Source organism: Trichoplusia ni, chromosome 8, assembly GCF_003590095.1.
Source record: "Trichoplusia ni isolate ovarian cell line Hi5 chromosome 8, tn1, whole genome shotgun sequence".
Lineage (NCBI taxonomy): Eukaryota > Metazoa > Arthropoda > Insecta > Lepidoptera > Noctuidae > Trichoplusia > Trichoplusia ni.
In genome coordinates, this window is record NC_039485.1 from 10,434,298 (window position 1) to 10,506,386 (window position 72,089).

At 34.6% G+C, this 72,089-nt stretch overlaps 1 protein-coding gene and 1 non-coding gene across 2 annotated transcripts; both read left to right on the forward strand.

Moving 5' to 3' along the window:
• Positions 1-14,269: 14,269 nt before the first annotated feature.
• On the forward strand, positions 14,270-14,342 carry Trnav-aac. The gene has a single exon. It is a non-coding gene; the product is annotated as a tRNA-Val (tRNA).
• A 6,600-nt stretch (positions 14,343-20,942) lies between these two features.
• LOC113496548 (peptidylglycine alpha-hydroxylating monooxygenase) lies at positions 20,943-35,032 on the forward strand. The gene is made up of 9 exons (XM_026875804.1): positions 20,943-21,400; positions 26,899-26,956; positions 27,576-27,663; positions 29,514-29,589; positions 31,423-31,549; positions 33,025-33,073; positions 33,721-33,866; positions 34,263-34,452; positions 34,669-35,032. The coding sequence occupies exons 1-9, from the start codon at positions 21,287-21,289 to the stop codon at positions 34,826-34,828; spliced, it is 1,008 nt and encodes a 335-aa protein (XP_026731605.1). The 5' UTR covers positions 20,943-21,286; the 3' UTR covers positions 34,829-35,032.
• The last annotated feature ends 37,057 nt before the right edge of the window (positions 35,033-72,089 follow it).

Genomic DNA, 72,089 nt, shown 5'->3' on the forward strand with positions numbered 1-72,089 from the left:
TAAGCTTCTCATTCGTACGTAGCGAACAGAAACATACCTTAACAATGTATTAAGCAGAAGTATAATACGTATGATCATCATTTTAGCCTTTTCCCAAATATATTAGGGTCGACTTCCAATCTAGCCAATTTTTTACAAGGAGCGACTGCCTATCTGATCTCCTCAACCCAGATGCCTGGGCAACACGATACCACATACCACTTAGACTGCTTGTCAGAGTTATTTCTAATTTCTGACTACATGTATAGAGTGTCAAAGATGATGAAGAGAGTATAATGCGTTTGATGAAGGATTAAATTATGGAAAGAACACTGGTGGAATATGGTATCGTCAACTAGCAATTAGACGTAAAAGTTATTAAGATTATTTATATATTTTTTAGGGCCGCAGACCCATTAGGTTAATTTGAAACCCTGTTACTAAGGCTCCACTGTCTGTCCGTCTGTTACCAGACTACTAGAAAATTATTGTATGGACCATGACAACTAGAAAAATAATATTTTATCATGTATTAAAACGGCAATACCGTTGTAATATGATGGAAATAAAAATCAAAGTCAGGAATTTGATGAAAAATTTGAAACATTTTACCAATTTATTTTTCCATATTCTTCCCTTTATTTATTTAACATTAAACTTCTGTACTTTACCTGCCTAAGAACGGAAGCTGTGAATATTCGGCGCGACGGTTGCAGCGCCCCCTGCAGCAGACTGCTACATCCGGTTTCAACTTCCTGCTCTTTCCAAATCACGGTTTTTAGTTCAAAAACGTTCAATTGATGTTATTTATGTTTTCCTTTACTTGTAAAGGATATGTCTTGAAAATGTTTGTGAGTTAAACGTTTTGAGCGGTTACATTTGTATTATCTGCTTTTGATAAGTTAACATTTTAATCGTTACTTTTAGAGTTGTATAATCAAAAGTAAATGATTATGTTATTATTATTTGTACTCAAACTAAAGACACGCTTTTAAAAATTAAAGGTTTGGTAAAAAAAACTCATCAATGCGCAATTCAACATAAATTAAATATAGGATTATTAAAAAAAAAATGTTCACAATTCCATTGCAGAATCTTATTTATTTATTGGATTTAAAGGCATATATCACAATATTAAATACGGTTCAACATCCAACAAAACGACATACCCATGGCCTAGTCTGTTGAAACTTATATAATTTCTTCGCTTCGATGCTCTTTTCTTTTGGAGCAAAATTTATCAACAGCTTTCTTCAACAATATCGATATACATAAACAAATATACACAAGTAAAATGGCGAAAGGTTTCACTGATATTCCACTGACATACTAGAAATTCAACCTCGGAACAGTTTAAATAGTTTTGTGTGGGATCTATTCAGGACGTAATTTGCACGCGGCTCCAGTTACTGTGGCATTTCAGTTAGGATTATCCCCAGTAAGCGCCTTACTAAATGGACAAACGAACTATATTGTCAAACTATTTTGAAGGCAAAATAAGTTATAATTAGTGCGGAATATATTTGCTTAAGTATACACCGTGATTTTTTAGTCGTCTTACAAATGTATCCAATAACTAGAACACGTTCAAAAAAAAAAAACAATTGAATTTTTGTTCAATATTATGATGCAATTTGCAGTTTTTTAGAAACACCGCTCTGTTGCGAGCGCGGTCCGAGCCTTGTAACAATGGTGAGGGGCGCGGGCGGCGGTGTTTTTATCATTTTTAATAGTATATTTCAGATTTCTCTTGTTTAATTTTCTTCGTACTTATTATCTTAGTTGATGATAAAAAATAATAATCGCGCCTAGGGGTATTTTACGTCGGATACATGAACTGGGCTGCTTTTGTAAGACGACAAAAAAATCACCGTGTATTTGATTACAAGTATGAAACTGTTATGAATGCGTCCTGAGAGTTCTCTTGCGTTTGACTAATTTTAACGATCGAACGTTTTTTATGGACGGAATCCGCCTCGAGTGTTACTTACTTACTTCTTCTTTGGTGTCTTTTTTTTTGTAAATCAACCGCTCTTATTCTAAATTATATTTCTGTGATTTAATAAATTACATCAAAAACTTATAAATCAACAAATGAGTTTTTTCTCTTTGTCATTAATCGACCAATTTTCTTGGACGATAAATCGCTTTCTTGGACTAGACTTAGAATAGATTTCTATCTGGTGTTTTAAAGATAAACTAACTTTGTTTTGCGTGTTGCAGTTTCGACCCCCGAACGCTTATTATGATTCTAAATATGCATGTGCTTTTAGCATGTGAATTGAATGTTCCTTAATTGGAGACGTTTTAAAAAACAAACGAATTCTAAAACTCATCCAAGAAAAAAATAAACATTATAGAATTTAAAAATCAAAACACAAACAGTGTGAAATGGATATTTTCTGCAGTAAATCTTATTACTTGCCGCCACCCCGCCGTGTCACGTGGCCGTCTGACACCGACGCTGGACGCTCGAGCCAATATCATCGAGAAAATGATATGCCTGACTTTATAGAATATTACCTTTAGAATGTCTTGTCAGATCCTGTAGATAACTGAGTGTGTTATTGAAAGAGGTAGGAAGAGAGATGTTTATGTAAGTGATACATTTGGTACGAAACAAATAACTGTCTACAAAGTTGCTAAAATTTCTATAAGCTGATGCGCTTTGTGCAAATCTTAAGACATTTGAGGCTGAATCTAAAATGTATTACTGTTCTGCTAATGTCCTTCTTGTTTTGGGATCATACGGTGGACAAAAGTTGGTGTCCTATTAGACTCACTGCAGCGTCTCTTCCTTTCACAATTATAAGTCTTTCTTTCAAAAGTGTCTATATATATGTTATTAATTTCACAGGCTAGAATCTATATATCACAAAATAATTAAGTAAGTAGAAATTTTGAGCAAGAACCTCTTCCGACAAATCAAAAACACAAGCAATAATCAACAATATTACTTACTTTCCTACTCCAAACCAAAACCTATTGTGTAAACACGAAAATCTTCAACACTCTATGACATGAATCGATTACAAGCTTCAGTACCTCAGAATTAGCAGATCGGAGGTCAAGTTAATAATGTTAGAACACCCTCGTCACTCCCGCCTGCCTATGACAGCATCTGACTGGAAACTTTGGGGCTTAAACAAGTATAGTACCTTTATAATAACTATCGTGAGACTGATTCATTATTAAATGATGTAACGGTTTACTCACGCGTATTTATCGGGGTAGCCCGACTAGTTTCGGACCCAACCGGAGTCCTTAATCATGAGCAGACGCGGCGGGATCGCGAGTCGAACTTTTTCGTGTTCGACTCGCGATCCCGCCGCGTCTGCTCATGATTAAGGACTCCGGTTGGGTCCGAAACTAGTCGGGCTACCCCGATAAATACGCGTGAGTAAACCGTTACATCATTTAATAAAGTATAGTACCTGTTTGGAGATTGGTGTAGCACGATGGAGCAATTATGTGATCAGTTTATGCAAGTTTTGTCTTGGGTATTTTGTAGAGACAGTTTTATTTGGCAGTCAAAAAATGGCAAACTAATGGAAATTTAAATGTAACATAAAAAGAACTGTAATAATTTTATCTGATCCTATTAGAGCACACATTCAAAAGAAGAAAATTAAAAGAAAAAAGTTGTTTTCTGTAGGTATTCTTTTAAGTTGGTCGGTGAACTTGTATCTAATCATACTGATAGATGTGGAGCTTACTGATTCAGAAAGTCATAACTGTGGGAAATCAAACGTCTTGATAGTATTTAAGATGCGTTTATTTTCGTAAATAAATTATAAAACTATTTCTTTAATTCTTCATACGTCTTCTTTCTTATCGTCTTCGATATTCTCCCATTTACTCTTCTCTCTCACACTATCCAACTCTCACTCAGTTTACCACCTTGACACCTAGTCGTTTCATCCCCACATTACTGCCATTTTTATGTTATCTACAGCCTTATTTATCTAACATCCCACCAAAAAGTATAAAGTAAAAAGATGTACTTGTAATATTTGTACTTCTATATTTTATAAAAAGAATTGCCCCAAGAGGAACCACCTTAACAGATGTTCAACTTTGACAATCCAACCGAACAACAAATAAGAGCCAAACCCATCCTACTTAAATACCTCAAGGCATTCTGCTAACCATCCTCAATCCTAAACAATTTCTCCATTGAAGGCTAGTTCAAATACCGAACGGAAAAAAAAAGAAAAAAGTAAAGGGAAAATATCTAAAACCGCATTCGCAGTTACGCTCCCGTCATTCAATCCACTGATATCTCATTTTGCCGCGCGAATAGACCCGAACAAAATGGATAGCGATTCGAGACCCTTAAGAACCGGTTTAAGTTATAGAAGCGTGATCGTGAATTTTGCCTCTACCAAAACAAATTAAAAGGAGGGGTATTTTGCTGTAGCAGAAGCAAGACAACACTACGACAAGAGTATTGCGCCTTCCCCTTTGTCAATGGCAACAGCCCTTCTTGAAGAGCTCATAGTAGAGGCGTTAAAGATATACAATACAAAGGAAAGTGATCTTATTATAGATACTTTTTATTTACTGTTTAGGACTGTTTCGGGTTGTTCGATATTGATTTATTAAGGTTTTTTTATTGTTATATAAGGTTAAGCTAGCTTCCAATGCGTAGTACACGATTAAGAAGCATAACTTTTCCATCTATTTAACAACGCTGATATAATTTTAAACTAATAAAAGACGAGTTCTGAATTATTTTCTGAACTTTTTCGGAGTAATTAGTCCACGCTATCATTAAAACTCGATGCAAATATATAAATCTCTAAAATATATAAATCTCGTGTCACAATGTTTGTCCTCAATGGACTCCTAAACCACTTAACCGATTATAATAAAATTCGCACACCATGTGCAGTTCGATCCAACTTGAGAGATAGGATAGTTTAAATCTCAAGTTATAGTCGCAATTTCTTCTAACCACGCGGACGAAGTCGCAGGCAACAGTATAATGTATATTTTTTAAGAAAGAACCAAAGGTCTGAATTATATCACCTTCTTACGCGTACGGACTCATAATGCAAATCAATTGGTGCTAGCCGGGATTCGTACCTGACCCTTAACTTAGCAGACCGATTATAATCACCACTGGGTTATCACTACTAAAGAGTGAAACTATACTGGTATATACAAAAACTACTCTAAAACTCATCACAAGAACACTCTTACCTGAACAACTGGATACATAACGATGCACACTTTTTACGTTTATTGTTTGTCATCTGAGTTCTGACACATACAGCGAAATGCAAATAAAGACCATGAATATGAATTTATAGCTCATGTCGGAACAATAAAGAACATAATTTTCTAGAACACTCCTCGCGATAAGACGTAAAGATGATTTATTCTCTACTCCTTCTAGAATTTTCTATTTTGCCTTCGTTGTGATCGTGGAAAATTTTATTAACTTTGTCGAGTCTGGAATGTCTTGTTACGTCATCAATTTGAAACTCAATTTAATATGTATTCTTTCTCAGTTATTTGATGCAGTCTACTCGTCACACGAAAAATAATTGCAAGCGAAATTAGTAGCGCTAGCCATTGGCGATGATAAGTTAGTAATGCTCCGGTGTTTTTTGTCTGTTCGTCAGTCTGTCATCACCAAAATCTATAATTGAAAATACACAAATTTTGTACTGCAGTAACCCTATATCCACGTCTATACTCTATACTTTACTAATATATAATGCTGAAGAGTTTCTTTGTTTGTTTGAACGCACTAATCTCAGGAACTACTGGTTCAAATTGAAAAGATATTTTTGTGTTGAATAGACATTCATCGAGGAAGGTTTTAGGCTATATACCGTCACGCTGCGACTTATAGGAGCGAAGATACAATGGAAAATGTGGAAAAAACAGGGCAGAAATCCTCAATGCCACAAGTCCGGCTTATACTTGATTGGTTTTTTTATTTTATTTCCAAATCGTTCTTGATCTTATCGTCCAATTTCCTACACTTGCACCAAACACGTGTGATCTCGCTTGAAACTGTGACCCTACCGGTGTTGAACATTGAATTTCGTGTAGCGACACGTTTTCCTGAAAATATTACTCCGTCATGTATCGCCCCGGTATTATGTTAGGCAAGGATGCCATGTTTTTGGATGTATGGAAATTTGATTACTGTAGATTGGTTTTTAGTCCTTTATACAAATTCTTGTTTTGCGAACATCTTAGTCGATTTTGTCTCAAAATCGATGGTACTGTAGTTTTTATATTAGCATTATTAGGTATAGGAAGTGTGACTCAACAGTCTGGTCAGACATTCCTTCGTCATCACTAACATCCCTTAGACACCCCTTCCTCAAATGTATTTTTATGAATTTTCATCGCTTAAAGATTTGTTTGTTCACTTAATTTTGAAAAAAAAAAAATGTACCTCAATACAGACTTCTACTAAAATACGACAAACCTGGATGTACCATAGTGTCGCCGCTTATTGTAAAGTAAAATTTTAAATTAGAGTCAAGAATTCTTGGCAGTAATTTAAGTTATTGTTATTGATGAAGAAAAACCTTACAAATTTTGAAGACTGTCTTTAATTATTATAATGTCGTCAAGCAATAATTCTTTATCAGTGAAGATAGATTTCTACTTTTTTTATATTATTTTTTAAATAAACGACTCCCGCACTAAGGAGTTTAATCCTTGTGTCGCGGGGGGTTTTACAAATATACAAATCACATGCACAAAGACACACCCAGACTCAGATCAAGCATTTGTGGATCACACAAATACTTGTCCTACGCGGGGATCGAACCTGCGACACGACACGCACAGTGGTTTTGGCGTGGTGACCTCAACCACTCGGCTATCCGTGCAGTCTTTGTATTTAAGGATCTAACTTTACCGAAGCATATATCAAATGCTATGCAAAATAATCTTACATCAGATAGAAATCTAGAATAGGTTTTCATTTAGTCTGAGAAATAATTTTATTCCCGTTCTTTAATGTTGGTACAAGAGTTTCTGTTATTGTCTCAAAACGTTATACCTGGTGTTTTTATTACACAACTGAAATAACTAAGTGGTAGTCAGTACTTTGAACTTGTCTTTATTGCCACTTCAACTCGTGAATGCTAAGTGGCATTATAGCTTTATTATATTATGACAATCTTTTTTATTTTATTTTTTATTTTAAATGAGATTGCATTAGTCATTTAATTTAACTGTTAAATCTAAGAGTTGATGAAGACCGCAAACCTTTTTACATAGTAATCGATGTCTTATTGCAAAACGGCACTCTGTATGGCCAATCACTGTTCTTCTCGCTTGCATTATTTTTCCCTTCAAAGGGGAAAAATCGTAATTTCAGTTCCTTGACACCGAAATTGTTGATTTTTTTCTTTATAAAGCGATCTTGTATGATTGCGTATATCCCGAGTACATTGATACCTCTTTTTAAGGGATTTAATACCAACACACATACATTACATCCTTCACTGGACTATAACAAAAAACCCCTTCTAGTCCATACACACACACACTAAGAACAAAGTATTACGATACTTGTCATAATAAAAATAAATCATTACAGGCCAGTGCCGTGGCTTTAAAAACCCGTTCTACACTGTCACCTCCAATCCGTTTTCAATTAACGTGTCCAGAGCTGCGTTAACGCCCGCCCTGCACGGCGGCGGCGTAAGGGTTAGTACACATGATAACATGTGAATACGAATGACGAGTTGTGTGAGTTGCGGGGTTTGGGGATGGTGTACACTGGTTTTGTGGGAACATTTTGTTTAGATCAATCAATGCAACTTGTTAGGTGTGAGTTGCGTGGTTAATATGACAATAAGACAACGTGTAATTAGAATGGTTTGAGAAAAAGCGTTTAAAAAATCTGAGCAAAGAGATTCTAATAAAGTATGTAGGTGCGCTATAATTTATACATTCTGATGATATCATCACATAGATTTGAATGACTTAAATTTTAAAATATTAAAAATTTATGATACACAAAAAAAAATCACAGAACCAAAAAACAAATCAAGAACGTTTCAGACATTGGTAACAGTAAACGCTTAAAAAATCCCTAATTTTACCAAAAGAAATTGAATTTCATTTACAACTATTAATAAGTACGTAACAAAATTACCAAACATTGTGTACCCCAAGCTTAGCCTCCCGCCCGCCCCTTATTCAAATATCTCGCAGACGCGGTAGGATGCTAATTACGTAGGCCAGGGTGTCTAGCCCCATTCAATGATGCTCCCGGTATTATACACGGATTTGACTTAGATTCTGATCTCATTGTTTTGTGACTTTATTGGCATTGGAGTATTTAATTACGGTCAGCGTCGAAGTGTGAAATTAGTTGGGTATTATTCTGTTGTTAGTGTAATACTGTAGTACCATTAGTCTTGTTTTGTGACCCTGTGAAAGTAGAAGTGTGTATGTGTGTCTGTTTGTTTATGTGAATATGTGTCAGCCGCGCAGATGTCGGTTATAGCTACAGAAAAATTACCCTTCTTTAACGACGCCGTGTAAAATGTGTCGAGTAAGAGGTGTCAGCTACCTCTATATAAAATTTCAACGAAATCCGTCCAGCGTTTTGAGCGTGAAGAGTTAACAATCATACACACATCCCACTCACACACATTTACTCACACATACACATGAATGAAATTAAGACACGCCACAAACTCTTCAAGAGAATCAAACAAATCAATTCAACTTAATAACCACTCAACTCACAGCTACTTTCTAACACACGTAAGATCATTCACATCTATCATCATAATCCTATACCTCCATTAACACTGGTGAACATGGAGGATGCAGCGTCCTCTCTCGTTAATCTCCGGGTAGCCATTTCAACACTCAAGGTGGATTCTACGAATGCATATGAACATGATCAGGATTTAATCTGGATTGAGATGAACGTAGTTTATTATATAGTTCTGAATTTTGAATATTTTAACAAAAAAATTGAAAGTGAATGTCAAATCATAGTCATTTATCAGAAACCATAACTAAAGATTAAAGCAGAAATACGGCTTCGCTGTACTGTCCGTTTGTCCACTTCTCCGTTCTTCAACAGAAACTGTGATAGCTGGTCTGTTGAAATTTTCACAGATGATGTATTTCTGCTGACTCTAGACAACCGCTGCCTAAACTCGATCCATATTTTAAGGAATTTAGGTCATAAATTGATTTGCTACCCAACCGATTTTCTTAGCTTTCAGCCTATTTGGATGGAACTCTCGGACTGAACTGTCGCGGATCCGAGTAGTCCGAGAAGTCTTGATCAACAGCTTTAAACACTCTCTACGTCACATATTGCACAGTGGATCCACAATTCTAGCCGGCGAGAGCTTAGCCGACAGTGAATGAAGGATTACAAGGCACTGGTGTATGGACACCGACACAAAAACGCGGATGAAGTAGCATAGCGTTTGGGTTTAGTCAGTAAGAGTCCAACACTATCCGTTCCCTCCCCCGAGGGAACGTCCATGAGTATTCTCCGGCCAAACCAAAAAAATGTTGCTCAGTGGATACGCAACAGTACATTGCATAAATCGGCGTATCACTTCCACACAGAAAGCAGTCCCGTTGTAGATCAAAGTGGTCTGATCCTTCACTTAAAACCCGAGTTCTAATGAAGTTGTTTATCGGTGATTTCGTCCTCTATTGCATTAGGGGCGGCGACTAATAGCTCCGTAACCATTTAGGACAGGTATTTAGGTAAGACCCTGTAGTTTAAACCAAAATTGATTCTGGCAGCCTTCTACTTTGTTGGGTATATGAGACAAAATGTAAAAAACTACTAGTACTTTGACAAGGAGTAAGATTCTTGAAAGTACCTCAATGGTTGAAGTTTGTGAAGGAATCTTTGTAGATAAACTTCTACGAAGGACAGAGTTAGCTACTGATCAATGCAACTTTCCAACTTCATGTTACCATGATACATCATATCCCTGACCAGAAGACATTACAAAAAAAAAACAAATTCATTGTTTATTTGTGGCACTCGAATAAAACAGAGATCAAACGCAGAGGAACGTTTCGGCGAAACCGTGTTTCTATTAAGCCGGTCAGGCAAGCGTGAAGTCGTGTGAACAACGTAGCTGTATTGAAATGTGAAGTAGCCGACAATTGTATGAGAACTCTCTTGTGTAGGTATCTATATATGTACTTGTAGTTATTTGGCATGCCTACAGGAAACGTGGAGTTTTTATTCCGGTTCTCATCTATAGCAATGTCATTTTCGAACCTGTAACGTAGTCCTAACTAGTTTAGGTGTCTCGATAAATACATATGACTGAATAGTTATGTTTCAAAAGTTCCCGGTAAGCGATGATAAAATTTTGATTTTTGATTTTATATTATCAAAAAAAAATGACAAATATGTTCTTTTCTGCATGTATGTCTCCCCGTGACCGTCTTTAAAAACGTCGGGCCTCTTCATAAAATAACAATTATAGATAAACATTTTGAGTTCGACAACCTTCTACATTATAAATGTATTTAGAAATGTTATAGAAAACTCACATTTTTGTAAAGGCAGACTGGCAAGTTGATTGATCAATGGAACTATTATAGAACTTGTTATGTTGTGTTATTTGTACCTTCATTGACATTATTTTAAATGTAGATTTAGTTACAAAAAAACCGTAGAAAAAAAAATAAACAAAAAATATTTACAAAGCCCATTGGTAAAGATTGTTCTGTATCTGAGTTCAACGTTAGTTTGTTTAAGAACAAAGGATTGAAATATTAATAACAATATTCAAGAAACGAATTTGATATAAAACTTGACACTTCATAATAAAACTCTCCAGTTCAGTCCTCTTCAGCCGAGATCCAGTCACACTTCCAGTCTACGTGGTAATGTTTTGTAATTAGCGACTGCCTGTCTTGGTCTCCCTGACAACCAATAAAATTCGATGACAATTTATTGACCAAATTCATTTCACCAGCTTATCGAGAACCGAAAGTAATCATAATTCGAAGTATAATTTAAAAGTAAACACAGGCCTTTAAAAAAATGTTAAAATATTAAAAAGCTACAAGTGTGGGTAAATGTATCTGGGCGTTTTCCAACGTTTTAATACAATTATGTAGGGGTCCGGGTCGGCTAAAAGCTCGTTTATAATAGCATTACTTTCGTTTTCGTCAGAAAGCGCGACACTAAACCAATTACGGAGTTTCAACGTAGTTTTTGGTGTAGCTGGCCTATCGCGTTTCAAAGGGTTGCATTTAATATAACGGTTTATATTTTCTTTTTGATGCCACAAAGAAACGGTGTCTGTGTTCAGTGCCAGTCTTTACTGGCGTAAAATTCGACTTATGTATTTTTTAATTTGGAATTCGAAATACAAACATGGCTGAAAAACTTTGATAACAATAAGCCAAACGGTGTGATCTTTTACTCGGTGATCTTCAAGAAATTATCACAATGCTTACTCGAACATTACTATTCGGACCGTGGACTGAATACAGAATGAAAAATAAATGGAGGGATCAAGATTTTATAGTTTCTTTCATCTCTTGAGGTCCTTTTCTCTTGACATACATTGCTTGAAAACAATACATATAAGAGCATTATCTAATTTGATAAAACTTACCTCGCTTTATCTCCCACAAAACACAAGCCAAAAGAATATCTATTCAGTATCATTATAGATGTTCCACAGTACATCCAAAAAGTCTTTCCTTGTTCCTACCATTAAGTTAACGTTTAGTTATAAATCTACTAGAACGTTCTACGCTTCCCTTTTGTTTTCCTCGCCAGGGCTGGACTGGACTTGGCCCGCGTGACTTCTTATAACACGAGATGGAGGGAAGGAGGCAAAACTGAATTTAATGGTCGAATTTTTTGACTTCCGAACAGGCGAATTATGCAATTCTCCACCTAACATGTGTCTAATAAGGTAATGTTTACGAGATTGTGATGTTATGAAATATAATTTAAGTAATCTAAGGAATTACTAATTTGATTTTGATATAAGGAATAGAAAGGCTCGTTATTTGCGGGTGTGAGGCTACATTTGAATCCAAAAACTAGCATCATACGAAGTGTACATGCGTTATCTAGTTCTATTTAAAAGCACTACAAGTCAGTTACGGACGTTTGGACGCTGGACAATCTGAAACCCTGACGGTAATGGCCAGCAAGTACGTCCCAGTCCCTCGCCTGTGGCTAGAAAGCATCCGTAAACATTAACTTCTGAGAGTTAGGTTACACTACTTCATAGTTTATATTGAGTATCCTTCCAGGAATATCGAAGGAAATGTTAAATGTTTTCGTAGGTTTAAATTATTGAATTTGAGCCTTTTGCTTATATTTATAGGTTAGGTTATTGTTTAATGTAAAACTTTGTAATTTACCTGGGAGTCAATTGGCATCTTTTTGTAATAATTGTTTGCACTTTGAATTTAAATTGATGTGGTTTCTACCATTTATAGTATATTAGTAGTTCCTTGTAAATTGCGGTAGGTACTTTGGTATGTTTCTGACTAAAGTGTTTATCAATGCGCAAATTGGCTGCAAAGTCAGTTTTTAATTTAATGAACTGAGAATGTCGCATTAAAAATATTTAGAAAACAGTAAGTATTGCTCACAGTTAGTAAGAGATTTATTTACAACGTGATTATAAAACAAATAATTTGTTTACAATCTTAATCGCGTACGTATTTTTATTTATCAATGTTGTTCAACAACAGATAATGATTTATCTTGTTTAATAACTAGAGTAAATAATTAAGAGTGTAACATTCTTTCAATGATTTTAAATATATTATTATGAAGAATGAAAATAATCTTCTATTACGGCACTTACAAGACATTTAAACTATCCAATCAAATCCTTCACTTTACGTTTTCACAAACATTCATGTCAAAGACTCCAAGAACAATAATTCGTGAGTCACAAAAATACTAGTCCTACGCGGGGATCGAACTCGCGACTCCTAGTCAGTTTGGCGTGGTGACCTTTACTACTCGGCTCTTTGTACAGGTATAAGAAATGCTATTCGTAAGTCTCGCAAAAACTCGAAAACGGCTGTACTGATTTGGCTCATTTTAGTCTTGAAATATTCGTAGCAGTCCAAGGTAGGTTTAAACGGTTTTAAAATAGGGAAAGTCTGCAAAAAAAATAGTACATCAACTGTTAGGCGGTACGTAGTTCGTACTGAAATAAATACAGTAAATATGTAAATATATTTGACTATGAATTAGAATAAAGCCTCGATCAATAGAGAGTAAGACCATATCTACTAATATAACCAATGCGTCATTAATATCGGGCTCCCATATATTACCACGATAGCGCTGATAACAGTGATAACAGATAATACGGCAATACTTTTGATAGTTCAACGTAATGGCAATTATGATAAAATTTATGATACATAGTAAACAAATATATTATGCAGATATTTAATAATATTCAGGCTATATCTGAAGTCCCAATGGCGAATTTATTTATGATCATTCCCATGATCGTTGAGTTCGCAATTCACCTATTTTTATAGTAAAAATCGTGAGAGTAATTCATTATTGAATAATACAATATGAAACTACGTGCTTAATTTATGCATATGAATATTTTATTGTATTTGCGACACTTTCACTGAATTAATATACATATTTTATATTCGTTTAGGAATAGTTCATTAAAATAAATTCATTAAATTGTACACAGTTTTTAATTTTGTATTTACCTTTAATATTCTGCTATGTAACTGATATTATTGATTATAAATTTATGTTTCTGTGTTTTCTAACACTTTTACATACATTAAGATGATATAAAATTCCCGTGTCACGATGTTAGTTACTGTTCTCCTCCGAAACTGCTACATAGTTCGCCGAGACAGCTAGTAAGATGATGAAATGTATCCACCCACATTTGCGTTTTTTTATATTCACTTCAAAATGAAATTATGTTATTCCCAATCGTTTTCAGCACTTAAAGACAATTATTCCATCACTTACGGCTAATCTTAATATATATAAATCTCGTGTCACAATGTTTGTCCTCAATGGACTCCTAAACCACTTAACCGATTATAATAAAATTCGCACACCATGTGCAGTTCGATCCAATTTGAGAGATAGGATAGTTTAAATCTCAAGTTATAGTCGCAATTTCTTCTAAACACGCGGACGAAGTCGCGGGCAACAGCTAGTAATAAGACAAAATTCTAATCGCGATCGTTTCAAGTGAGTGAAAGGTGTCCCACGTAACAAGTTTAAAAATATAGTCAGTCGTCAGTGTGTCACAATTTCGTCACTGGTATTTAAGTTTCCGTGGTGTAGCGGTTATCACATCTGCCTAACACGCAGAAGGCCCCCGGTTCGATCCCGGGCGGAAACATAGCTTTTTGCGATTTGTTCCTTGCAAAAACAGTTTTGAATAGTCAACGAATAACTTTTTTTTTTGGATGGTCGACGACCATGAATCAGACAACTATTTTTTATTATTTATATAAAAAAATTGATAGAAGTTGCTACCTTACAAATGAAAGACAGGACTGTCTGTGACTAAAATATACTGCTCAAGAATAAAATATCTTATGGGGACCAATAATAAAAATAAAAACAATTCCCTATTCACTTTTAATACCTATTCAACGAAATATAAGAAGTCGAAATCAAATTTATTCTTCCAAAACATGAAAAATATCTTTCAATTCACAAATATACGAGTTTATTAATATTTTCCCGAGCGTTATAAGCAACAAATACATCTAAAGGCCTCTTGCATAAGCCAATCAGCCGTCAAAGCAAACACATTTCTCAAAATTGGGGTACCCAACTACAATATGGAAAGTCTGGCGAAGCGGAAGGGACATTCGGATTTCCCTAAGTCCAAGTTGTTTATTTTTTAACGGTACATTACATTTTGTAACGGTCAGCGATTGATGTATAAATATTTGGAATTCGATATTGCTTGGTTCGGTAATTGAATAATATGGTTGAATTGGTTTCAATAATAGGTTGTTTATTTGTTTGAGGTTAAGACTTCCAATCAACATAAGTACAACGGTTTTACGAATTAAAATCATTTCTGTTCTGAGTCTGTTCTGAGTTTAATTTCTTCAAAAACACTTTATTTTTCCATTAGAATAAAAAGGCAATTACAAAAACAACGGGAACCTTGTTAACTGCCTAATGTCTAATTACACTACCAAGCTTTCAACGACGAAAACACAGAACAACAAAACCTAGAAAACTACCGCAAACGACTTTTTTATCAACCCGTAAGGAGAAATAAACAAGAACTTATCCACATCACCACGCAATTAGCTGACCACAAAACTCCGTAGCAATGTCCTCCAAAACGAACTAGTTGACCTACTGACCCTATGTTCACAAGTTAAAACCTCTATGACAGATGTTTTCACGGCAAAAATTGCCACAGGACACGCATGCACGCGAATCGCTAATAAATTGTCCAATGCACATTAAATATAACAAGTCGACCGGCGTAGAAATGTCCTCGAAAAAAACACTAAAGGAACAGTAGGCCAAGTGTTATTGTGTGTTATTTTCTGCTCTGTGGTTTCGATGAGAATGACCTTGCCTTGCGTGACAAGAGGAAATTGTATTCGGTCACCCAAAATAACTTAATTAAAAGGGTAAGATATCGGGTTACTTCCTTAGTATACACTCACACACAATTATTTGCTCGTATTTTTTTTATATTTCCACAGAGTGTTGTAAATTAAATGTTTGTTCTTATTCGCTTTTCCTTGAGAGACAACATAGCTTCGCTTTGAAGTTTTTCCTTATTACACAATTAGAAATTCAAATGGTATTAATACGGAAGAGAGAAATTCAGACGGGAGTTAAAAAGCTGGTTGTATCAGGTTAGACTCGGTCAAATCTAAGCCTACTTTTAGAATATTTTAAAACTTACTTAAAAATATCAGGGATCGAATTTGAGGCTTTGCAAAAGCTGTGAAAAGGACACCCAACACCAATTATTGCTTGCAAAGCAGAAAATTTATCTCCCACTGTTTAATAAAACTTGCAGTTGTGGAAGAGAGATTCCGCTCTGCCCTGTAAAGTGCGCTATCTTGCTTCACAACTATTACGTACCTTGAAGTTGGTAGTAGGCTCCAAGAACTTACGCTTGAATGAAACAGCCTTCGACAAACCCTCATAAAATCTATCACCAAAAAAAATAAAAGCTTCAAACCACATGTCCTATCTCTCATCGCACCCTCAATCGTAGGGGCTTTCTTTATTGATAAAAATGTTGCCTATCGAAGCATTTCAGGGGTCCGAATGCAGTGCGATTGCAACCAGCTGATATGGAAGTTGGTATTTTGATTTTTTCCACTTGAATTGTCGAAGGGTAGATACAGTGGAGTATGGTGAAGTTAATAAACGTTTGGCGGATTTAATGAAATCTTTCAAATAATTTATTTAGATTTGGTTTCGTGTACCTACTAACCGAATTTAGCTGACATTCAGTCATAATCAGAAACCCTTAGTGTGAATTTGTTTTTTTGTAAAAGTGTTAAAACTTTCCAAGCAACCAGAAGACCTCCACCTTCACCGTACGACCAAAATAATAATACTGCGGGTCTGGAATAGAGAAGCCGCTCTTCAAGAAAATTCCAATAGACATACTGGTAAACTTTTAGCAGTCTCAAACGAAGACTGACAAATCCCCAAATCATACGGTAATTAAAAAGGAAAAGAATTTTACACAACCTTAAACAATATCCGTCAAACTATATCTTGGAACGAAAATAGCTCAAAACCGCTTTACCCCTTACCTCGCACCAACGGATGGACAAATTTTCATAAGCGGAGGGAAACAGCCGGAAATTTTTTGTTCCATTCGATGTCCAATAAATAGCTTGTTACCATCAGCCCTATTTGGCGAGTGGTATGCCGCTGGGCAATTTGGGGATATTTTAACTAAGGGGACGGTTTAGCCAGTAGTTTGTTATAATATCGGAAGTAAAATGACATTTAGTTCAAGTGTTAAGAGGAAAAGTTTGGTGTGAGATCATATTAAATCGTAGGTAAACGATTATCACGGTAATAATCCTTTTTGATTTGAAGATTTACGAACTTGGATTCGAGTCTAAAAGCACTACCTACCAAAAATTACCAAAACCCAAATACAATCTACCAATGATGTCGGTCGTAACTACCTTGCCGCCTCCACAATTAGCACCATTTTTAAACTATTTCATCACTCATGTAGCTCGTGATACGAAAGTGGTTAACAAAAAAATAGAAACTTCGACATTCAATGGTTTATAGGTTCTCCTGAATAGGTTGTAACACATCCCACTTTCCTTGAGATTTATAACCCTCGTTCAAAGGCCTACCTCATACACGGAAAACCTTCACTTTCCAAAGAATTTTTAATTTTATATTCATCGTTTCCCGATCATCGTAAAAATATCGATAGAGCACTAAAGGTTGCCGTTAACCGCGTTACCCGAGACGTAAATCAGGTTGAAGGTCGAACATACGAGAGGGTTGATACATCGCCGATACAGGCACGTGATTTGTGTTGTAACTGCTTTGGGGCACAGATGAGGAAGAAGACAGAAGCCTCATGACCATCCAGGTAAAGGTTGTACCTATTCTTTCTTTCTTTTAAAACAATACTTCCGCATTAAGTAATTTGACCCTGTATCGCAGGGGATTTCATAAACATCCAAGTCACAAGCTTGTCCTACGCGAAGAACGAACCCACGAGACTTCGCGCATAGTAGGTTTGGCGTGGTGACCTCAACCACTCGGCTGTCCATGTATCCAGTAGCTGGATTTCTGTTATCGGGATTATTACTTATATTATACCGAGACAGCGTTTATTTCATTCTACAAACAGTCCACTCTTTAAAAAGATTTCAAATTTTTCTCCCTGACATTGAAAAACTGATACCAATGATGCCTGCAGTAATATCATATGTATTTTATCGACACACTATTAGTCCATACACCGAGAAACCAATCAACATTTTTGGCTGCATAAAGAAGTTTTATTACAACAGACAAGAAAACTGCAAACATTACCTACTGCACTCCTTTTTTTAAGAAGATCAGAATCAATTTAGAAACAAATAATCTTGGTATTAACATAAAACTTGAATATTTAGTCTGTGGTCGAGTAGGTATTCCCAAAATGTTGAACGCCGTAAAATAATATCATTCTATATTTCTTCCTTATCTCGGCAACGTACTAGGAATTGATTCTCGCAAAATTTCCCCGAGGACGATCATTGCTGTGTTACGTATGAAGGTCGCAATTGAGTTGTGTCCTTCTTAATATATCTGCTACGTAAATAATATATATTATCATGAAATGGCTTTCGAATACCAAGATTAATAATTCTCGGAACTCTATAAAACTGTCATTGATGATGAACTTAATTGTAACTAAGAAATGACACTTTGAATGGTGAAGATAAAGATAATTATTTTTATAGTTGATTAGATTAATTTAAAGAATAGATTTTTGCTTACGCCTGATGGTTGTGGAAGCGTGACAGTGCTATACACGCGATAGAACATCATCTCTCTTTCACATCAGCAATAATATTAGGTACTCTAAGACGTGGTAGAGGGTCTCCCTTTTGGTTCCGGTTAGCTACTACTGCTTCTACCCTCAGCCAACAGGCCGGTATTATAATCAAACTTGCGAAACCATCGCGACAGCGATATTGCTGTGAAAATGATATCAAGTCAAGCCTTTCTTTAGCGGTATTATTTCATGACATCGCGATCTTGATGTAAACTGGATAATAGCTCGACCAGAGAGAAGCGTTTAATATTTTCGAACAAATAAAGTCCTGAAAATATATGTATACCTTGCAAAAAAGCATATCTCAACCTAAGTTTAAAAGAATAGAACAAATTCTACACTCAAAAATCTTGGTATTCTTGGCATTGCATAAAACTCCTTTCATTCAGATCAAAGACGATCCTAATCTCGCGCTTTAAGTTAGTGTCAACTGAATTTATGTTTAAACGACCCGCTCAAGGCATTTACTAAGGAAAATCTATAAATATTGGAAGAATGTTGCACTCTTGAAAATAAATGCGTCTAGAACGTTGTTAAGTCTAAATGGATTTTATTAATCTCTGAATACCGAGCATTGACCTTTTAGATAAAAATGAGTAAATATTTAGATTGTGGTGAAAATTATCCTTGGATTGGAGTTACTTAAGGAGGCCTTTTCTTAATGAGACAAGTAAGCCACACATTCCCGTCATTACGACTCCTGTAATCTACAGTGAAATCAGCATAGGAAAAACGATTGATTGTTTTGGAACCTACACCAAATTAAACAGAAACACTGAAAGCTAGATAAAAAGATGCTTAAACTTCATGTTTTAGTTAGGTATATGGTTCACAACTTCACAGTTGCAGTTTTGTGAACACGTCATCATGCCCACACCATTGACGTTTTATCATTGTATTCTGCCATTATTGGAGAAGGTTTATCAATAGTTTTATAGACACAAAAGGCACAAAGCTAACACGTTAAGAATAAGAATAAGAATCATTTATTTGCCATAAACTATACATACATATACACGCAGGTGCATGCATGTAGGATGTCATTACATCAGGTATGTGCTTAGAAACACGTTCTTTCTAGCTATTTTTAATTTTGCGACCTAAACAGTTCGACATTTACCTACTTTACTACTTATACATATATATTTACCCAGTTCAACTGCCAAATTTCAAGATAACCGCTATTCTGTTTCACGATGGAGGATTCCTTATCACGTAGTTTCAAGACGTGTGAACAATTTGTATCAAATAAAATGATAGGCGTTTGTATTTCAGAATCACGCCACAGAAATTTATTTGAGATCGAATGATTTGTGTTCGATCGCATTTTGTTTGTTTTGCGGAATACACAGCGGTTTTTTTTTTTATGACACGCTAGTCCCCATGTGCGGCGAAATGATCTGAGGTCAAAGTTGCATAAAGCGGCTTACTTAGATATCTAAGCTATCAACTATCAAGCTATATTTAGGGCCTTTAAAAAATGGTCATCCTTTAGTCTTTTATTGTTTCTTCGTTACAAGTGAAGCTTAACCTAATCTTTTAAGATGTAATTTAAAAATGAAATCCAACACTAAAGCTAAACAACTCAGATACGATTTTTTATCCCTTAATTTAGACTTATAGCGACGAAATGCAGACATGAAAAATGTTTTGTTTGGTCGCCGCTGTCAATTTATTTTGCTCAAGGAAAAGACATTTTTGAGAGAGCGGTGTGAGACTAGATGGTAAAACTGACTTTCTAACGATGGATTGAACATGATACTTCCATTAGCAAGGAAAATTGTTATGGCTGACTACGTTAAAACAAAATAGTTGGTAGGTAATGTAGGTATAGGTACACTGTAGGCAGGTAGTAGGTATGTACCTACAATAAAGTAATAATTCTGCTATATATCGATACCGATCAGTTCCATTTCTCATAGGTTCCACTAAATAATAATTTCTTAAACAGCTTTAAAAAAGAATTAAGTACGGAAGTACCAACGGTAGCATAGAACTGCTTCCTTCTTAGTTTTCTTTGCATACAGTGACATCTGTAGGCTGTATCTTGTACTAATATGCTGTAGTAGTACGTTCATAACATTCTGTTAACAGAGGGCGCTGATCTTTGGTTTGTTTTACTGTTATAAATAACATGTAAACAGTACTACTAAAATAATTGTAAATATTAAATCGGTGCTTAGTTATTTATTAGTATAGTTCCTATAAAATAATTAAATGGTTTCTTGAGTTTTTGAACGTAAATGTCAACTCAGTTGAGTTTCGGAACGAAACTACAATACCAATGTCTTTTTTTATAATACCCTATATTTTTGTCAAAGATTTTGGCCAAATCTATTATTTTGCATCATTGAATTTATTAGTAAAAAAATACACAGTGTACATTACGTTCATCGATAGATGATCAATAACTACAGGGAAGAAAACTTATTAACTGCTACAAAAAATGGCTAAATTCTACCCTTAACACAGGGAGTATGATTGAAAGTATAGCAACACTGCTATGACGTTAGTAAACTTGTTCGCGAGCAGTATTGATCGAGTTTATTTGCGAAGTTATTTATACAAACACTTGTCGCTTCTGAGATCAAACATGTATCAATAGTGAAGCAACGCGGCAGTATATTATAAATTGTGCAATATCTAAAACAAAATAACTGATCGTGAACCTGTCGTGTTATAATTCAACAAGTTCAGTACTAAAATAGCTTGTGCGAAAAGTAAGCGGCCGTGACTTAAATTTTGAATTTTCGTTCGAATTTTAAATGATGTTTAAATTACTATTTTCCGTATTCGCCACGCTTAGTTGCATTTTATTTGCTAAAGCGCTCGAAGTTGATACTTATGATTTTCTTATGCCAAATGTCTGGCCACACAGGGTAAGTACAATATTATTATTAAACATGTTTTTCTTCTAACATCCATTTATTTTTTATAAGTAAATCATAAACTTGTGATCATTCCTACACCTTTACAAAATCATACCTTAAATGTTTAATTGCTTAGAGTTTAAAACCAGTTTGTAATAGCATGCATTAAGTTAATAATATAACTAATCGAAAAAATATTTATGTTACTTTTCAATTCGTAAAATACGTACATACGTACAGATGCTGTATGATTAAAAATGCAGCACACTGTGCTCGGTTTAGTCAATTACAATGAATTTATTATTTATTATAAGGTTCCAATTGAGCTAAACTTTGAGGGAAAAGGGTAATTTCCCTTTTCTCACTCAATTTGCATAAGCACTAATGAAATAATAAAGATCTGGCAGTATTTATCCCATTTAAAAGTAAATTATTGTTACCCCTAATTTTGTCATTTTAAGCCCTTGCCACTATCACAGGATAGAGCCTTGTGAAGAAACTTGTGTTGGTGTTACTAATTCTATTTCAGAATCAAATATGATATTTTGTTTACAAAATGACTCCCGCAAAAAGGAATCCAATCCTTGTGACACAGAAGGTTTCACAAACATACAAATCACATGCATAAAGACACCAAGACTCAGAACAAGCATCAGTGCATTACAAATGCTTGTCCTACGCGGGGATCAAACCCATGACAGGTCATGCTCAATGGGTTTGGCGTGTTGACCTCACCAATCAGCTTTTTCCCATCCTTCGACATCCTAGAATTCACCTATAACCTTTAAAAATCCACTAGTGGAACAGTTTCATAAGCAATGCAACTCACTACATTACTTTATTGCATTCAATGACATAAGGTCTGAGGTGGTAGAAATTAATATAGCTACTGTCCGGTTTCCCCATTGGACAACGACTATGACTATTTAATTAATTTGAGTCAAAGCTGATTGTGAGCTTGATCTACGAGTTCAGTATTTTAGAGAAACCCAAAACCCCATCTTGAAGTTTCAATATTTGAGAGCTTTCAGTTCAGTTCAAAAGCCTTTATTTATCTCAGATAACATTAAATTATTAAATTACATGCCCCGCAAAACCATTTAGAAGTTTTAACTTCATATCTTTTTAAATTGTTATAGCAAAGACATAAAATTTGAAATTTTAATGTCATACGTCAACATAAAATTCCCGTGTCACGATGTTAGTTACCATACTCCTCCAAAACGGTTCGATCGATTTTTATGAAATTTTGTATACCTATTGGGTAGGTCTGAGAATCGAACAACATCTATTTTTCATACCCCTAAGTTTTAAGGGATGCTCACACTAAAAAAAATAATTTATTTCTCGGACGAATTTTTTTGTTTTTATTTTTTTATAATGGTGCATTGAAAAATACATGATACAACTAGAAATAATTTATCAGCCAAAACAACGTTTGCTGGGTCAGCTAGTTTTTATATAATATTGTCTTAGCTAAATACACGAGTTTTTGAATTCGTAATCAGATCATGCTCAATAGGGTTGACTGATTTAAATAAAAATTTAAAAGAAAAGATAATATTAAGAAAAATATCTAGTTTTTAGTTGATGGTAACATTAAATGAACAGCTAGTTAAATTATATATCTGGATTGGCATATAATATAACAATTTTTTTTTTAAATACTTCCAACTAGTTTTAAAATCTATTTGTTATCCTGTAAAATATGTTACAAAACAAGTTTACCTACATAAATAACACTTTCTTTCTAATTAATTGATTATGGTAAGAAATTAAGCAAGCCAGTTTTGGGTTTAAACATTAAAATATTCTGTTTATAATTACTTATCTTCAAATGATGAGTACCTATTCAAAAACTATTATTATTCAAATTCTTTGAATTTTAAGTACCTTAATCAGTGTTCCAATTTTTAACAGCTATGTGATATCTTATGTTTTTTTTTTTAAATTTAAATGTGAACGTCACCCGTTGTTGTAACAGTGCACATTCCAACGTACCAGTGTTTGCCCAGTATAAACCAAAAATGGTTTTTCGAAAATCGGCCTTATTCCTGTTATATTTAAGCTAATACAGTATTTCTTTAGTATTCTTAAATCGAACGTGTATAACGGAAAGCAGAGTGTATAAAACAATTGATCGACGAATTTCGATCGTTAGTGACTTCCTTGGCGCCGCACTTACTCCTTTACCTTACTCCAAGTGGGCAGTATAAAAGTCGCAAAAAGCTTTTTGGTTTTTATCAAGGCTTAATAATATCTTTAACAAAACAAACATCCATATCAGCACTTGAATATTATATCATGAGTTATATTTGATGCAACCACTTCAGGATTATCGATCTGAAAGCTATTACTGATATGTAAAGGTCAAGTATTGTGTAGGCGTATGTACTGACTGTTGCGGGTTGGGCACGGCTTCCTCTTAATTTGGGAACATTATTCTCGTAAAGTCTGTTCACGTCTCATTCGTTGTCGCCTTTTGCCAATTAGCTTCGTCCAACGAAATGCAGCTAAGCTCAAACTAGGTACCCGGGCGACAACGTCCTTGCAAGAAAGCTTGTAAGGCTTTCTGAGTTTTGGCTATCTGTAACGATTTTAAAAGATCTACAACTGACAGTCGACACCCACAGCCTAAAATGCCTTCCTTAACACGGAAAACCCCTTTTGCATTTTTTTGCAACAATGATGTGATCAGCTTAGCTGTACGTACTAACTAAGTCAGTAAGGAGGATAAGTCGGCAAGTAATATATTTAAACAATGACATGTGTTGAAAATTGTAAGGTGTAGGTGGTACTCTTTATTAAAGGATAAAATTCTTCCAATTTAAAAGTGGTAATTAATCGTCTAAATTTCTGAGCTTATTAAAAACAAACTACTAATAAAAAAGTACATCAGTTGACATTACATTTTCTGATGTATAAAATAATACAGCCTTTCAGCATCCAGGGAATAGACTGGAATATAACGTGACCTAGTTCAGCTGCCTGCAAGGTAAGTTTGACACGGTCCCTGTTAATTAGGACGTCCGTATTCAATAGAAACAAGGACTCTATTACATATGGCGTAAGGTTAAGTTTATTTTTACTATAATTTGTTCGCGATTCCTTAAGATACTTTATTTTGTTGAGGGTTGGAGGATTGTAAAACTAGAGTGGACTTGCCGTCGTTTCCACATGTGGAACTTCTTAAAGCATTTTTTAGCTTCCCCGGTCTGCAACTTTTTAAGATTTAGGTAATTATGTCTTGTTAACGTCAGAGATCTATAAAATTGTTGCGGACTCGTAAAAGAGGCTAAAACTGAAACGTTAGCGCGGGGAAGTCTCAAAGATATTCTATTTATAGATGCGACCTAGTTTAATTTAGCATTTGATCGGGTTTTGCGATCGAGTAAAGCCTTCTTATAGTAGCCTTTATAGTCTGTATTTCCTCGTGTGATGCAATAATGAATTAACGAAGAAGCCATTCAATAAAATTTGAATTCAAATGAAAATCGATTGCAACTAGAAATATGTTTGCACCTACAATTTCAATAATAAGACTCTTAAGGACCTTACCAACAAATTTAGGTAATTACCATTGCTATTATAGTCCCTAGTTTTTCTAATTATCTTAATTGAAAATCGCAGTACTAGTATCTACCTCCTCAATGTTATCATCATAGCTGATGGCCTTGCATTGTGACTTTATCGGACATGTTTGCTTCTTTTTAACAACATTGACCAGAGACTATAAGAGTGGTAACGTAATTTCAGGCAAAATTCTGGAAGATGTAAATTTTCGACTAGCTGTTTCAACTATTTTGTTTCCTTTCCCGATTCCTACATCTCATAGGTACCCGTAGAGTAAAAAAAAAACATCGCTACAAGCGGAGATTACTTAATCTAGTCTAGATATAATATCGAACCCATATAAGCGATTTTGAAACCAACAAACATATTATATGATTCGTTCGATGGTAAACTTTGAACTTTACCCGCATGTAACTGAATGGTATTGGCGATCGATCGGTCTCGAGGCCGATCAACGCCTACATTAAATTGGTTTAATAGCTGTTTGCGATACTGTCATTGATATCAGAAAAGCTTTGTATACTGAGTAAACAAAAACACTATGAGTATTACAAAATTCAAACAGGCTTCAAATATAGCAATCAAGGAAAGAATCAGATTTAGTCTAGATTGAGTTCGGAAATACGAGTAATAAACACACCTGCGCCAAATCGTATACGTAGTTTTTGCGGACCATCAACTGACTTTATGATCTTAATGCTGATTACTCAATCGTTGAGCCATCATTGAATAACGTGTTCATGTTTGTCTACTTGCAGCTCTTAATACGAACAGCAAAACAGTGCGGTTTAAACATAACTAGTTTGTTGGCATAGTTACAATATTTGTCATCTTGACCGCATCGGGATGCAACAAATTTCGACCTTATTGGAGCTAGTCAAATTACGTTAGTTTTACCACAAACTTTTTTTAGGAAGCCTCTAACTTAAGTTCTTCATCCACGTCCACGTCTTAGTCCACTGTTGGACAAGGGCCTCTCCCATGGCACTTCACTTAGTTTGATCTTTGACTTTCCTTGTCCAATCTCTGCCCGCTGCCCTACGAATATCATCGCCTCTTCAGTACTTACTGCATCATAATTAACGACGTTTATCGGAATTGCTACAATGCACGCTTTTAGGAAATGAACCTATCTACTCCTATTGTTTAGTTCAGTGGTTCCCAAACTTATTTTGTCTACTGCCCACTTTGAGAATAAATATTTTTTTAGCGCCCCCATTTTTTCACCTGTTTAAAAACCACTATAACTTGAAGTTAAATTAATTAATTATTGTGACCTATATAATATGTATATTAACGGAGAATTCTAAACGAAACTTTTATTATAACCCGCAACTTGAAACCTGAGTGCAGTCTGTAGGTAACATACAATCACAACGTCCCCATTTTCTTTCTGGGTCTCTTACCGCCCCCCATGAGACCTGCAGCGCCCACAAGGGGGCGTTATCGCCCACTTTGGGAAAGACTGGTTTAGTTGATCTAGGTTCATTACGTAATCTGGTTTGTTTACAACACGTTCTCGTATGGTCTAGTAAAGTCTAGTAGAATGAAACGGTCAACAATTTTCGCCGCTAAGTGGTTGTCGTACTCCTACAAGGGAAAATTTCCATTATGAATTCCCGGGGTAACCGTGTTAGGTCACGATTTATAAATAGTCTAACCTCTAATATAAATTGTCTTATGTAAAAAAACATATTTAATAAGCGTAGACGTGTTAATAAGAGCCACTTATAGACACACATCACGTAACACTATTGCATCAACTCTCATTCATGAATCTAGTTCTGTTAATCCACAGTGGTTTTAAATAAACTCATATGTATTTTTTCAATGTTAAACCAATGACTATTCCTTTTATGCTACTATATTCCACAGAATTCAAAGATTTTTGTGTTCGCTGATGGCGTTTGTAAAACGATTCTCTTTTGTTTCAGGATGAGCTCTACTTATGTACGCCCATCAGGATTTCCCCGCACAACAATTACTACATAGGTTTGTATATAAATGATTATAAGCAAACCACATAAATCATCACTCATCGTTCGTTCGGAAGATATACACCGACTCACTGAATACTTTGCAAATCTTAGGAATTAGGGAGTTAGAAGTCCCTATATATTTAAGGGAGCTTTAACTTCATAGAAAACAGCTTTCTTTCTAAAGTATATATTTTTTGAGTTTCCTTCAAGTACTGATTTCGTCACGGAAAAGTTTTAAGAATCGAATGGATACTTGTTTTCGAAAGATTGCAAGAAATCCACCAAGCTGTTACGCAATTTATAAACTCTTACACAATTTTCATATTATTATACTCTCAGGATTTCATACGATCTTGTATAATTTCAAGCAATAAAACATATACTCATAGGTTTTGTTTATTTCAATCAATGACTTGGAATTTTCATAGAACTCAATTCAATGCACTCATTTAAAAAACAAACTTCAAGCGATTCATTATTTAAAAACTTTTTATACCATAATTATGCTGCACCTTTCAAATCTTTTGCTGTTTTAGTTTGTATGGTCAGCAATCTGGACACAACTTAATATTTTTCGTCCATATTTTAAAACCCCTTCGCTGCGTGCCTGAAATTTATACATTTTTTTGCAGTGGGATTTGAACCAAATGCTACTATGCATACTGCTCACCACATGCTTCTGTATGGATGCTCCGAACCAGGGTCAAATGAGTCCGTTTGGTGAGTCTTACTTTGTTACACACTAAGTAAATGAAACAGATGAATAAGCAACTAGCTGATCCCAATTAACAAGCAGCGGTTCCGTGAAAATTAGGAGGTCCTATTCAGCTAATTCCCGGTGAGGCTTAATTCCTCTTTAACCGAAATTGTTTGTTGCAAAGCGCAGAATTCCTAATAGTAGGGTTGCATTATGATTTTCACTGCCAAGAAGCCTAAATGGATGAAGGTATTTGTTTTCATTGAGAAGTTGGGTCTTCTAAAAATTTGTTTACCTACTTACTATATTTTTCATAAATTTGTTTAATTTTGAGAGAAAAAGCAGGAAAACATTTGGCAAATGTTTGTTTGCGCTATCTTACCTGAGTCAACGGTTTTACCATTCGTGACTAGTACATCCTACAGCGTCCAAGTTCTGTTATCAGATTAGAATAGAGAGATGCCGTTTATTCACAAACATTTCTTGAATTTGCTTTGAACTGGAGACTTATCTATACGATTTATGAGTTAAATGAGGTTTTAGTATGTTTCCTCTAAGACAGTCTCTAAGGAATTAGCTTGTTTACTTAACTATGCATACTTGTGCGGATAGACCGTATGTAGATCAAGTACGATCTATTTTGCAAACGTCTAACCTCTTTGGATGTGTGAATGAATAACAAGGCTAGGGTTTCCTTTGCATATTGTATTAGCTTGGTGGCTAGAGGCTTGTTACGTCAGACAGAAACGAAACTATCGCAGTCTTTCTAATTTCTTAGAAACGTTGTGTTTTTGTGATTTTGACAGCAAAAATCCTTCTCCATGCTCTTCCTAAAACAGTTTGTTTTTATTTTTGATTGTCATTCGGCTTTGATTCGAAACACAGTTTTTCCGGAATAGTTACCTACTATCGAATCAAAACAAGATCCAGCCGGTCTAGCCAAGTGACATTTCTACAAATGCTCATATACGGGACCGAAATTTCATTTCGATAAGTGACATGATATTGACTTGTCATTTCCCTACGTTCGAGCGTATTTCGTTGACGTTTACGATTGAAACTCAACTTGATTCTGTCGGAAACCTACTACTTTTAACGAGAAATACAACTGTGGCAGTACGTTGCAAATTATGACTGCTCATTTTGTGTTTAAAATGAGGTTAGCCCTTTGTTAGCTGGTACAGTCAAGGTTTTACAAATCTAACTATGTAATGACTGCATGACTATTGGAAAATATTGTTTCCATTAAGGTTAATTTTACTCATAGGAACTTCGAAAGAAATAATTTCTAAATGGGGATTCGATTCATGAACAAAAATGTAGTTATCGTTTTGCCGATCCTTAAGTCATGCCTTATATAAGCAGTTTGTATGTAGAACCTACACACCAATTTATTATTTTATAGGTACCAAGGTCGTCGTTATCGCCTACAATGCAGCTTCTATAATTCCTTGCAGAACCTACTGGTGTTTTTTTGCGATTTCATTAAATTTTTTATCGTTAAGAGTTACAATTCTCTCTCATTCTGTATTCGGACTCAAGTCGGACAGCAGTCAGAACTTTGTTTATCTGTCACCATTTCAGACCAGTACCACATTTTTAATTGTAAGATTGCGCTAATCGCAAGCATTTAAAAAAAATATTCCCTTGCAAACTCCATGTGTCATAATCTTCTCTTTCGGAGTCGATGGATGACTCATTCTAGTAAAGAGAGTCATCATTGGCATTAGTGTAGCCATTAAACCCGCCATAGATTATTTTGACCTCTACTGCAATCTTCGGTTCGAAGAAATTTGATGCATCATTGCCAACTATGTCTCAAATTTCTTCATCTATTGATAATTTAATCAACTCTATTTGTTCCTTTTTGTAGGAGCTGTGGTGAGATGCATAGAAATGAAGTCGATGACCTGTACAACACAGCCAGTCCGTGCCGTTCAGGGTCACAGGTGAGTAATAATGATAGTTAATGATGATTATGTAAAACCTCATGCTCAAAATAAAATTAATTTGGGTTTAGTAGATTATTAAATGATTCAACGGTTTATGCGTCGGAGTCTGGCCAGTTCGACTCGCGACCCTTTCGGATTAAAGACTCCAGTTGAATCCGAAACTAGTAGGGCAATCCCGATAAAAAACGCGTGAGTAAACCGGTGCATTATATTCTAATGAATCACCCTCACGTAATTAACTATCGTAGTTTAAATGAATACTGAAAAACAAGTTCGTGTATGGAATTTAATTTCGATTTTTAAGAAAATTTACTACCGTACTTTCAGTAACGGGTTTTGGTCTGATAACAATATCCAAAAACGGTACTTTTTCAGTTTTAAATAGGTTCTATGTTTATTTATTTATTTTATTCAAATTATCATTCCTTTATCTTAATTATTTTTTATTTCGTTATGTATTCGCATTAATTCTCTTAACACTTGGTGTGTTCAGAAAGACACACATTGATTAGAAATTCAAAGAAATTCAATTATATATATTATTTTATTTAAAAAAAAGATTAAAATCTTAAATCAAAATAATCACGCATATTTCAATAATCAACACTGATTTCACACTTAGTTAAGCTAAATTGTGTTTATCGAATTTTTATGTGTGATAAGAAACGAGTAAAATATCGCGGATTCAATTCAACGTAAACTAGCTCTACTCGTTCATGGATTACGTGAACTTCGTATGCGTAATAGCCTTTGCTTTATCGGTTTTTATTTGTATTTCTTTTTCTTGTGGCTTTCACACTGCACTGCGAGCTACCTGCACAAATGTTGCTCCTTCAGAATCTCCTCGTTTTCCGCGATAAGACCGCCCATGCCACTATGTAACTATTCATTTTTATCCAATCCTGTACTTATCAAGATTATTCTAATAATCTATCTTTCTCGCCGTTGGAGCATTAGGCTATTAGCCTCTTAACCCCATGCTTCTAGTATTGACTTATTTACGAAGTCGTAATCTACTATTACGACCATTTTAACACGCCATTTCTCTCAAAGACCACTTACATTAATAAAACTGGAATAAAATTGGGCAGTCAGTAGTTTACTTTCAAATATCATAACTTAATTCTACAATGACTTACAAAGTAAACGAGACAAGCATTAATGCTCTTTAATTGTTTTGCCGCGTATTCTGATAAGCTCACTACAGTTTATGAAACCGGGAATCACCGCGTGCGACCTCTTAAAGGTCAAAATCATGTTTCATTGAAGTATTAATTTTAATTTCGAACCTTATCACTGCTATTTTGCCTTTTCTAATCTTTCTATAGTGTACAATTACTTCAATTATATTGCGAATATTTTTGTACACGTACTTTAAAGATTTTTTCTGCAATCGTAAGTAAAATTAAAGTATAAATAGTAATTTTATAGATGAAAATCTCGGACCATTCTTTCACCATTTTAAAAGTAAAGGCAACCTATATGAACTATCAAGTAGTATCGTCGTTATTTACTATACTACAACGAAGTAGAGTAGTTCTTCGTGGGCTCAAAAATAAAAGGTGTCGATATATTATTAATGACTTAAAAAAATTATCACTTCATCAATACTTACCAACAACGGCAACGGGCAGAGATGGGAAAAGGAGAGGTGAAGATCGAGTTTTATTAATATCCAGCAGTGTAATACACTGCTGGATATTAATAAAATAAGACGGGCTGATAATGACGATGAATCAATACTTTATACTCTAAAATGGTTCTAGCCTTACCAAAAAACACATTCATTTCGACTCTATTTCTTAACACATTATCTTTATAATATTTCAGATCGTATACGCTTGGGCCAGAGATGCTCCCAGCCTGCACCTGCCCAAAGACGTCGGTTTCCTCATAGGCAAAGACTCACCCATCAAGTACCTTGTGCTACAAGTACATTACATGCACCGTTTTCCAGGTATGAACTGTGTTTTATGATTTTTTTATCGTAGTTACCTAACATAACCTGTAATCATGAGTATGATTGCAGGTATAAATACTCATACAATACTGGGGTATTGGTAGTGCTTAGGCTACCTGTCAAGATTCAGAAAATTAATAATGAAGTATATTTGTTTAAATTACCCGTTTCTCCTCTGCAGCCTCGACCTGGTTTATTTGATAAAAAGTCCTGTTCAAACAATAAATACTTATTCAATTTCCATTTGCCTTTCCCCGCTTTGAAAATTCTTTCACGGAACAAATTAAGAATTGTAACAAGGATGTATGTAGGTCTCTACCATTGCGCTCTTTCTCCCTAAATGTTTTACCAAGAATTCACATTATCCAAAGGTAAATCGCTAAAATCCAATATAACGCAGATTAAAGTATCAGAATTGAGATTGCTTGCATATACTTTACATAACTTTCGAGGAGTAAACTTATTCAAGATGAGTACTATGATATAACCGAGTTGTAAAATAAATAAACATCAACAATATGTATAGTTTGTTATGCAATGATGTGTTTGTCAACATCGTTACAAATTTAAAACATATTGATCACACATTGCAACAGTCACAAACAAATTTCTTAAACATATCAGAACAGCCTGTTGGTCTAGTGAAAAGTTATCCTGAGTGCTGTACCGGAGGTTGTAGGCTCGATGCCCACCCAGGAAAATGTCTGTAAGATGGGCATGATCATTTGTTACGATTGAGAAGAATATTAATAAGCTCATCAGTTGTCTTGTTCTCATAGTACAAGCTTTGCCTAATTTGAGTCTAGATGGCGTTATGTGAAAGCTGTTGAATATTATATAATTAAATTCAATATGAAAATACTATAGGGACAGATGACAAATATACAGGGATGAACAGAGTACCCATACATACCAAATTTCTATTACTAACATGGACGCGAATAGAGTGGTTTTATGTAAATATGTTTTGATCATCATTTTTACCTGGGTACTGACCATATTACTTGAGAGTTTTGGCCTCGCTTGTCACTGTGAATGATTGATGAAGCACACCTTAGTTTACGCGCAAACTTTCTACCCTTACACCTAATATTTTTTGTATATTTTTGCTGTTAATATCTATACCTACAAATATATTCGTGTTTTGTAATCATGTCAGTATTTGTACATTTAATGTCGAGTGTGTCCAGGATACAGCTTGGCAGGGGAGATATTAAATAAAAATTCTTTCCTGTCAAGAGATAACATCATGAGAAGAGACCCGGCCCTTTTAAAGGCATGCACGGGGACACAGGTCCAACATGCAGAGGCCTTGTTGAACATTTTAATCTAAGATGTAATGGGGTATCTACCCCATTTCTTTATTCTTAGCATAATTACTAATGATTTACTAATTTTTGTATAAAGATTATTGTGTAATAATATGTAAAAAGTATGCTGCGCTTAACTAACACGATCATTATTGTTTTCAGAGGATAAAGTCGACAACTCGGGTGTTTTCCTGAAGTACACTAAAGAACGGTAAATATTTATTTTATTATTTAACACTTACTCATCGTATTGCGTTACAATTTGGTCTTACTGAACAACATAGGATGACGTAATGTAAGAAGTCCGGGTCTGACAGCCAGTGGGCCTAATAGAATGCCCTAATAGAGGCTACGTTATTGCCTCTGCTTTAAAAAGAAAACGACTTCCGCGCTAAAGAATTCCATCTGACATTACAGTCACTTCCACAAGACACTCAAACTCGGAACAAGCATTCGTAGATCACAAAAATGTTTGTTCTACAACTCGTATAGTTGTTTTGCGTGGTGGATTTTACCATTCGCTTTTTGTGTAGTCAAAACAATGGTCAGTAGTTGGATATCGATTATTACAGCCGAATGATTGTCGCTCTCACTGGTTATTACCGAAAAAATATCGGTCGCCGCCGTCACCGGTGCCCGAAATGGAAGTCTTATAACTGTGCCATTTCTGGGCAACAGAAACTTTCCATATGAATAAGGTTAGACCACTGATCCTGACAATACAAAAATTTAACATTTTAAATGGTTTATTATTCAGTATTTATGTTTCATTTAATAAAATTTATAAAACAACATATCAACAAAATAGGCTTTACCTGTGTGCGTGTAATATTCAATATCAATAAAATTCATTTGTAGCATGCTGCGCCAAGCCGGCGTGATCCTGCTGGGCACAGGCGGCACCATCCCGCCGAACCGCGTCGAGCAGATGGAAACTGCCTGCACCATCACTGAGGATAAAGTTATACATCCTTTCGCCTACCGTACTCATACTCACGCCTTGGGTAAGTTTTTTTAGGCAAACCAAAAAAAAACAATCTTTTAAAAGGCATCCGAAAGTGATTCGTAGCACTCTTTGTCGATGAAGAGAAAAATCAAAATCTATTTATTATACGTCGGCTAAAAGGAGTACTTTTTGAACGTCTAAGAATCATTTATACTTATGGACAGCACCCTGTATTTAGAAAGCGTCGAAATTCTTGAGCGTCTTTGACCTCATCTCCAGCTTCAAATAGTACAATTCCAAAAATCAGTAGACGCTTTGGTTTTTCAATACACTATTATTTATCAATATGAAGAAGAATGTCTTTATCAATACTCACACAGAAGTAGTATTTACATTAATAAAACTTACCTTCATCAAAACCTACTACCAAAACTAACTCTTTCAAACCTTTCAGGTAAACTGGTAACAGGCTACGTGGTCCGTCAAGACGACAACGGGGACGTTTGGACCCTCCTCGGCAAGAAGGACCCGCAGCTGCCGCAGATGTTCTACCCCGTGGTGAGCAGCCGCGCCATACAGAGGCATGACGTGTTGGCCGCCAGGTGCACTATGAACAACACGCATGATTATCCTGTTAGGATTGGGTGAGTGCCTGCTTATAGTTGCTAGGGGATAATGGACGGTAATTTTATAAGGATAGAGTCGAAAATGAGGAATGGTTGCTTTCGTTAACTTTATTTGTACAGACCCTCCTTTGTACAGATTAAGGTTCGCATTTTACCGTGTTTTCCGATTTTCTGAGTTACGTTACACCAGTTTATTTAATTACATACCTATCTAACTTAATATAATAATTACAGAGCAACAAACAAAGACGAGATGTGCAACTTCTACCTAATGTACTGGGTTGAGAACGACACTCCCCTAGAACGAAAGTATTGCTTCACCAGTGGCCCGCCCTACTACTACTGGGACCGAGCTCGCGAGGGACTCAACAACATTCCTCCCGCTTTTGTCTAAATGTACGACAGACATTGACGGCTAACGAACGAATAACAAAACATGTGACAAAGAAAAACGGCAACGGACCACGCATGTAAATATTAACGTCACTTTTTTTTCGTATTTTTTTTTAAGAAGCTTGTTTTTTTAAAGTGGAAGAAAAAATACGCATTGGTAAAGGACCACGATTTCAGACGTTCATTATTTTTTTCTTTTTTGACAGTTTGGTTTGGAACTTTTGTTCCGGGCTTAAGAAAAAAGTATTTATTGCTATAAGTATGTAGCCTGTGACTCATAATGTTAAAATTTTGAATAATGGTGTTGAAATTGAATATTAAAATGCCAAAGCAACAAAAATGTTGACTTATTTAAATTATATTTAGCTCAAAGTGTTTGTCGACAGCTACAATCTAATATTAATTATGATATAATTAATAGCATATTATAATAAGGAAAAATGATCTTAAGAAAATATCAAAGCATTCCACTTTTAAGGCTAAATTTACAATTTTAATTTATTTCATATTTACATTAATTTTTGACGTTTATTTTATATTTTTTCTAAAACGTAGTTTTAGTTTTAGTTGGCATTTATAATTAATCTTAAAGTGTTGTCGAGCGCATATTAACAAAATTGGGCATAATATTTTTCGCTAAAAATAGAAACTTAATTTAATATTTTTACTGTATGTATACACTTTCATTTCTAGTCATGAACAGTATAAAAGACTTGAAGTATCCTAATTATTATTAGAAAGATTATCTGAAAAAAAACCATTACCATAAATGAAAGTCTGGTAAAATTTCACGAATTAACTTTTAAAATAACATATTTTGATGAACTAAAAAAATAAACATATCTTTCGAAAATAATTGGTTGGATGCAAAGAAACAATAACAATGTCTACTTGCAATTGAAAAGAAACTTAAATTGCAAGTTTAATTTACCAATTCAGTTTTCACGTCGCATTTAAAACAAAATAATTTATAATTTTAAACTGTTTACACAAAATGACATAATAATTTATGAAATCAGATCTGAATTAAAAACAGTAAATATAATTTATTTATAATAAATAAACATATTCTGTACTTGTATGTATAATTATAATTATTATTGTAAATAGTACTTTCAGTATTCCTAAGCATAGTTTCTGGATGTATTCCAATGACTCTGGCTCTGCAAAATGGACTTCGATAGAATGTATGCAATTGATCACAATATTATGAACAAGTGCAACAAATAATTGAAAGAATGGTATGTAATGTAGCATATTTCATAGAAGACCTTAATTAAGAAAAAAATGTAGATTACATTTTTTTCTACATTATAAAGGCCGATACCAACCCTCAACTTAAAAAGCAATTAGACGAAAAATTGTTTTTATACAAAAAATCTTGAGAAATGTCTTTAGATCAGCTTAAAATTATCGACGATGACGTTTTTTACATATATTATATTTATCAATTTGAAAAATATACTATAAAGTATAGTTAAAAATATTGATTGATTTGGAAGCTGCTACAAAGAGAGCACAGTGTTTATTTACAAGCCTAGCAATGTTAGTATCAAATCAGATCAAAATTATAATCCATTAATTCGAGTTAGGCAACAAACTAAAACTTTCTGAACGTCAAAGGATCACATTATATAGACACAGTAGTCCATATCGTCCACCCTGCACCGCTACTGTGAAGTAGAAACGTTGCAACTTTCGCTAAATATTATTGTTTGGCTCGCGACCCTATCGCGTCAACTCATGATTAGGGACTCCGGTTGAGTCCGAAACTAGTCGGAAAATCCCGATAAATACGCGTGAGTAAACCGTTGCATCATTTAATAATGACGCGTTTTCGAGAAAAATTTACTAAATATTGTTATCAATTGCATACAATCATTGTAAATAATTTATTGCAGTTGATAAGTCTTACTTATTCGGGTGCTTTTGTCAAGTATTCGTGTATATCAAGTCTCTGGACTTAGCCGTTTGTAATTTTGTGTTGTCTGTTTATAGTAAGGCACATTAATTTATATATTTTAGGTTAATTTGAATAAAAAAAATGTTCAAACTATTTTATTCATAACGTTGATTGTTTTATTCGATCTTTAACCGCATAATTTATTTTGATGATTTTTTGTAGCAACATTTTAATTGTTTTTGCTATATGTAAAAATAATTTATTTTTATTTTAAAATGAAATCTTTAATAAGACATAATTATATTTTTACTGATCTGAATTTATTTTCGTAACTTATACATTCTATTGATGTCTATAATACCATTTTGAGAAATTATTTTTACTGAAATACTTTAAAGTATTAATAAAGAAAGACATAATATATATTATATACTGTTTGACGATGAATAAAACCGCTTTGGACAAAACTGAAGCACAAAAAAATATCTGTTATAGAATGTATCACGTATAGTATATTGTAGAATGGTTCACCCTAACAGACCCCTGTCTCTTATCTAAAAAGTGCCTACAAAATATACAGCCAAATTATTATTACCTTATATTTTATTGTGTGCATAATAGGGTGTTGTTCATATCTTATTTTTTATTACGTATAACCTTTGATGTCGAGAAATTGTGTATGTTGACATTTTATCTTTCTTGTCTTTCAATCATTAATGTGTTAATATCTTTAGAGAGCATTTTTAGTATTGTTGTAAATGAAATACATTCCATTTATTTAACATTGCAGAATAATAGGTACATATTTTTTTATGTAAGTAGGTGTACTATTGCCAAAAAACAACTGTCTTATTTGTCAAACATGAAAGTATAAAACAGGCTGTCAAAACAGCCTGAGTAATGAATCGCTTAGCATTTTAGACGTACTTCAAATATCTGTATCTCTGTCTTTTCAAGCAGAATATGAGCATGACTCTTAACATTGTCAAACTGATAGATGTCCCCAGTCGTAGACAGAGAAAACTATATCCAGAAGATATCCAGTATTCGTCCATTACGTATGTAACGGAATTAAGAAAAAAATGTTAAGGCAAAGACAGCGACCCTTCTGCCAAACGATATTTAAATGAATACCTCGTTCCGAAATAAAATATATTTTCATGGATGCTTATTTATTTATTATTATTTTAAATAAAATGCTCTTTAAAGTCACTTTTATTATTAATGTAGGTACGTGTAAAACACGACTGTCCCATAATGTAAGTTATAGTTCTATTAGCATAATATTGAATGTTTATCATATCTCTGTGTTGCTACAAGCTACACATTGTATAAATATTATCACAGGGTGATGGGTATCAAATGTGCGATTTTTGACATATTGAAATTGGCGTCCTTTTAATTTTCTTTCCATTTTTATGTTCCAAAATATTCTTGTTTCTTATATTCTTTGCCTTTGTTTCACTTAAATCAATAATTGCGAAATGGAACGTCATTCAAATTCTAAAATCGCGCACTTCATTAAATAATTGAAAAGAAATTGCATGCAACCTCTTTTATTATAAAAACATTTTATTGACCTAACTGTCAATTTACATTTGTGCATGCAGTTTCTTTTACCATACCCCGTATGACTAAACAATGTTTGTCTAAAACCATCCCCTATAATAACCTCCTCTGTAATATGTCTGTCATTTAGAATGAAAATAAATATTGTATGGATGTCTATAGACTCGGCTTAAGCCTAATCAATGTGACCCCGGATTCCTATTGTGAACCTCGATATAATGTGGTATACTTATTTCTAAAATGCAAATATAAAATCTATTATATTTTAGTATTTGTTTTTTATTTTGTTCTCAGTATAAGGAAAAACCCTTCCATCCTCCTTAATTTTGAATAGGGTAAATGAAATCACTTTTAACGTATGATTGTATTTAAGGATTAAATAAACATGCCTGTAATAATCAGTTAAGTGCGGGTCGGACCCGCTACACTGAGGGTTCCGTACAATAAAGAATATGAATATGAACAGGCCACAGAAATAGAATTCAACCGCCCAGCAAAATAATGACCTTGCGTATTGAAAATTATGAAATTTTTGCTTTAGTGTCAAATAATAAATGTTTTGAAATTGGTACCAAGGTATATATATGTGTATAATATGTATAAATATTATGTACAATGTATATAACATATAACATAACATCCTGGGACAACTCACACACGGTTATCTGATCCCAAGCTAAGCAGAGCTTGTGTTATGGTAACCAGACAGCTGATAAACTTACTTATATATTTCTAAATATATACATATTATAGATAAATTACACCCAGACACCAGAACAAATGATCATGCTCATCACACAAACATTTGTCCTGGGCGGGAATCGAACCCACGACCTCCGGTATAGCAGTCAGAGTCACTAACCACCAGACCAACAGGCCCGTCAAATCTGTTTCATCCTTATACAATAGAAATCTGTTTCATCCTTTGGTTTTGGAACCCTAAGAAGACAATATAAATAAAATATTTTATCCTTAAAACTTATTAATATTTTAATCAATTTTCACATGCAAACTTTTTTCTTAGACTTAAACTAATGTTTAATTTTCGTCTCGAGGATTGTTTTTGCCTTTGTTACTAGATGGCGCTAGTGTCAACAAGTGAACTATTTTCCTCTATTGCGTTTTACTTAGCAGCAATATTAATATATTATGTTAGGCAAACATTTAGGTAATATAATGGCTAAGATTATAGGTCACTTCTTATTTAGCGTTAATACGCTTCGATATGAAGGATAAAGATTGTCGGATAAAAATTGAGAAAAAGGTTAGGTAGCTACTAACTTCCCAGTTATAAATAAATACGGCAAAAGACATAAGAACCTGGGTACATACTTTATACAAATCTTGAGTAAATTCTTATATGCAAGAATATATTTTTATACAGCAATTCTGGGAGTTAATTAACCTGTAAGTTACCGACTTACGCCTACGTAACGTAGCGACATTTATAATGAGAGGATATCCGGCCGGTCTACAGCAAAATTCTCTAATTTTCACGGTCAAAGCTACAAGTGAAAGTCGTATAACAGATGAGGCAGAAGGCTTAGATGATAGACCGATAACCACAGTCTACAGACAGAACTAGTCAATAGAAAACGCCGAAATATATAAAGATGACAAGTCTTTAAAGTGACTTAATCATTGAATGTTAATTGGGCGTTGTTTTAATATCGAGAAAGCTTGACGGGATTGATCAAGAGAGGCGGGATATTAAAATTCAATCGCATAATCATTAAAAAAGATGATTTGGTAATAATATATCTATTTATTGTACCTATTTTACCTACAATGGTTTTTATTTGCGTTGTATTTTTGGACTAAGATTTTAAACAAAAATACACACAAGTCTTGGTCTTCCTTTTTTGTGCTTTGACAAAGCGAGTAGGTAGGTAGATATAATCGTGCATTGTGCAAACATTACCAAAAAATGTACTGAGGGTACGTAGTTACTGAAACTGACACCACACAATCTCTTCACTAAACTGGCATTAGTCAATACGCGACTCTTACGACGCAGCTGAAAACCATCAACCATTGGCAGGTACCTATTTTGCTTAGCCCATACTATAACGTAAAAGTAACGTTGAACCCCATAACAGTTTCAGTAGATCTTCTGCTGTTATCATTGCGTAGCGATCTCGTCGCCCACACAAGGGTGCGGTCCTACGGCGTGGCGGGGAGAGGGCACGTTTCTGTACATCTGCGGGCTCCCCCGCCGCGCCGCGCGTGGGTCCTGCCAGAGATTTCACTTTAAACTAGGTTAGTGTGTGTACAGTGATAATTAGTGGTAACCTTGACCGAGGGTTGAGAATTGATTTCTTGATGTATCTCGCTGTAAGGAGTAATTGAAAGTACTTCAGTAGATGGCAAAGGTAATGGATAGAGGAAACAGTTTCTTAGGGTAACTAATTTTGGTTTTATGGGAAATAAAAAAACAGCTTTTAGCTAAGAATGCAGGAATCCCTTTATTCCCTTTTGAGGAATTTGAAAGGGTCAGATTATTACTGAATAAAACCTCTGTGTAATGTCACCCGCGTTTGGTTAGCAATTATGACAAAATAGTCATTTATAAATTAGTGTCATACACAAAGATTTAGGGTATCCCTAAAAAACATTAATTATAAATTTTTGAAAGTTTAGTTTGAAAATTAAGTAGGTAGGTAGTTAAATATAGAAATACATTTTGAGAAGTTAAAAAATGATTTCAGTCCAATTAGGCAATTTCCGTTTGAGAAAAAAAGACTTAACGACGTTAGGTACGAGAAGTTTTCATTCATAAATATTTGGAGCACGCCTAATTTAGCTCAAAAAGTTGGTGCCCAAACAAATGGGCATGGCTAGGTAGGTAGGTAGCGCTTACCTGACCACGGTAGATTTAAAACAAAAATGAAGTAGTTAATAACGTAATTATGACTTTAATTAAAAAGAATAACTATTTATAAACCACTTGAATATCAATGATTTCTCGGAATTTGAGATAAAATTGAAGGTAAGGTCTTCAAGTACCGACACTTAATTAAACATTTTCCTCACTCCCCATGTCGAAGGCAAGTTCTATTTTAATATTTTTTGGATTGTCTAAAACAAATTCCTGAAAATGTCATTGGCTTTTACCATTAGCCAAGATTCAGCCCTTAAATATTCTAACTCTAAATAATTTTGAAATAAAAAAGAACTTCACTCCAAGTAAGCATAAATAAAATCTAATTTAAAAATAGCACACATTGTTCCTAAACTTAACTTAACTTGTCCAAGTAATCTTACTCAACTAATAACGTAAATATAGCAAATTTTGTGTCCACTTCAAGTGTAGGGCGGACACGCCCGCGGAAAACCATAAATAGGCGTTACGCGACATAAGCCTGTTTCTCATTGTTACGTAGCGTGTTATGGACGACTTGGAGCTAAGAAAATAATACTTCAGACTTCAAAGTAGACTTTGGATGCCGCATAGAGCAAACGTAGAGTTTGTAAGACTACAAGACTGCCAAGACATAGGTCTCGTGAGCGATCACAAGGCACGCACATACTATTCTATTATCTATTGAAATGAGTATCACCGCTTCGGTGTTTCGGAAGGTATAAAAATGTGGGTCGTGACAACGGACAGCTGTCCCATCGGGACATGAGAGTAGAGTAGGGGAATAAAGAAGTGCTCCCTCTGTCCTTCTCTCCTCGTGTTTGGCGACACTAGCCGAACTTCCCAAAATCATTCAGGCCATATCATGATAGAGCAACACTGCCTGTACCAAAGCATGCAGTGAGAAGACACACGAGAAGAGAAGTCTACCTTCTCGCTTCCACGGTCTGTGGCTGTACTCCTGCTTTAGGATTTTCTAGTATGTAAGCGACTTAAAGGAAGTCAATGCTAGATTTAGGTACCCACTTGTGATTTCGCAACCTCTATTATTTTCAAACAGTCGACTAATTTTAGATTGTCACTCGTTTAACTACCTGTAAGTGAATACTATATTCACTTACCATCGTGAAAATGAAATTTGTTTTAAAATAATGTTAGGCTCTTGTGATACGCAAACAAAATGTCACGACCCAAAGACTTTTGGAACTGAAATCCCAACGGTAATGTGGTATTTTGATGATTTAAATGAGGTTAGAAGTAACTTTGAATTAACCACGTATCAAATATATGAATGTCAGAATAAAACGTGAAATACAACTAACGGATACAAATTGAAACGTTTCAAACAAAATGAGGTTATATTAAATGCACTATTAAATGGAAAATATGGTTTTCTCTTTAATTTATGTCAAACCTATTTGATCTTATTATTTAGGTTAAATAATGAATTAATGACCTGGAAGTGTTATAGTTAATTAAATACTCATACACTTGAATTAATACGAGTTAATGTTCTATGGTTTAATTGGATATTCTGTTGGTACTTACCATCAAATAATTACCTGATTCACTCATGAGTATCTAATCCTGTTAGCACATTATTAAGCTTACTTTTTAGTCCTGAAAACTATAAAATCTGTATAGTCATAAGAAACTTGTGTGTCAGATTGTGAATCACTTATAATGTATAAATGATTGCCTATGAAAAGTGAAGAGCTCGTGGCTAAGCTATAACCGCGTAAGTGATTCGATCACAGGTTAAGCTATGCTTGACGTGGTTGGTCCGTAGATGGGTGACCATCTTTGTCATAACGAGTTCCTCCGTGTTTCGGAAGGCACGTTAAATTGTGGGTCCCGGCTGTTATTCCTACATCTGACAGTCGTTACAGGTAGTCAGAAGCTTGTAAAAGTCTGACAGCCAGTCTAACCAAGGGGTATCGTGTTGCTCAGGTAACTGGGTTGAGGAGGTCAGATAGGCAGTCGCTCCTTGTAACACTGGTACTTAGCTGAAACCGGTTAGACTGGTAGCCGACCCCAACATAGTTGGGAAAAGGCTAGGCCAATGATGATTGCCTATGAAAAGTACTTGAATTTTTTAGAGTTCAGGTTTGTCAGTTTTTTTCAACATTGTAAAAGTGCCGCTCTGAGCTTCCCTCCTAAAAAACATTTCTTTAGCTGACATACCATGTTTATTTAATTAGGTATAATAATATGATCGTTATCCCTCGTGTTCTTTTCCTGCAAGGGAAACACAAGGCTAGATCTCGAACTCTGATAATTTAAAAACATTGGATATTTTCTCCGTTTCATAAAATACTATCATGTGGTTCTACAAATAGGTACCTGCTCCCTAGCAAGGCTATAAAACCCGCAACAAAAATGCTAACTAAGAACTTACCATATCCAGGCAAAATTCCACCCTTACATGCCACGTTAAAGTTACTGGATATTCATACATCCATACATTTGTTTCACAAGACATCGCGTGTACTGCGAACGGTGACGGCAAAGGTCGCGTGGCATCGCATGTGCTAATACTTGGCTTCTCACGGATTATACGCGAAAGTGTTGTTCTAAAGCCGATTCTTATTATGACGTAACAGAGGTGAATAATTTATGTGAAGTTTAAGAATTAGGAATGGGTCATTGACTATGTGTGGTTGAGTACGTTCTGCACGTTACTCTATTTTTGTTTTTGTGAATGGAAGTAAGTGGAGTAGTTATTTCTGTGAGTATAATTTAATGCGAAACGTTGTTTATGATGTTTTTTTAGGCGGCAAACGAGCTCGTGGGTCATCTGATGGTGGGGAATCCGAGGATTGCGAATGACCACCGCCGCCCTAAGGCAGCCCTAATACGTGGACTAAAATGAAAGGTAGGTGGTGCTGTTTCGAGATATTATTTTAATCATAACATACTACAACTGATTAAACAATTCTCACCAGAGGGTCCTACTACCCCCTTTTAAAGTAAAGCAATAATGAGACATCTCTCTACGCCGTGTTTTAGCCTCCAACCTACCCACTTTCCAAACTGCAATAATATTACTTTAAATATGGAGGAAGCCCTCCTTTATTATGTTTGTTTAACGAAATTCGGTTTCATCCTTTTCCACTTCTCAAAACATCATGCAACATAAAAGAGTTCGACCTTACAGAGGTAACACGAGAACATAATTTTCCCTCTCGCATTAATGAAAAGCTCCTTTAAATTGGTCCCAAAAAATGATAAAGCGGATTATTCCATACTCTCGCTTAACACAATAAGGCACATAATTTGACAGCCGAGTAGGTAAAAGAAACACCTTTGGAGTCACAAACCTTTACGTTTCTACAAAACACCCACGCTTATTGTGGAATTTAATTTGCAACACCACGTGTTTGATTCGTCTCGTTTCAGGCCTGTCACTTTCAGCTGAAGCAATTTCACGTTTCCTGTATATTTTCGGATATATATCAAAGGTTAAACCCGTATTCCATTTAAAGGTTTCACAGACTGAATAAATGTGTTGAAAGGTTTCGTAGTTGATAAAGATTATGTAGACGTCTGATTTTTGGGTGGAAATATTGTTGGGCGAAACTTTCGTCCATCATTCTTTCGAGCAAAATACAGCGTGTTTGTGTACTTATTGAACAAAATGAAATTAACTGTGTCGTATAACAAATTGTTGTTGTTTTCCCGTCAATGTTATAAAACAACACTTCAGTTTAGAAAGCAGGTGGTAAACAAATTGTTAAGCCAAGCCTACATTGTAAAACCAACCTTAGCTACTACAAAATTAGTTTCAACTTCACTTTTTATTTAACGGTTAATGTAGCGACACACGCATTCGCTCCATTAGTTTCTCCAGGGCTCGTTCGAAGGTGTGACGTCATGAGATCCTGACGCCCTCACAGACATGACACGGTCTATTTTATACGTATGACGTCATTTGACATGTCCGCACAGTTCATTGTGGCTAGCCTACGACAGTACACTACAACACACAAAGTAACTCTTCACATTGTCCAACGTAAAAGGTTTTGTCATTGTGAAACCTCCTTTCTGGTTAAGAGTTTAAAAGATATTTTTGAAAAGAGCTTTTATTTCCTATACATTAAGACTTAGTTTTGAACATGGTGCTCAAAGATTTGTAACATACCTTTCAGAGATTGAATGGTATTTTTAATGTTATCGATGTATCATTATGATTAAATTACATTCATAATAAAAAAGGATAACTCATCATCATCATCAGGGCTTCTAGTCTAACCGAGTTCAGCTAGGTACCCATGTTTTAGAAGAAGGGACTGCCTATCTGACCTCCTCAACCCAGTTACCCAGGTAACACGAGTCTTTACTTAGACTGGTTGACCTGGTTGTCAGACTTTATAGCTTCTGAGCAGAAAAATACTAGGGCCAAAATCATTATCTAAGGGTGTACCACCACGTCTTAAAGTAATATTGTGATGGTTGTGACAGAGTGGCATCGCATGAAACCGCACCGTAACGCCACCTCTCTTTCACACCCGCAATAAAATGTCACTTCAAGACGTAGGCTACCTATATTCATGGATCCATCTCTAAGTTGCCAGTTTCTTTAACTTTTTGTTCAAATGAACGGGAACTTGCTTTAATAAAGAAGAATTACAAAGAAGGCCGTAGATTATTGAATTACTGGTTGTAAAGGTCAGTATCAAAACACGTCACGAGGACATGTCATAAAACGTGACAAATAGTATCTTATTATTGAATTAATGTTATAAATTGTGTACAATACTACGATAAATATAAATGCTAGTTGGACATTCACACACAACCATTGATAGGTTCTGGTGTTATTTTGGTATGATATAATACGTATAATTTTATCATAAACTACGTCCTTATATTGGATCACTGAAATTAAAAGCAAGTTGTTCAAGTATTTTTAATTCGTTTTACTAGGACGTCCAAAATGACGAATTTCAAGAGACACTCAAAGAACTGCAAAAACAAATGAGCATTATCCATTTCAACTTACGAAACTTTCCAGAGACGTCGGCTATCCTCTCGTTTTAGCATAGGCGTCATAGGCATCATCATCATGAGCCTTGAATAACCCAGTATAAATAAAGGGATGCCTCTTTACTTATTTAATTTTTCTCACTTTCTTACTCTTCACATCCATCAAATCCCTGCTATCTTCTTATAACGTCTACCCATCTTATCCTCGGCCTACAAGTCGCCGTCCAAGTCTAGGTCGCAACGTTCCCGACTCCAAAAAAACATCAACTTTATTTAAATCTGCATTTCATAATGGTTTTCTTTCTGAAGCCATTTTTAAAGTACCTGATTACAACGCAAAACTTCAGTAAAATGTATCGATTGCACACGTCTTTCTTTGTGGCTGAAATCAAATATTGAAAGCAATCAGGGTTGGTCCTCGTTATAATGCATGTCTCTGATGTCTGCCGGTGGGCTGACAGGGACAAGTGACGTCACGCCGATGAATAAGGCATAAGCGGATGGATTGTGTTGTGGACTAAGCTGAAATGTTTTAGTAAGTTTTTTAGGTATCGTGTTCTAGTTTTCTGGATGATCGGTTTATTGTTTCATTGCTATTATGTCTTAAAAAACATAGTATACCTACTATGAAATTTAATGTTTAGGATGCTGCGTCGGCCGTATGAATAATAGTTATCGCTGCAAGTCTATGTATAATTCAGTTAAAAATTTAAAAATTCTTGGAGTTTTCAAAAACATTCATTTCACGTTAAAAAAGAGCCCCAAACATAAGACAAGAATTCGTAATTCTCACAGAGACAAGGGAATCGCAACTCAGCGCGCACTGAATTAGAAGTTATGATCAATACCACCCGTCTATCTATTTGAATGAATTAAGGTAGTTAAACGTGACTAATGTAAATATGCTTAATTTTACAAACTATTATAGTAATATTACACCTGTATGACCGCTTCAGTATATCGCTTAAAACCTCGACATGTCAAAGTGTAATTAAACGTTAGCATTGAAGAATGTTAATAATTTATCACACGGATTTTAGTACGCAACAATCGATAAGTATAGACTGATAAAATAAATACTTGAGGTTTTTTGAGGCTTTCCTTTGTATAAACATATTTGTGCTTAGTGAAAGATTTAATAGGGTGTTCAATAATATTCAAAAGAGATATATAACTTTTAAACCAGCTCCCCCAGTACGAAAATCTGTTCTTATGTCGCTGGAGGTTTCGAAAACATTTAAATCATATGCACAATGATTCCCTGACTCCAAACATGTGTTCCGAGATCACACGAATGCTTGTCCTACGCGGGGATCGAAACCGAGAGATTCCCGCAGAGTGGGCTTGGCGTGGTGACCTTTACCACTTGTATTCATGCAGCAGTCGCCGTGCAGACTGATTATACGGAAAAAGTGTAATGTTGAAATCACAAAAATCTTTTACCCATAAGGCAAAACATAAGTAAAAGAATCAGAGCTTGCGACGATGATGTAATGATAACACAAATCACTAAGAGTTGTGATGAATGTCTGTTTTGATAATATATGAGAGAGATTTTTTTGCCAGCAGACGATATCTAACGAGCCGGTCAGTAACTCTTAACAGAACATCGTTTCGGCTAAATTTCATAAACTCTTGCGGCGAGGAGAAAGTCACGACCCTCAACATGACACGAGGAGCAAGATTCGGACATGATCTTACAATTGAATTTTTGCAGTTGCAAAACAAAATAAACTTCTATTATTAGGTAAACTAAAGTGAGAAGTTTCCGAACGCCTATGAGAGATGAAAACTTGTCGTTTTAAAATAGCTACAGTGATGAAACAGGCATAACTTGAAAATTTATGCGACTTCACTTCGGGCGAATGTTTTGAACTTTCTTACGAAATGCTACGCTACGTAACGACCGAAGCGCTACTAATGTAGTTTTAAGAAATTTAAACTTACTTATAATCGTTGTCTTTGATCTTTGAGTGTGTTGATGAAGACTTAATTAGTGGGATGTGTTGGTCGGGAGAGAAATGTCACCGGTCCTTTCTAGGGTTCTTTATAAAAAGTTTAAGAACGGAACGTTATTACTAAGGCTTTACTGCTATGAGCTGTGATAGCTTTTATAGTTGCAGTGCTGAAATTTACACAGATGATGTATTTCTGTTGCCACCATAGCAACAAATAAATATAAAGTGATTTTTTTTTACGCTTATTTTTTCAATATTTCAACACAAAACAAATGGAAGCAAGTAAGTAGTTCTGTACAAATGGTGACAATAAATAAGTAATATTGTGGTTTTTGTAAAAAAAAAAAAACAAAATAACCTCTCGATTTCAATTGAAGAATAACCATTCCGAAATCCGAGTGAAGCAACAAGAATACCGCTATTAGCCAATCGTCCTTTTCGCCTCCAAAATAATTGTTAACGAGAAATCTTTTCTTTAGCTTTTCAAAACCTACGTTAAAACGCTATATAACGCAATAATAAAGTAATTATGATAGCTAAATAAGTAATTACTTCTAATTGGTATAGGAAACTAATTACTCGAAGCTTTGGCGCGTAAATCCTGAGCCTCTGATTTATTTCTAAGTATGACGTCATTGGGCTTCTGTTTTTTGTTTTTACCTTAGTCGTAGGTTTTGGATTGAAGAAAGTTCTATAAATCTCATATTATTATTACGTCAATAAGTATAATTTGTTATTAAATATGAGATGATATTTTTCATGCTCGAAAAGCATATTTTGTAGGAAATACAAAAAAATAACATTTGTTTATACATACGGTATTACTCACCGCTTACAATTTATTATATCGTATTTACTCACATACATATTTTTAAATAATAAGACAATAAAAAAAATTTCACTCAACACCTTTTTTATTGTTCGATATAGTTTTCCAATTAGCTAAGCGGTATTTAAAACCAATTACTGGGGTCTTCTTAAATAAAATGTAGATTGTTTGAGGGTTACCAAAAAACGACCCATAGAAAATCATTAAATAATCTGATTGATGTCCTTCAAAAGATCGACCTTGGTTAATTCTGCGCATGTGCAAAATACATCTATTAAACTGGTTTTAAACGATATATTATGTCTTACACGTTTTCCGTTCTGTTCGTTTTTTCCGTTACTTCAGGGGTTAATAAACGATCCTAATGGCGATGTTGGTCACCCCGGTTTTTAAGTTCGCTGTATGTGTATCCCATGATAGTCTCCTATGATAATGATGTCAATACCCTGCAGTAATTATAGGCAGAATATATCTCATTGATTCATGTAGGTTTTATTTCTACCTGTAAGTTCTATATATCTGTAGGTATAGACAGCAAAAAAGACCATGAACATTAGTACGTTTTCAAAGAATATTACAGTATGGTTTTTTGTGTTCCGTACCTAAAGAGAAACTGAGGCACCGCCGACCGTTTGTCTGTTCGTCCGTCCATCACCGGATCATGACGTATGATCGTGGTTAAGCAATGGATTATTCGTGGACCACCTTTAATTTATTTGTCTGTTTGTACGTAACCCTTAGTATCGTAAGCCCTACTTGCACCTGACTGGTTTTCATTCACAACACAATTACCTATATTCCGTGCTGGTGTTCTGTAAATCTGACTATAAATAAAATTTGTCGCTAGCTGTACTTGATTCAATAAATTCGGAGTGAAATAAGTAAATATAGGATTCGATATGTCAGAGGTCAATTTACTTAAGATGAAACGATTCCGTGGCGCTTCTGACGTCAGTTGTCTTCAATACCGCGTTTTAATAGACGACTTCGCTGAATTTGAAAACTTTGATAAATTTTCGGTAGGTATTTAAATTCATAATCTTAAATACTATATTTAAGATTATTAATAATAGTTGGTAGCTTTAGATTTCTTACTGCTAAAAAGGTTTAAATCATGAATTTTCTTTTCATGACTATCGAGCAGTTTCAATAAGTTTGCATGCAGCAGTCTTACAAGATTGGTCCTTCCTTTAAAATAAAAATTAGGGTTAAACATCTTTAAAAATCACAGTATATTAAAAAAAATGTATTACCATTTATGTTCTAACACAAATAATGCAAACATAATTCGAAAGAGAAGTTGGAAAGGAACTGATTTTGTCTTCTTTTTTCTCTTCTTTTTCTTCTTTGAGAACTATCTTGTAGCAGACCTGCAAAAGGACAAATAAATATTCTAGAAAGGGCATTTTTTTGAATTGTAAATTCATTTTTTAGCCCACAAAATTTTCAATTTATCTTAATAACATTATTATAATAAACACTTTTCTCTTATAATGGAAACACTTGATTATTTTTAGCATTTACTATGAAACGCCTACGCTATTACGAATGCAGAAGGAAATAGCGTAATGTAAGTGGTTGTATCGTGAGTACACTAGTTTATTAATACCAACACAACTACCAACACAAGCGCTGTAATGTCTTAAACATAAACACGGCCTTAGGTCTACGCACTAAGGTTTAATTTCGGATGCCATAAGCCACGATTTTAGGAAAAACTTGTGGTGGAAGGTATTTAATGCGTGCGTGTTATGCCTTACATCATAATTCTAACAAGAAGGATTTAAACTTTAACGAATGTTGACAGCTTAAAATAAGGCCTTTTGTACACGAGACAATATAAGTATTTGACTGGCTTGTTGGTGTAGTGGTAATGGGCCCTGACTGCTATTACGGAGGAGATGGTTTTAATTCACACCCAATACGATTTTTTGATTATTTGTTGTAACTGGGTGTTATTTATCTATATTATTATGTATGTTTTCAAATAGGTGTGTTTGTCAGTTTTCTAGTACTTGTAAAACAAGGGTAGCTTAGTTTGAAAGTAAATGGCGCTGTGTGAAAGATGATGAATATTGTATACTAGCTGTAGCCCGCGACTTCGTCAACGAGGGTAGAAGATATAAGTTATGATTTGTACCTGCCCTGTTTTTTTCACATTTTCCATTGTATCTTCGCTTCTATTAGTCGCAGCGTGATGGTTTATAGCCTAAAGCCTTCCTCGATGAATGGTCTATTCAACACAAAAAGATTTTTTCAATTTGGAATAGTAGTTCCTGAGATTAGCGCGTTCAAACAAACAAACAAACTCTTCAGCTTTATGTATTAGTATAGATTATTATTACTATTTGATATCGGTGTGTCTCCTTTCATGCTAACCCATGTAAAGGAAAATAAAATCGTCGGATAGGGAGTCTTGACTGGGTCGTTTTGGGAAACTTAACGTCTAATGTTACTGTTAATTGTCACGAATGTCATCATTAATAAGACAAGTTGAGACGTATTTTACTACTTACATACAACTTTGTTGTTACAAAGTACCATCTTGGTAAATTTTCTTCAAATTTTGCATTACTATTAATGTGAAAATTTTATCGATAAGTATCTAGGAATCATCATCGGCCTAGCCTTTTCCCAACTATGTTGGGGTCGGCTACCAGTCCAACCGGTTTCAGCTGAGTACCAGTGTTTTACAAGGAGCGACTGCCTATCTGACCTCCTCAACCCAGTTACCTGGGCAACACGATACCCCTTGGTTAGACTGGCTGTCAGACTTTTACAAGCTTCTGACTACCTGTAACGACTGTCAAAGATGTAGGAATAACAGCCGGGACCCACAATTTAACGTGCCTTCCGAAACACGGAGGAACTCGCTATGACTAAGATGGTCACCCATCTACGGACCAACCGCGTCAAGAATAGCTTAACATGTGATCGAATCACTTATGCGGTTATATCTCAGTATCTAGGAAATTCTGATAAAACTGAGGAAAGATCTCGAAATAGCTTGTAAATTAATTAACGATTGATTTTTATTAAATCGAATCAAATTGCATGACAATTTAGAAGACCAATTTAAAAAGAAGAGATTTTTCTTTCGATTTTACTTTATTAGAACATCAGAAACAGTAGCAGTATTTAAATATGAAAAAAAAACATTAAATAATCAACTATAAAAAAAAACAATTATTAAATTTAAGTATGAAAAACAAACCATTCACTAGTTGCTCTACAAAAATAGTACTAAATCGATACATTCCTTTACAATAGCCGTTTATCCATTATTAAATGATGTAACGGTTTACTCACGCGTATTTATCGGGGTAGCCCGACTAGTTTCGGACCCAACCGGAGTCCTTAATCATGAGCAGACGCCCCGATAAATACGCGTGAGTAAACCGTTACATCATTTAATAGTGAATCAGTCTCACGATAGTTATTATAAAAAAGCCGTTTATCCACCTATTGCCTCGCAGTGGGAGTAGTTTTCAGGTAAACAAAGACCGTTATCAACAAAAATAATCCCATATGCATGTGACGTAGGCTCGTGTCCGCTCGCATGCCGTCTGACGTCATTGGATCCACCCCCGTTACAGGGTGGTAGGGCTTACAAAAAAAAATGAATCATTTTGTTCGAATTTGAAGGTTGACATTGAAGGTCAATTCAAATGGAATTGTCACTTCCTTGGTGTGTTAAACGTTTTAGGTTAAATTATTTAGGTATCGTCTATAAGTGTAGTAATAATTGGACTATTTGAATTCTGAAATTTGTTCAATATTTTTAAAGTTTTTTTTCTGTACACTGCACTAGATTTCTAGTGTGTGTGTGTTTTTTTTTAAACTAAGGTGTCATTGGTTAGATTATATATTTTTAAAATTTTCCGTATAATGAGGAAATATTTTCTTTAGTTAGTGCATACGTTTAGACTCTCAATAGCAACCCTTTATAATCATTCAATCGATGACTTCATTTACCTATGAATACTATTAAGACGAAACCTAGATTTAAAATGTTTAAGTTCAGAACATAGTATTGATCTCTTTGAATACACTGACTTGAATAACCCAACTTGAATAAATGAAAAGTCTTCAATATCCTAGAACTTAAGTAACCAATGACGTAAGCATAATAAGAAATCTTACATACCCAGCACTGATCCGTCAATCATTAAAGCAACTCCAAAATTAATTATTCGCTACTCAAAGACATTCCTCCCTAATTTGCGATCGTCATTCCACAAGGTTTCCTAAACCATTTAATTTCAAACAAATTATCAACCCAGGAAAATGGTATCAAAGTCAAAAGATAGCTGATGTGCGCCACGCGCCAATCAGCTGAGGTTCAAGGTTCCCCGGGTCAATGCTGTGCGGGTACCGGGGGGAGGGAGGGGAGAGACGGGGGAGACGCGTGGGCGTCGCCATGGCAACCAGCCCACGCCACCCCCGTCCCAGGTAGTCAATCAATTACGGTGAGAACACATTTCTTGTATAATGACGCCCTTGCTATGATATATTGCAGTTGTTTTTTGAGTTTTTGCGGGAGATTATCATGATTTTGTTGAATTTAATGCTTCCTTAAACAGTCTTTGAAACCCTCTTTAAATAATTAAAGTTTGCTGGTGAAGTATTTTGTAAGAAATATGAAAATGTTTTTAAAATATGTTCTAAAATTGTGTATGTTTTACAATATTCCTAATTATACATATATAATTTACCCAATATCATACCAAAATAGGTTAGTTTGTTTTTACCGGACTATCTATAGTTGGCTAAACACTCTTATATCGTTTAATTAGAAACAATGGCTTATCAGTCAATACATATATTTCAACTAATTATATTTTGTTTTTAACACTCCTTATAAAAAAGGGATTGGAAATTACTTAAAAATACTAATTAAGTGTACTTAAGATTTTCATTGAACTCACTTAATCGTACTAACACAAAAATAATAAATGTAGCCTACAGTATCCTTACTACGAATTATCGTAGCGCGTAGGCGTTCGTAGCAAAAAATAATTAAAACGAATTAGACGAAAAGAAGTATAAACTTCAAATAATGAACCATAAAAATACTCAAAAATGATCTTTAATGATTAAATTTATTTGTAAAACCAAAAAAGGCATATTACAGTAGAGATAAAAAAAAAAGATTTCATCGTAGCGTTTTCCGATTTGCGAACGCCCTTTTCAACAGAAAAATTAATAGTATTTGCTTTGCTAAAAGATTTTTTGCTTCTAAATGTATTTTTAACGTTTTGCAAAAAGGTTCTCGAGGATCAAGGACACGTTAGACTAAAAGGGCTGATAAAATCACAAAAAACTAGTAAAACATATTTTCATCGAAACCTAGTTTAAAAATTGTTTATTAAAAATACCATGTTTACATTAATTGTTTGCAAAAAATAATGCTAACAGTACAATATAGCAAACCTGTTCTCATATTTTTGTTGTATGGATCAACATCACAGTTTTTTTTTGAGAATTTTATTTTGGATGGTCCAACTAAACGAATGGCTATAAAAAATCTTCCCACCAATAACAAAATAACGCGTTTTTAAGCGACAACGTAAGGTAACATTAAGTAGCTAACATAACATATTACATAATATTTATATACTTAGTACCGAAGAACCTCACGCGCATTGCACATCCGCGCTGACCCATGAAGCCTCACACCGGCCAGTGTAGGTACTTGAAAAGAGTATTTATACCGCGAAACCTCCTTTAAAGCTTATACCGGTCTTTTTGTAAAAAAGGTTCTAGGAAAAATGTGGGTGGATCCTCTTTTTAATAGCTTACGGAGCATGAAATGTTTTAAGTTGTGATTTTTATATATGAAAAGATATTTGATTTTTGATGTTTTAGTTTTCTGTATTTTTCAAGATTTTCATTTTGATTATTTTGGCAAGATTTTTTTTAAGATTAACGTATCTCAGGTTGAGCTTAAAAATATAATTCGGGGAACTCTGACATTTTTGCGGAAGTATGTAAAAATAATATTAGTTATTATATCTGTGAAAGACAATTGTATTAGTTTGGTAAGCTATCGTAACACGTCACAAAACTGTTATTAGATTAAAGTCAGGTTTTAGTAGATATAGCCTAGATACTTGCTAAGACTTCCAGTAGCCCTCAAAATACTTGTCCATAATAAGCTCTGAAATTTAACATTTGCAATCTGTTTTACTTTTTCCTTGTCATAATTTTTCTCTGCATACCAAATCACAATACAATTATTTTTTAATTACAATGATGGCCAATGATGATACAAACAAGTTTATAATGACGAAGTACATAGTAAAGATACCTACTGTCTGATTTATACCTCGAATTTACCTATCTTCCACACTATACCTTCAATAATAAACTAAAACTATGACGTTGCATAAAAAGGAGTTCGTATATCGGTTTAACGTATCGGCGGTGGACGACCACTGAATATTTGAAGGCAATCGTTTCGAGTGGTTCATTTTATTTTAATCGCATCAATATTTTATTTTGTCCCGTCAAGTTCTGGATATACGTTTCGGTTCAACGTATAATATGTTGGGCGGAGCTTATCATAGTTTCATGAGTAAATCGATAAGATGTCTCTTAGATATTGAGTTTTGATGCGTAATGGAGGCATTATAAAAATTATGCTTCGTGAGGTGAACAGGGTGTGTTTAGGTACATATTCATTCGGATATATTTTAAGGACCCATTTATTTTAAAATATTATCCGCGGTGGTTGGCAATTGGGTCTTTTACTGTTGTCATTTCTCAGCTGAAGCATATCCCTTTCTTTTGTCTCCCACTTGCTGTGGAAGAAAGTGGAAAATATTTTTACCTATGGTTCCTATTTGCTACTTCTGATTAATTTCTTATGTTGTCTTCTTTCTGATCTTCTTTTGATCCAGGTGTAAAGGAGTTGCAAAGATGGGCATGCGTGGCGGGTTTGTCAAAAGCAATTATATACCTAATACAAAAGCATTTAAAAAAAATCTAATAAGATCGTCACTCCACCTTCTCTGGCGACGACCTCGATATCCTTCCAGCAGAGTAGTAGGTCAAAGGTTATTTAATCTTGTTGTTTCATAAATATTCCAATTTAAATTGTACACATTTTTTTTTACATTCTCTAGTCTTTGATGACTATTTCGTAGGCTAACAGACACACACAGAAAAATAGATTTAATTCAAAGCTCTATCCACTTTTCAATTTCTGTTACCACACACAGCACTACAAAACAATCTGGTTTGGAACTACAGGATATTACGATAACACCGTCATTCATGTTTCGAATGGTGCACTTACAGTCAAGAGGCACAGGTGCGCCGGCGCCGCTGTGCTCTTTGTCGGCGAGTGGTGAGCGGCAAGCCGGAGATTACCGAGTGAACACGAGTGGCAAGCCATAAGTGAGGGTTTATGACCTTCCGTTCTTGTATTCTGATGTTCAACTGTTTAATTTGTATGTTCCATGTTTATTAGAAGTATTGATAGAGATCGTTCATCCGTAAAGTTGATGCACTATTTTTAGCCAAAAAAGAAATAAAAATAAATAAGAATAGTTGACATAATCAACAAAAAATATATTGTCGATACAATTATGTTTTGCTTTTGCAACTTAGTGATTATTGATCAATACGAGAATTTCGACTTCTTTCTTTTTTGTTTTCATTAGTTTACTTACAAATTAGGCTATTTTGTAAGCATTCTATACACATCTAAAAAGAAATTTTAATTATGTGAGAGTAATTTTCACCTTTCTTAGCCCTAACAGAAGAAATATATCTACAAAAAAGGCCGTGCGATAAAATGTCATTCTATCTTCCCCATGACGTTTCCGAACAATATCTCACCATAACGACCCTTCTCCATAGAGTATGATCAGATTGCGATAACAGGACACGTTTCTGGCTGGCTATCGGGGTCAGTGACCCACTGGCAACGATCCGCCGCGTACGACCTAGATTTCCAGGGAATAGGTCAAGGATAGTTCCTGACCCAATATTTGGTACGCAATCCTGGATGTATAGTTTTTCTAGTCGATAAATTTCGAGAATTCTGTTGTAGAATGTTTTGTTGCCTGTAGATATAGGCTTGTAGGTGGGTGATGAAGTATTTTTCATTAAAACTGTAATAAAATAAGATTTTTCTAGAAATCATTTGAAGTATGATATACACGCTGCAATTATATAACATTTTTCTGAAAATTCTTTTAAGTATGGAATACAGGGATGCTAGAAATCGTTACGGAATAATGGGAATTTGTAGCATACGATACAATATTTAATACTCACACTAGATTTAATAATTTTATTGTTGTTTGCTTTTAAATGTTCAAGGAAAATTAATAAATTAGAAACTACTCCATTTATTTAAAATGTAAACTCTCATTTTTTTACTAAGTACCTACATAATTATTTGTTGCAAATGCAATTTGCAATAAGACTGCTTTCTATATTCTAAATATAAGAAACCTTTCTAATCGCACTTGAAGCAAACTGGCTGATTATTCATTTACAACAAAAAAAAAACCGTTTGATGAAAAAGAAAAAGAAAACCTTCCAATCCTAAACCATTTAATAAGCGATCGCTTATCATAAATCTCTTAAGACGTTTAAGTAATTCATTTATCTCTAAGTATATTTCAAACAAGGGTTGCTTGATCATGCGTGTGGGTGGGACGTAAACAGCTTATGTTTTTATCATAAGTACGTATAAGGTTACCTATGTAGGTATATACTGTTCGTTTAATTCATTGATTTTTTTTTCTTATGTTTTCGGGATGTTTTCAATACTGGTATTAAATAATTATTTGAATGACGTCATTGAGAAATCTTTTTTTGTAATTTGGTTGGATTTTTGCTGTTATGGTTATAAAATTGTATCAAAATTAATAATAATACACAATAAATAATATCGTTTAAATGTTCCATTGCTGGTTAAGGACTTTTTTCGGATATGACAAAAAGAATATCATCTAGAAAACGATCCTTGCCTCATATCGTTTTAGAAACGGATAATAAACGGTTTAAGTCAATGTATTTTAATATTAACATACCATTTTTATAAACTACAAAATAATATGTAACAAAATGGCAAAAAAACTCCTGAAATTACAATTTAATTTCTTAAATTTTCCAATTTGTACTTCTAAATGAAATTTGTAAATTAAGGACAAACGCCCACCACCGATTCCTTGGAACGAAGGTCCTTTGAAATATTTGAAAGCGCGGCTTGATACTGAGTAATGACTAATAACGAAATTTTTCAAAATCATATCAAAATCTTTCAAAATCATCAATTGGATTAAAATAGTATTCGAAAAATGCATAAGAGCAAGACTTACAGAAACTGGAATTAGTAAATGGAATATGCTACAATACAATACATGGATGATAAAGAATATTGCGATAATAATCGGTCAAGTAAGAGTTATACTTGCTACACAAGTAAAGAGATGGTTCCGTATAGATAGGGCAAAAAAAAAACAATTGGAAAAAAATAGGGTTGAATAACGAAAACTGTATTTTCCATCCAACAAATTTATAAGGTACCCAAAAAACGGTTGCGTAAAATCGATCTTTAAGCGACAAGAGAAATATATCAACTGTTTAGCTATCACGATTTAGGAGATACAGCCTGGTGATGGTCGGACTTTCTTTCAGAAAGACGTGATGTGTTTAGCGTTTCTTTATTTCATTACAACATAACTGAGACACTGCACAGCGTAGATCTCTCATTTTCTGTTATTATATAATATAGCTATTTAATAATAATTACTCACGGGGTTTTGCGAGAAGGCAAGAAGGTTGTTCCAACATCTCCTGGGCATACCGCTACGTCTCTTTTGGATAAGGACCCCAAAATCAAAGCTTTTCTTTCCATACCGAAGCTTTAAAAAAAACGACTCTCTTTTAAAAAATGTCTCCCGCATTACGGAATTTAATCCTTGTGTTGCGGGGGGTTTCACATGCACAAAGACATGAGTTACGTACCTTACACACAAACGTTTGTCCTACACAAGCCTATCAAATATTATTTCACAGCACATTATTAAAAAGCTAACTATTATAATTCAGTCCCAAACATCTATACAGCCTTCAGTTGGTTGACCGTAACCAAGTTAGTTTAGAATAAAGTTTCTTCATTAATGAACAGTTCCCCACTTCTCTGAGTCAATGTAAAATGAACTTTAGTATTCGGTGTTTAAGGTGCATAATGTATTTTGTGTAAATCGTAATGAAACAGTCGTCGTATTTGTCATCTAAGTTATATTTTATACAGTAAAGTTTTGACGTCTTTACTTAGTACTATGGGTTTAGGAAATCTGTTTCTAACATTATATTAATTCAATCTTTAGTGTTTGGCAACTGGCCCTATCTGAATTTTGAATGTCTTTTCTCTGATGTACTACCTCTCTTTATAGCTTTTTCGTTTCAATCTGAAAATGATTTTTTTATCCCAAAGTAATCAATACTGAGGTTTTGAAAACGACTCCTGACATGAGGTACTTTTATTTGTGCCGAGAGCAGTATTCACATCACATAGACCTTTGTCCTTTGCGGGAATCGAACCCGCGACACTTCGCACAAAGTGGGTCTAGCCTGTTGGCTTCAACCCCTCAACTAGTCTTACATTAAGAATGGCACTATTCACGAGTATCACGATGCTGTCAATCCGTCTTTGTCGTCCCGATAGATCATAAACACAGCTATACATATGAACAGATAGTGTGATCTTATCATAGTATTGTTCCTTTACATGGGAGTTAATCTCTTTGATTTCATGCGTAACTGAGTGACGCAGGTCACCATGCCAGGGATTACTGTAAGAGACGTGATGCGGGTTCTATCTCGGCATGGGATAATCCACAGAGTTGTTTTAAATCTGGATGTTCTTTTTAGGGTTCCGTACTCCGCTGTCTGTTTGTCTAGCGTCCGTCGGTGATTAGGTAGAATCTCAGGAACGGTGCTAGCTAAGCATTTGAAACCCTCAAATATTTTTTATTGTGCATTTGTAATGTATTTTAAGAAATACACTCAAATTTAAGTGTAACACTATAGTTTTGTTTTTTTTTGTGTATTTGTACGGAAGTCTAAGTATCGCAAATCAGATTCCGGCTGATCGTTTTTTGAGAGGATTAAGATTTTTGTCGCACTTCTGCGACATTTATGACAAATATTTAGGTCAAACATGAAATAAGCTAATTATTTCAGGTTTAAGTCATTTATTAAAGTTAATGTTTTCATTATAAATGCCCAAAAACTAATGCCTTATACTGAGATAAGCCTCAACGAAAATCAATGATAAAAGCAATTTCGGTAGCCCAGGAATTTCCATAACGCCTGCCTCAACGCGCACCGCCGGTTTGTATACAACAGACAAATTCCATCTCATCCACAAATCCGAACACCGAAGGTTTGGGTAAAGTTTGGAGAAATTTTAACATTATTCAAGAGACTCTTTCACATCGTTTAAAGTATACACATACGAGTACACATTCACGTAAATGTTGAGCCCTTATGGTAAGGATTGTTTATTTAGTCAATTTCCGTCAATCATAATTACCCAAATCTTCTTCCTTTCGTACGGTTGAGATCTGGTGTCAGAGCGCTTATACCACGCGTAGGCAAAGATCTGCTATTTTAAAATTGCCGATGAATTAATAAAAAATGTATTTTGACACGTATTCTAATAAGCATTTGCCAACCCAATAATTTAAAATTCATTGTCGTTACAGTGAGTGTTCTGTTCCATATTGAATTTCCATTATTAAACGCACCTTGAAACAATCTTAAATGTGCTAGTTTTCTCACGACGTTTTGTATCACGGTTCTACCAAACATTAATTACTAAAAATATGCATATAAATTCAAAAGGGCTTGCCAGAATTACCTTTGATTTGGGAGTCCACGTGAACGGAACCTATATTAAAACACGCTAAAATGAACACTTAGAAAACTAAAACAAATGGCGTAACGAACATAACCGACCAGCCATAAGACAAATCGATAAAATCAGTACGAGTCAACGAGTTTTGACCTTCGATGAATATTTTACGAACTTATTCGGATTAACCGATAAACTAAACTTTAGTTAGGGTCAAAACTCTCCGAGGATTACCGCCTGTAGGTGATATGGTTAATTAAAATTTTGATAATCTAACTAATATTCGTTTTAAAGCAATTCGCCTTACTGCGGATGTTATCCCGATAATTTAGGGCGAGTAAATCGTTAAATTAATGAACAACTACCGAAAGCGATAACGAAAAATGACATGCCTGAGTCCTTCTTCGAAAAAGGTTAAATAGAAGTAGATTTAAATGTTAAAAGTGAATTTAGATTAACATTTAGTACATCCCTGCTATGTGGGTGTATTTAATAACAACCTAGTGTTATAAATAGATTAAGCTTTAGAGACACTTTGCCCTAGGCGTATTGTAGGCGCGCGAATATAAACAACAGTATCTCGAAATGTCTTTGAAATATTCACGTATGGAGAACGGTAAAAGTCACCACGCCAAACTAACTGTGCGTTCGATCCCCACGGCGAACAAGGATTTGTGTGGTTAACAGATCAATGTTCTTAGTTTCCGTGCCTTTGTTTGTGTGACTTGAATGTTTGTAGAAGCCCGCGCAACGTAGTTTAATACATTAGAGCTCATTGCATCTTGGCGGTTTTAGATTTGGAATTCGGATTTCCTTACAATGTCTAACTTTACAGGTTATAGTCTTAGAATAATGAAGAATGTATTTAAACAAAAGTCACATTAGAACTTGACATCGAAACCAAAGCTGCACCCCGTACCAACTTAAAAATTCATACATTGAACTGCAAAGCCACAATTTTTTTTTATATTTACTAACAACATAGATTTGCATTAAGTATTTCTACTCCGATCATTCCATCAAATATTTTATAGACAGATATGCCTCCAGCAATGAGAACCTTTTCGTCGTTTTGCAAAAAAAGTAACGAAACGTCAAAAAGTTAATTTCCTTTTTAATTTCCCAATGCCATTTTTCGAGTCGACATATTGATTCAAAGCTTTGACTATTGAAACCAACATCAATATTATTTTGTTGTTGACATAAATTCAGATTTTGAATACTTTGTTTTATTGGTTCTTGTATATCCCATGCCGAAATACGCTTCCTTGGTGAAAACGCAGCCCCGGAATGACAATGTACGAAAGCGGGGCGTTCAAGATATTTTAAGGCTGTGTTTCCACCACAGATGTGCGAAAATGCGTAGCGAGGCATGTGTTTGTAAAGTTCCAATAGAATCGCTTAATTTACCTCGCCTCAGTCAGCACAGCTCTGGTGAAAACGGCTAAGCGGACATCCTCGCATAACACCCATCGCACATCTCTGCTGGAAACGCAGCCCAAATCAATATTTTGTTTGAATGTACTTTTTCACGAAGAGAAAAAACATACGTACTCAAATATTTGATCACTGATCTGTGTATATAAGTGTATACAGTTCCGTTCATTTATTAAACAATCGTTTTAATCCTCCACCTACGTCACTCGTAGTAAATCTTATGAAAACAGATGTTTACGTGTTTTCCCGCTTATTTTTTGGGTAGATCAACAAGTGGCTACCCGGACAGAGCTCCAGCCGGGATCCTTGGTAGGAGAGGGGAGGGGAAGGGCGAGGGAGGGGTGCACTTCGTAGCTACGCAACTAAGCCTCAGAAGTAGGGTGTCTATGATGCTAATGACCCTGAGAATTATTTCAAGACTAATTGCAGGAAGAATTATGTCATGTCGATTGTCAATGTCAAAATTTAAGTAAACAAGTCTTACGTTGATCAGGATTATAACAAGTATGGAGAACGTTTCAGTCAATTTGGCCGGGTGGCGTCCGTCAACCAGTTCTCATGCAGAAGAGTTCTTATTCAAAATTGGCCTACCCATAATTCGGTTTTCATCCATGTTGACCTTGAACAACCAACGGAAAATTATTTTCACAATAAGGCCAAATTAGTAAATAAGAAGCTAGGTTCAACAATAAAACAAAAAAAAGGCCAATCTTAATATGTATTTACCTTATAAGAAATAACAGACGGGATTTGTCTCCAGTTAGTCAAATGTTTTATCACCCTACTCCAGGGCAAGCAGACGTAGTCACGTCCTTGATGTTAGATTATTATTGAAATCGTTTTTCCGATTGTAAACCTCGTATGAAATAAAAAATGAAAATGCGAAATACAAAGATAAAACAGGACTCAACATGCGTGTTTTAGTAAACACATATTATGTTTTAATATCAACTGAAATAAATTGAAGTACTTACTAATATAATTATAGATACAAAAGTATCTCTGTCTGTTTGTCAATCAGGTCAAAACTTTTGAACCGATTGTAATAAAATTTAGTACACATGTCGTCTAGAGCCTGAGAGAGGACATAGGCTACGGGGAGGTATTGGAGTCAAAGTTTCTACTAAGACTTTTTACGAATGGACTTTTGGTTTGTGATTTGGCTTAAATATTGTTTATTCAAAACAATGAGCGCACTATAAACTGAAGTCCACGCAGACAGAGTAGTGGGCAACAGCCAAATTTTGAAATCCTTTCAACAATTTACGCCAATGTGCCTAACATTAAATAGTGAGCAACTGCTAGACTTGCCCGCGACTTCGTCCTCGTGGGTAGAAGATATAAGTTATGATTTATACCGGCCCTGTTCTTTTCACATTTTCCATTGTATCTTCGCTCCTATTAGTCGCAGCAAGATGGTTTATAGCCTAAAGCATTCCTCGATGAATGGTCTATTCAACACAAAAATATTTTTTTCAATTTGGACTAGTAGTTCCTGAGATTAGCGCGTTCAAACAAACAACCAAACTCTTCAGCTATATATATTTGTATAGATTATAAAGTTTATTTGACTTGAACTTTAGCACAAGTACTTTCTGAAATATTACATTTTCACGGGATTAAATATAAGTAGAATGGAATTTGATAATGTAACATATTATTTTGTCGTGTCAAATTCGTTTCTTGAAACTGTTTTAAATTCTCTCTTCGCGCAAAGTGTGGAATCTCAGTGAGGAAGTGTTCATGATAATTAACATGAAAAGGCTTTCCTGGAAATTCAGACGAATTTTAATTGCTAACGTTTAAACTCATGCTTTTGTTATATAGATCGGCTTAGTGTGATTTTTGATGGAAGTGATATGAAATCAAAGTTTGTTGATACATGATGTTTAAGTGACAATGATCATAAGAGCATCTTACCAATGTCACGTGTGCGTAAAGTGTACTTTTTGACCGCAGTTCGTTGTGGTAAAAAGGAGACGATGACCCCTAAGTTTGTTTCGACGTTTCTTCTTAGGGTAGCCAGCTAGGAAATGTCGACTCCAGCTAGTTTAAAGAATGACATGTGAAAGTTATGAAGTCTGTCCTATTTGCAGAATAAATGATTATACTTCGTAATTAGCTCTTGTTTGAATCTTGCATAAATAGATCGATATTCTTTCTGCAAAAACAACTTTTTTTTTTCTTTTAAAAAAACTACTTCCGCACCAAGGAATTTAATCCTTGTGTCGCGGGGGTTTCACAAGCATGCATACAACTGAAAGAATAATGCGCCAATTTAAGCATTTAAACAAAAATAAAATTAAAAACTATACACCATTTTGTTTAGATATCGACTTGTAAAACAATCTAATAATAGAGAATCAAAATCATTTTATGCAAACACACATTTAATTAATGAACGTACTTTAAAACCAAGAGTTTTTGATATAAGTGAACCAAGACGTTCACTGACGTTTTAACATTTCAAACTTCATTGTGCTTTAAACTGTAACCAATTACACAAATGCGCTTGACAATACAAAGTAAACGACATAGCGGCCCTTTCCATTTATAAAGGCCGATGTTTTACATAACAAATTAGTTGCAATCATAACGGAAGGAAGTATGGCGGAGGCTTTCGTGACGTTATTGATTGAAGCCTATAAGTTAGACTTGTATGTGTATATTTAGTATTAAGTAACGGACCTATGCTCCAATGATTTAAGTGCTTAAAAATAAGCTACCTTGTTGTTCATTTAAATTTAAGAACATAACAAGTTGTGAAGATATGGACGATAATTTTTCCCTCGTTTTTATACACTCACTTTCTTGTTTGTTTGACGTTTCGGTTGGATTTTTGTAACTCATTTTTGACGCACTTCCCGATAAGCTAGCATTCTGAAATTTTCAGGGTAGCTTCAAACCCTATGACAATGTATTTTACAATTATAAAAACGGCTGGACCGATTTTGATAAAATTTGAATTGAGTGACTTTTAAAATCGTTGGAATTTGGATTTTTTAAATCTATTAATAAATTATTAGTGAGATACTGTTTTCGTTTCCATGTACAAAAAGTTTTTTGATTTATTATTCAGGTTTTCGTAGGTGTTTATACTAGATATTGTTTAATCAATGATACATTATAACGCATACTTTGTAAAATTGTATGTCTTGAATGTTTGTGAAACTCACACGACACAAGGATTAAACTCCATAGTGTAGGAATCTTTAAAAAAAAAAATCCACACTCTCAATTTACCGGCACCGAATTTATATCTATTCTGTGTCAAAACCAGGATAATTAATGAAACCGCACGTATGGATTGCTAATTCCCTCAGACGCAAGCAACAAGTGCCATTTAAGAGATGAAGGGCACGTTGCCAGATGTACATACTAAATAGCTATAACGTTATTGATAAAGCTTGAGTTATAACTTTGTTAGTAAACTAATTAGAGATTATTACATTGCTGAGACTGGATTAAATAAATTCGATTAAGATTATTACTCTTCGTAATTAGACGAGACGTTCGATATTGCGAGTAGATGGGTTATTAGGTAAAGATATTTATTAATAAACTAGCGAAACGCCCCGGCTTCGCTCGGGTGCAATGTTAATGTACACTACAGAATATCTTGAACATTTTTTATTTCGATAAGGATTTAACCCATCGTAACAAAAACAAATGCGAAATAGGCGTTGTAGAGGAAAAAATATAATACCGAAAAAAATTACGTATCGCGGACATTTTTGGTTTCCCAATTCTTTGCCCATAAATAGTATACATAATGTTATTATCATTTCCTGTCAAGTGCACCTATGGTTTTATTCGTTTCGTCACCTTTCGCAGGTCTTTTGGAAGAGATTCCTTAAAGAAATCAGCAAATAAATGAATTTCATCTACTATATTTCTGTCTACATACATTTTAAAATAAATAAATAATATTGTAGATCTGACAATATTGTAGATCATTATTTTGGTCTGACGCATAGCAAGACTTAGAAATATTGCTTCTAAACATTTTAGCGGTTCCACCATCATTCATACAGAAATGTCCCTGTATATGCAAACGCTTATAAAAATAAGTTCAATTCCAAAATTTCCTGCAAACCCTAACGAAAACATAACCAGAACGTCATAATCAGTACCTAATCATAGTTATAAATAGCGCTGTAATGTGATACATAGGAGCATAGTACAGCATAAGCTTGCTCAACAATGTGGTAGGCGAGGACGGCTGTGATTGGTCAGCGGCCGCCATTACGGTCGTATACGGAAAAGCGCGCGTATCGTGTTACATGCGCATACGCAGCTATCAAGTTCTGCTTCACGGTTGTGGTATGAGTAAAGTTTTGTTACTCATAACGATGTAAGAGTTATATTTTCGTAATATTAGTTAAGCATTTTTTCTTTTTTTTTCAGGAAATATCATGAACTTCCATTTTATATAAAATAAAATATACTTAATGCAACAGTAATATTAACAAAAAAACGAATACTAGTTCAAAATTGAACGTCTAGACTATTGACAGAATATACCTCATGAAGCTAAAACATACACACATACAAACCCACTCAAAAACTTACTTATTTATAATATTAGTGCGATTTATAAATTCCCATAATTTACTCTAACCAATCTCACCTATATCAATTCTACCATTAAATTAACGGCTTTTTTCTATTCGCATTTCTTCCGGTATTAACAAATGTAACAAATATTCTCAAAAAACAAACTTTTACTTTTCACAACCACTCACGTTGAATCATTAAGGAAAGTTTGCGGTTGTGCGTCACATAGCTGTTGAAACATTAAATCGATATCACGACGTTCGCCAACTTTATAACAAAATTTTACTTAGTTTTTTTTCGCAATATAGAAGTCGTTCTTAAGGCTTGATTTTCGTTTTCCTTATCGGTCAAGAGGTGACATTTTTCTTTAATTTCGATGTTTTTGTAAGTTAGCAAAGAGAAATTGTTCGGTTGGATTTTGTTTTCGTCGAGTGAATTGTCGAAAAATATTTAAACAATACGAATATTCCCTTTTCAGAAAAAAACGTCAATCATCAACTATTTATGTGTACTAAATTAAGATATAACGTAGGATCTAGCTCCAATGCTAACCCATACATTCTAATCAATCTGTTTTATCACCTAATAACATCATAAGCCTTTGCAATATTAATAGTAAAACTTTAATAATTATGTCTCTCTGTCATTTTCTTTTAGGTTGCTCTTAGTACTAGCCCGACTCTTGACCGGTTTTCATACTCAATCATCATCCATACATATTTTAAAAGATTACAATAAACCTCTTTGCTTGTTAGATTCGTATAGTTTGGTTAGTACGCATAGTATACTATTCCATCCATCGAAATCAAATTATACTTCCATATTACGAGTATACGTACATATCTCACGCAGACATAACAGATGTATAATTACAGCATTCTCCTTTGATGCTAGAGATATATTCCGAGAATTGTGGTATATGAAATGATATCTCATTAGAGGAAATATTGAGTTCGTAATTAATGTTAGGTTGAATTTGCTATGGGTTCACGAGTTTTGATTATATCTTAGATGGCTAGTATAGTTTTTGCTCCATATTATTGTAATTGTTACATGTGACTAAAATAAATAACTCTTATCCACTGCCAATTGCGTGGCTTTCACGTAGCTTCTGTTACTTACTTAAAAAAAGGACTGCAGTTTTATTTATAACTAGCTGTTGCCCGCGACTTCGTCCGCGTGGTTAGAAGATGTAAGTTATGATTTATACCTGCCCTGTTTTTTCAACATTTTCCATTGTATCTTCGCTCCCATTAGTCGCAACGTGATGGTATATAGCCTAAAACCTTCCTCGATGAATGGTCTATTCAATCCAAAAATATTTTTTTAGTTTGAACCAGTAGTTCCTGAGTTTAGCGCTTTCAAACAAACAAACTCTTCAACTCTCTTTATAGATATAGTATAATACTATTATTTCTTTAAATTTCTACCAGTTTCCCCGAAAAAATGTCTGAGTAAGGGGTTATAGTTGTAGTTACCATTATTGCGATCTTTTACATCGAATGTGAGTTTGTAGAGATTATGTTGTGGCAGCTTTTGGTTGTAGTAATTACGGGAGCTATTCGTCAGAGTTTTGGACTAAGTGGAATAATGGTGTACTTAAGTTTAATAATACATTGAATTACTGCAGATTAACTTCTAAAACAAAAAATACTTTCTAAATTATTAAAATTTACGTATACACATTGACATCTTTTGAACGCTTTGTAGATAAATTATAATAATTTTTTCGGATTTTTTAAGTTATTTTTAATGTAGTCATCAAATGTGAACTGTAGGTATAGAAAGTATTAATTTAACAAAAAAAAAACAACATTTAAAATTGTAGCTAATTCCTTTAACCAACCCTTTACCTAAATCTCACTCAATGACTCATGACCTCTACATTTTCGACCACAGAACTACGTAGTAACATACTATTGGAAGTCCGACCTTCGTCAAATCGAAACCGCAGTAATCGTGTGTTAAAACGATAAAAGCTCCGAACTGCTTCTGACCGTTTCAACTTATGGCTTAATTAACAGTTTGGTTCGGGATTAGTTGTGATTTTATACGTTGTATTTAATTGAATGATTGCCAAAAATGGGATTAAAAAGGGGTTTTGCTTGTGAGTCAACGTGTTTATACTCCGTTTGTTGCTGAAGGTAAACATATTCTGTCTTTATAAAATTCCCTATTACACACAATGTTTTAAAAAGTATCCGCGGTCGGTTTGTTATGAATTACGAGCTATTTATCGATAAATACGGAATACGTTGCATGGCGATTTAGTCAGTAAGAGTCTGAAACTACGCGCTTCCTCCGCAGATAAATTAATTGATCCATATGGATTCCTCCGCCTTAACTTAACTTTTATTGAAGGAAACACTAAACAATTACTTGTCTTGTTCCTTGATTTTTGTCTAGTCTACAAGAAGACATATCGGGCTTCTTGTTTTGAACCCACGGGAGTCCTTTATTATGAGCTGACGAGGCTGATTAGTCGCTCAAACTGAAATAATTACTTTTAAAATGAGTTTTTATGTCACCTTGGAAGTGTTATACAAATACGCACATCGCATGACGAAATCTTACTGGCTCTCTTCCCTATACCTTTGAATAATCAAATCCTGCCGTGAAAACCTCGATGTACTAAACTATATCCTACAAGCCAAGTCACTACACCGCACGTTGAGAAAAAACAAATGCAACGCGGCAGCCGTGTAAACAAACATACGCGGACGCACCGCAGACCAAATAACTCCAGATGTGGGAGTAGGCAAAATACATAGTATTCTTTTCTGTAAAGATGGTAAACCTCAGTTTAGGTAATAACTACAATAATAGCAATAATTAATTGTTTATAGAGTCCAGTGCACAACAAATCAAAACGGTACCATATAACTGAGGCAACCTTGACTGTCTGTCTCTCGGTCCGCCACCAAGATGGATCAAAGGTGATTACGCAGCACTCGAAATTGTCACAGTCAATATCATCTGCCACCACAATAACAGAGAATATTACAAAAAACAAAGTTCAACAACAGTTGGTACGGTCAGAAATTTGATGGGCGACCAATTTTCTTTGCAAATTCGCGTTTATTTGTCCTATTTCTATAAAACCCTTATTGTTGCGAGACAGATAACGACTTGAAAGGTTTTATTCGGTATTATTAAGAGTATTCAATTAAATTCCTTTTTACAAACAAATAATTATAATATTATTGTTCCATGAAGTTTTTCAGACTTATAATACCTTGATTGATAAGTCTAGACATCGGCCGTGGGATGAAATGCAAAAATTAAATTAATGTGTGGGTTTTCTTTTTACTTATTTAAGCCGCTTTTCTAGTTGAGCACCTGTGTCATCGTAAAGTCATATTAAATGAGTTGAAAATGTATATTATTTTACAAAGCTTTTATTTTCTAATTGGCATTGTCTAATGCGTCTAGTTGGCTGTGTTCCAAGTGAGCTAAAATTTCATAAATGTGTTTTCATAATTGACTGTACTAGATTTTAACACTGCATGAGCACTGATGATGTTATATTTTGACGTATTATTCTGTCTATATGATTAACAAGAGCAAACAAATCTATGTAAGGTAGTATGAAGGCTTTTGTCTAGCATTGAGGAATCAACTTAGATATATTTTAGACATAATATAAATGTCATATTTATCTATTGATTCACGATTTTATATTTCAATTGACATTCAAATTCAATAAACATCCAAACTATATTTAAAAATTAGTCGTATGCAATATGAGGTCATAGGTGCTATACCAAAACTTTTAAGCTAACCATCGCGTCTGCATTAATTTGTTCTATGTCGAAACGTGAGCCAAACAGTGTTGGAGGGGGGCGGCGCGCAGGGGGGTGGCGCCCCGTATATGGCTTGCGTTGGCGCAGCTACTATACAGTGAAGAGCATAACATTTAGATCATTTATATAATGTTCGATTTTAAATAAATAAGTAGCCTTTATTTTGTATCATTTAAAATGAAAAAGTTTTTATTGGGAGAAGCTTACTCGAAGTTCTTTTGAATCATCGATTCTAGAAGCACAGACATTGTTGCATTACTGCGGTTACCGTATTATTTAATTGCCAAAGATATGTTCTTATGCAGTTAAGAAAATTAATGTTATTATTTCGGTTCAGTATTTCGAATTTGGAACTCAAAATTATAAACGAAACAATACCATACTAAAACATTTTAGTTTAACCTTAAAAACATTTTGTCTATACACACAAATTTCAAAACAGTTTTCATCTGTTTTTCAAACACCGTTCTTTCCGAGCGTACTCCGGGGCGCCGGCTGTTGTCGGGTGCGCACGCGACGATGCCCCGCCCACCCGTCTTTGTGTGTGTGGCTGTGACGCCGACAAGTCTTTCACACTCGCTCACTTCATTCCTTCAGTTGATCATGAACAAACAACACTGAAATTCAATACTCATTTTCCTTACACATTTTGGTGTTAAGGAAAAAATAACAAAACACATACATTTGTTTTCAAAATTCGAACAAAGAAAACGTACTTAACTTAAAAGCATACATCAGTATATCATCATAATATCAGCACTTCAATATATATTTTTTTGCTCCCCTTTTCAATTTATTCAATGTATAAAGAAAGGAACAGAATACCTTTAATCGTTTGTTTGTCAGACGATAGTATAGTATTTTCTCATCTATCAACAATATTTAGCTAAAGGAAATCGCTCTTAGTAGCAATTAGAAACTGTCACTAGCAAGCCCTTGATCTGTTGTAATTATTATTCTCGGTATAAAGATTTTAAAACGTGACACGGCAAACACGAATATTAATTCCATAGATTATTTCGGTATCATAAGTCAATTCTAAATTTTATTATGGTCTTTTCAAAAGTGCAAAAAACTCATCTGTTATCAATAAACAAAGCGACGGAAAAAAATACAAGTGTGACTTGCGACACGGGGGTTCCATAAAAATAGGCTGAAGATAAATTGGTCAATAAATGGCAAATATTTTTTTACAACAGTCGTGAAACATTAAACCCTCTACCTACTACGGTTCATGAGATAGAGTAGACGGACAACGGCACCGTAGCAAAAGGGTATGGTACCGTTTTAATAAAAATCAAACTCTACCATTTATTTAACAAATGAAATTTTCACTCACTGTCATTTCATTTTGAATAACAACACAGCTTCCACCATCTGTCCACGGTCTAATGAAGTCATAGTAAAACAGATTGTTTACAATTAGTATTGGCTAGACATCCTGACATGACCTACATAGCTTAACCTGACACTACAAAT

Coding starts and splice junctions, on each gene's coding strand:
- LOC113496548 (XM_026875804.1), top strand. CDS start 21,287: ATGATGTTTAAATTACTATTTTCCGTATTCGCCACGCTTAGTTGCATT. Junction 21,401..26,898: donor CAAATGTCTGGCCACACAGG/GTAAGTACAATA, acceptor CTTTTGTTTCAG/GATGAGCTCTACTTATGTAC. Junction 33,867..34,262: donor TACTCATACTCACGCCTTGG/GTAAGTTTTTTT, acceptor CAAACCTTTCAG/GTAAACTGGTAACAGGCTAC.